At 47.0% G+C, this 71,168-nt stretch overlaps 1 protein-coding gene and 1 long non-coding RNA gene across 4 annotated transcripts; one reads left to right on the forward strand and one right to left on the reverse strand.

The window, feature by feature from the left end:
* Window positions 1–8,741: 8,741 nt before the first annotated feature.
* Bcan (brevican) lies at window positions 8,742–20,925 on the reverse strand. 3 transcript variants are annotated; one of them, XM_041656527.1, is made up of 14 exons: window positions 20,657–20,925; window positions 18,460–18,567; window positions 17,695–18,066; window positions 17,265–17,439; window positions 16,945–17,072; window positions 16,316–16,609; window positions 15,074–15,298; window positions 14,009–14,569; window positions 11,698–11,805; window positions 11,177–11,335; window positions 10,299–10,381; window positions 9,916–10,060; window positions 9,468–9,679; window positions 8,742–9,175 (listed from the first exon to the last, which is right to left on the reverse strand). In XM_041656527.1, the coding sequence occupies exons 2-14, from the start codon at window positions 18,545–18,547 to the stop codon at window positions 9,080–9,082; spliced, it is 2,646 nt and encodes an 881-aa protein (XP_041512461.1). In that variant the 5' UTR covers window positions 18,548–18,567; window positions 20,657–20,925; the 3' UTR covers window positions 8,742–9,079. The 3 variants fall into 3 exon arrangements, with proteins under 3 accessions (XP_041512461.1, XP_041512458.1, XP_041512460.1); XM_041656524.1 differs by lacking the exon at window positions 20,657–20,925 and adding an exon at window positions 19,201–19,222; XM_041656526.1 differs by lacking the exon at window positions 20,657–20,925 and adding an exon at window positions 19,201–19,221 and having other exon boundaries at window positions 9,489–9,679.
* Window positions 20,926–21,535: 610 nt separating this feature from the next.
* On the forward strand, window positions 21,536–39,897 carry LOC121451051. Its single transcript, XR_005974657.1, has 3 exons — window positions 21,536–21,593; window positions 32,968–33,450; window positions 39,721–39,897. It is a non-coding gene; the product is annotated as an uncharacterized LOC121451051 (long non-coding RNA).
* The last annotated feature ends 31,271 nt before the right edge of the window (window positions 39,898–71,168 follow it).

Consider the following 71,168-nt stretch of genomic DNA (forward strand, 5'->3'; position numbering starts at 1 on the left):
ACATCCAAAGGGGCTGTAACAGCTTGTATTCCCAAGAGCAATGCAGAAGTGTTCCCTTTTCCCTACAACCTCTCCAGCATAAGTTGTCATCAGTGCTTTTGACCTTGGCCATTTTTATAGGTGTTAGATGAAATTTCAGAGTTGTTTTAATTTGCATTTCTCTGATGACTAAGGATGTTGGACATTTCTTTAAGTGTCTTTCAGCCATTTTAGATTCTTGAGAGTTCTCTGTTTAGGTCTGTACTCCATTTTTTAAATATTTATTTATTTATTATGTATACAATATTCTGTCTACATGTATGCCTGCAGGCCAGACGAGGGCACCAGATCTCATTACAGATGGTTGTGAGCCACCATGTGGTTGCTGGGAATTGAACTCAGAACCTTTGGAAGAACAGGCAATGCTCTTAACCACTGAGCCATCTCTCCAGCCCCTGTACTCCATTTTTTAAAATTGGATTATGTGATTTTTTTGGTGTCCAATTTCTTGATTTCTCTGTCTGATGTGGGGTTAGTGAAGATCTTTTCCCACTCTGTAAGCTATCGTTTTGTCTTGTTGACCGTGTCCTTTGCTTTACAGAAGCTTTTCAGTTTCAGGAGGTCCCATTTATTAATTGTTTCTTTCAGTGTCTGTGATGCTGGGGTTATTATTTAGGAAGTGGTTCCCTGTGTCAATGTGTTTAAGTGTACTTCCCACTTTCTCTTCTATAAGGCTCAGTGTGGCTGACTTTATGTTGAGGTCTTTGATCCATTTGGACTTGAGCTTTGTGCATGGTGGTCTATGTGCAATATGGGTCTATTTTCATTTTTCTGCATGTTGATATCCAGTTATGCCAGCACCACTTATTAAATATGCTTTTTTTCCATTTGATATTTTTTTTTGCTTCTTTGTCAAATATTAGGTGTTTGAAGATGTGTGGATTGATATCTGGGTCTTCTCTTCAGTTCCATCAATCCTCCTGTCTGTTCTTATGCCAATACCTGGCTATTTTCAGTACTGTAGCTCTGTAGTAGAGTTTGAAGTCAGGGATTGTGATGCCTCCAGAAGTTCTTTTATTGACCACGATTGTTTTGGCTATCTTGGATTTTTTGCTTTTCCAAATGAAGTTGAGTGCCATTCTTTTGAAGTCTTTGAAGAATTTTGCTGGGATTTTGATGGGCATTGCGTTGAATCTGTAGATTTTTTTTTGGTAAGATTGCCATTTTTTTAAATATTTATTTATTTATTATGTATACAATATTCTTTCTACATGTATGCCTGCAGGCCAGAAGAGGGCACCAGACCTCATTACAGATGGTTGTGAGCCACCATGTGGTTGCCGGGAATTGAACTCAGGACCTTTGGAAGAGCAGGCAATGCTCTTAACCGCTGAGCCATCTCTCCTGCCCCCAAGATTGCCATTTTTGCTATGTTAATTCTGCCTATCCAAGAACATGGGAGGTCTTTCCACTTTCTGGTGTCTTCTTCAATTTCCTTCTCCAAAGATTTAAAGTTTTGTCATACAAGTTTTCCACTTGTTTGGTTAGAGTTACTTTGAGATGCTATTTGTGGCTATTGTGAAGGTTGTTGGTTCTCTGATTTCTTCCTCAGTCCTTTTATCATCTGTGTACAGGAGGGCTACTAATTTTTTGGAGTTAATCTTGTATCCTGCTACATTGCTGAAAGTGTTTATGAGTTGTAAAAGTTCCTTGGTAGAATTTTTGGGATCACTTATGTAAACTATCATATCATCAGCAAACAGTGAGAGTCTGACTTCTTCTTTTCCAATTTGTATCCCCTTGATCTCCTTTTGGTGTCTTATTGCTCTAGCTAGGACCTCAAGAACTATATTGAATAGATATGGAGAGAGTGAACAGCCTTGTCTTGTTCCTGATTTCAGTGGAATCACTAGGAGTTTCTCTCCATTTAGTTTGATGTTGCTTGTTGGTTGCTGTATATTGCCTTCATTATGTTTAGGTATGTTCCTTGTATCCCTGCTCTCTCCAAGACCTTTATCATGAAGGGATGTTGTATTTTGTCAAATGCTTTTTGGCATCTAATTGTTGAAATAGGGGCAGCGGGGCTGCGTCCCTGCCACCCGGCCACCCACATTTCTAGCTCTAGCTTATGCCCCAAAATAATTACATGGAAACTGTATTCTTTTAAACACCTCTTGGCCCATTATATCTAGCCTTTTCTCGGCTAACTCTCGCACCTGGACTAGCCCATTTCTTATAATCTGTTTAGCCCACGAGCTGGCTTACCAAGAATGATCTTAACCTGCATCTGCCTGGAGTGGGAGAATCATGGCGACTCCCTCACTAAGCTTCTTTCTCCCAGCATTCTGTTCTGTTTACTCCTCCCACCTATGTTTTAACCTACGAGGGCCAAGCGGTTTCTTTATTGCTTAACCAATGAAATCAACAGATTGATATATGACACTCCCACATCACTTCCCCCTTTTCTGTTTAAACAAAAAAAAAGGAAGGCTTTAACTTTAACATAGCAAAATTACATATAGCAAAACAGTTATCAAGCAAGAATTACAGTTACAATATTTATATCTATTTTATCATTTATCATAACTAAGGAAAATGGTAAGTATCTATTCATTCTTCAACTCCATCAAAGACTCCAGAAGGATATAATACTACCTAAGTAAACAAGAAATAATAAATCTCTAGAAATGGCAGAGACATCTCGCTGCCTGTACAGTCACCCAAAGTTCTTTTGTACCGTTGGGGCATCCATCTTCAGCCTTCAGGCCCATAGTATCCAGCAGACATTTTCATCAAGCAGGAAATTCCAAAGACAGTTCAGTCACTTTCTGCTGTGTCCTGCAGAATGTCTCGCAGACACTTTCATGAGTCATGAACCCCGAAAGACCATCTCACCTTTAGGCAAGTTCAGTAGTCCTCTCTCTGCGGGTTCTCTTTGTCCAGTTTTATGCAACAGTCCAGGCAAGAACGGTTTCTTGCCCAAATGGCTATCAAGCTCCATAAGGAGCCTCTTCAATGCCCATCTTCCTCTTGAAGTAGATTGGTGCTGCCAGGAGCAGACATGTCTCATTGTCATGAAAAGTCCTAAGTTATTAAAATATTTTAATTGCCATATTCTGCAGCCTTTGAGAGATATGAAGAATGCCTATCTGAAATATATCTCTATATATCTAGAAAATCTAAGTAACATGACTACAAACTTGACTATTATTTATGATTATCCATCAACAACCTATATTTCCTAATTATACATTACATTTTAAAAATGAACTACACAATCACAATACCTTAATCAAGATCAGAAATACATATACATATAACAAAATTGGCCTTAAAATCCATACCAATGCAAATTTTTCATACCTATATCATTTCCCCCTTTAAATGTAAAAGAACATTTATAAACAATATTTTGGGAACATGGGCGCAGTTTTTTCTCTCCAAACTGCTTCCTGCTGAATGGGGGCGCTGTTAATCAGATCATTTAGGGTGTAACCTGTGTGCCAGGATTATCTCAGTTGGCAGTTGAGTGAAGTAATTTTTTGAGGGTGTTCACAGGAACTTTTCGGGAGGTCGTGGTCTATCATACCATATCGGGATAGATGCAATCCACAGGGTCTGGTCCTCTGTGAAAACAAAAGAAGACCCTTTCCAAAGCATTATATCCTTAGACCCAAATTCTGAAGTCATACCCTCATGATATCCGTTTTGGTTCCACTTGGCAGCCCATATAATGAAATGTCTCTCTGTACTTAGCTCCTTTACAGTCAAAAATTTTAAAGAAAGCACAATAATACAAAGAATCCAGACTCTCTGTGAATTTTCCATTTTTACGTGGCTTATTTTTCTTTATTTCTTTTAATCTCTTAACTATCTGTACTCTGTCTCTTTAAAGACTTTACCTTTTTTTAAAAAAAACCATTAACTTTATTCTCTATATTCTTTTTCTTCTCTCTCTCAAGCCTACGTACATTAATCCAACAGTGTGACTCATTTAGTGGTCTGAATCTGTCCTATAGTGAATCTGCAATTTTCTACTATCCAGGAGCACTTTTGATTTGCGCCTTTAAATCAATAGGCGCTTAAGAATCTAAGCTGTGACATTCCTAGGTCAAAAACAGGTACTGCCTGCTGGCCCCGCCCAGTCCAATATGGCGGAGCTGCTCGTGCCTCTGATCCTTGTACATTGCACCACTAGCATGGCGGAGCTGCTTGTGCCTCTGAGCTGCAGCACGCAATGTCCCCCTTTTAGGCACACAACAGTCTGGTTGCCATCAAACAAATCGTAGCACTTTACTCCAAATGCTCCATTCAAAAGCTCTGTCTCCCACAGGAGCCGGACAGAGATAGCAATGGCAGCACATCCCAGAAAGCCGGCATTTTAAAACAGCCAGTTTTTTCCTGCTGCTGAGTCAGGAAAATTTCAAAATGGAGGACGTACCATTTTGTGCTAGCTCTGGGGCCGCCAGGTAGGAGCGGCACTCAGCACTTTAATTCTGAGACTGAGCGTGCAGCACAGAAATTCTTTTTATCCAAGTTACAACCAAATCTGACATACAGAGCATTGCGCAGTCTGAAAACGCGTCTCTGTATGTTGGCAGGAATCCGCCATGCTCTTTCGCCTGCCTAAGCCTGATTCGTCTGCCCAGGTGCAGTTGGGGAGCACTGAGCCATCAGCAAGTTCTCAGAGCACTCTCCTTCTGATCCCAGGCGGGAACACAAACATCCAGTCCCATAAAATCCATTGAAATGCTTTAAAGCCAGAGTTCACACTGGCAGCACAGCCCCAGGAAGCCGCACTTTAAAATGACTCAGCGTTTTTTTCGCTGCTGATGCCAAATCAGGAAATCTCTCTACAGCATGCCAGCAACAAGCAGCAAAAATCTGTGTTAAACTCTCTCTCCCTTATTTTTAAGACTTCTCAGGTTTTTAAGTGGATTTAGTCCATCATGTCGGGCGCCACTCTGTTGAAATAAGAGCGGCGGGCTGCGTCCCCGGCACGAGGCCGCCCGCACGGCTAGCTTTACCCGAAATAATTACACGGAAACTGTATTCTTTTAAACACCGCTTGGCCCATTATATCTAGCCTTTTCTCGGCTAACTCTCGCACCTGGACTAGCCCATTTCTAATAATCTATGTAGCCCAAGAGCTGGCTTACCAGGAATGATCTTAACCTGTGTCTGCCTGGAGTAGAAGAATCCTTGACTCAGCTTCTTTCTCCCAGCATTCTGTTCTGTTTACTCCTCCCACCTATGTTTTAACCTATGAGGGCCAAGCAGTTTCTTTATTGCTTAACCAATGAAATCAACAGATTGATATATGACACTCCCCCATCATCTAATGAGATGATCATGTGGTTTTTATTTTTCAGCTTGTTTATATGGTGGATTACGTTGACAGATTTTTGTATGTTGAACCATCCCTGCATCTGTGGGATGAAGCTGACTTGGTCATGGTGGATGATGGTTCTGATGTGTTCTTGGATTCCATTTGCCAGTATTTTGTGGAGTATTTTTTGCATCAATGTTCATGAGTAAGATTAGAATAATAATTAAGAAAGATATTATAATTCTCTTTCTTAGTAATAAATTTCTGTAGTTTGAGTATCAGGGTAATTGTAGCCTCATAAAAACAGTTTGGCAATGTTCCTTCTATTTCTATTGTGTGGAATAATTTGAGGAGTATTGGTATTAGTTCCTCTCTGAAAGTTTTGTAGAATTCTGAGCTGAAACCATCTGGTCCTGGGCTTTTTTTGGTTGGAAGACTTTTGATGACTGTTTCTATTTCTTCAGCAGTTATAGGTCTGTTTAATTTGCTTATCTGGTCTTGATTTAATTTTGGTAAGTGATATTTATCCAGAAAGTTGTCCATTTCCTTTAAGTTTTCCAATTTTGTGTAATAGAGGTTTTCAAAATATGACCTTGTGATTCTCTGTATTTCCTCCGTGTGTGTTGTTATGCCTTCCTTTTCATTTCTGATTGTTAATTTGGATATTCTCTCTCTGCCTTTTGGTTAGTTTGTATAAAGGTTTGTCCATTTTGTTGATTTTTCTTGAAGAACCAACTCTTTGTCTCATTGATTCTTTGTATTGTTTTCTTTGTTTCTATTTTGTTTTTTTTTTAGCTCTCAATTTGATTATTTCCTTCCATCTAGTTCTCTTAGGTGAGTTTGCTTCTTTTTGTTCTAAAGTTCTCAAATGTTCTATTAATTCACTAGTGCGAGATTTTTCCAGCTTCTTTATGTAGGCACTTAGTGCTATGAACTTGCCTCTTAACACTGCTTTCATTGTGGCTCATAAATTTGGGTGTGTTGGGGCTGGAGAGATGGCTCAGCAGTTAAGAGCATTGCCTGCTCTTCCAAAGGTCCTGAGTTCAATTCCCAGCAACCACATGGTGGCTCACTCTTCTGACCTGAAGGCATACACGCAGGAAGAATATTGTATACATAATAAATAAAAAATAAAAAAATAAATATAAAAAAAATTTGAGTGTGTTGTGTGGTCATTGATGAGTCAGGTGAGCATTGTTTAATTTCCATGTGTTTTGGCTTTCTGAAATTAGTATTGCTGTTGACTTCTAGTTTTAAACCATGATGATCTGATAAGGTACATTGGGTTATTCCAAGTTTTTGTATTTGTTGAGGTTTGTTTTGTTACCGAGTATGTGGTCAATTTTTGAGAAGGTTCCATGAGGTTTTGAGAAGAAGGTATATTCTATTCTGTTTGGATGGAATATTTTCTATTTTCTTTTTCAAGTCCTGAATAGTTTCTTTCATATATTTGATTTCTTTTTCTTGGTTTTCTTTAATTGATTTGCTGATGTCTTTTAATTTTTTGTTTGTCTTTTTCTCCATTTCTTTAAGGGAATTTCTCATTTCTTCTTTAGAGTTTCAAACATACTCCTGAAATTATTTTTTAGGTCAATTTCTTCCTTTTCATCTATATTTGGTTGTTCAGGTCTTACTGTTGTAGGGTCTTTAGATTTTACTGGTGTTGTGTTGCTCTTTATGGTGTTGTGTGTGTTCTTACCTTTTCTACTCATCTTTTCCTCTGATAGGTGTGGTTGGGGCTGTTTGAGATTCTGTTGAATAATCTAGGTGCCAGAAAATCCAAAGCTCAGATGATTGTTCCTCGAGGTACAATCATTGTCACGGTTCTAGTTACCCCGTTGGTTACTCCATGTTCCTGGAGATAGCTCAGCGATCCTGTGTTTTACTCTGCTCTCTTGGAGTTTGCTGTGTCAGGCTTACTTTAGCCTAGGTTGCTGGCTTGTCTTGTTTCTCTAAATTCTGGTCTGGGTCCCCTCCTGGAGAAGTCCCTGGGTGGGAGTGGGACCTGGAAAGGTTTCTGGCTCCGGTCTACTGCCTAGGATGTCCCAGGCTTGGGTCCAGATCTGCAGAGGATCTGCTTATTCCCTCAAAAGTCCCAGATTCAAGCTTGACCCATAGAGGTTCCAGGTTCCTGCCTATTACCTTTGATGTCCCAGACCAATGCCTGGACCCACAGAGGTCCTGACTCAGGCCTACTCCCTCTGTGGTCCCAGACTCATGCCTGGCCCTGCAGAGATCTCTGGTTCCTCAGAGGTCCCAGATTCATGCCCAGATTGACAGAGGTCCTAGCTCAGGCCTAGTTCCTGGGAGGTCCTAGACTCATTCCCAGACCCACAGGGGTCCTAGCTTAGGTCTACTCCCTTGAAGGTCCCAGAATCACATCTGGACCCTCAGTGGTCTCTGGCTTTGGCTCACTTGCTCAGTGGTTATAGCCCTGTACCTGTTCTGGTGGAGACTGCAGACTCTGGATCAGGTCGCTGCTTCAATCCTTACCTGCCAATGTCCCAGGACTGAGTTGGCTCCTGGGACTGGATTTGCTCCTGGCTTCAGCTCCTGGTGGAGCTTGTTTCCTCAGGCCCTCTCTATCCTAGGTAGCCAAGTCCCACTCCTGTGGAATTTGTTGCCCAAGGTGGAGTTCCTTGCCTCAGGGCAACTTTGGCCTAGGTTACCAGCTTCGACCTGTGTCTGTAAATCCTGTTCTGGAACCCCTCCTGCAGAAGTCCCTGGTTGGAGGTGGACCTGGAAAGGTTTCTGGCTCCTGTCTACTGCCTGGGAAGTCCCAGACTCGGGTATTCTGGACCCACAGAGGACATGCTTACTTCCTCAGAGGTCCCAGACTCAAGCTCAGACCCGCAGAGGTTCTAGGCTCCTGTCTATTTATTCCCTTTAATGTTCCAGACCAATGCCCAGACCCACAGAGGTCCTGGCTCAGGCCTACTCCCTCTGAGGTCCAGACTCACACCTAGCCCTGATCTTGGCCATTCTTACAGGTGTAAGATGGAATCTCTGAGTTGTTTTGATTTGTATTTCTCTGATGGCTAAGGATGTTGAGTCTTTCAGCAGTTTTAGATTCCTCTGTTTAGGTCTGTACTCCATTTTCTTATTGGATTATGTGATCTTTTGGTGTTCAATTTCTTGAGTTCTTTGTATATTTTGGAGATCAGCCCTCTGTCTGATGTGGGGCTGATGAAGATCTTTTCCCGTTCTGTCGGCTGCCGCCAAACCAGACTCTTCATTTAGTTGGAGTCCCATAAAGGCAGCAATGAATGCTTAACCAGCTGGGCAACTCTTTGGCACCATGCACTATATCCACCAACTTCTTGGTGACTTCTCTGGTCTTTTTGCAAGCTAATAATCGCAGCAGCCCTACTTACACCTTCGGAGGTTCTAACCCTGTCTGACTGTCCACACTCACACAGAAACATCAAATTTGTTTGGGTTCAATCAACTTTATTTCCATCTGGTTTTGCTGGCATGCCACCCTGCTAATCCTTTCAAAATCAGGAATAAGTAGCACAGTGTCCCTTAGAGAAATCGAGGGACAAGGAGGCAGCTGACATGAGAGAGAAGTTGAGGCACTTAGGGACTTACCCGTTGTCCTGAGGGTAAAACCTGAGGGCCAGGTATGAGAGAGAGGGCCCAGGCTGGGTGGAGCCATCCACGTGTTTCCCAGAAACCCCTTCTGGCACTGTCCAGTCCCACCCCTCTCAGGCCACCCCCTGTTACGGGAAGAGGGCAGTGCTGGGGACAGCAGTATTCCAGGCTTGCTCCTTAGAGACTGGATGGAGGTGTCAGCAGTGCCTTCCTGGGCCTTGGGAGCTGTCCCAGTGGTCTTTCTGGGGTGTCCCCTGAGTGCAGAGCACGAGCCTAGGAAGACACACATATTCATCCTCCACACTGGATGCCCTTAGTCTCCTCAGCACCTTGGTCCTTGCTATTTAACTCCTGATCTTATCAAAATACTTGCCCTGCCCTTAGGAGCCCAAGTGTGGTTGCCTGTTCTCAGCCATTAGCACCTAAGGTGTCTCCAAAACTCCAACCCACTTCCCTCTATGAGCCTTGGAGAGAGGCAGAGGTCACTCCAAAGCTCACACAGTCAGTGAATGACAGACAGAATGGGTCTTCAGCCCAAGGCTTCCAAGTAGCTGCAGGCCCCCACCTGCTTCCTCTTGTCACTCACAGGCCTTCGGGACACACAGGAAATCTGGGGGGCCTCCCAAAGCCCATTTTCTTGGCAGCGGATCAAAGGCAGGTTGCGCTGGGCCAGCCCCTCCCGGCACCGGTATCGTAGTACAGTGTCCACCGCATAGCGCAGCCGAGGACGACCAAATATTTGAGCCAGGGGCAGCTGTGGTGGAGGCCCACAGGACACTGCAAGGGGCATACAGTTAGAAACTGGGAGTCTGGTTTGTGGATGACGGTTCACAGAAACTTGATGGGAAGGAAATGAGTGGCCACAACTGACAAAAAATCAAAATTTCTGAGTAGGCCAATGTAACGCGTCACCCTCCCGCAGTCTGGGGTACACCCTGACAGGTTCTTCTGGGTAGCTTAGCTCTCCTTCTGTAAGTGGCAGCCCCAGCCAGCCTTCCCCTGTCAGCTCTCACCAAGCCCCATCTTGCAGGTGTAGGAGAGGTGGTAGTTGCAGGGTACGTCACTCCACTGGCCCTGGTCATGCCACACCATGACCACACAGTTCTCCCCGGACAGGAAGTAGCTGTCAGGCTGCCCAGGGTTCCAGTTTTCATAGAGCTGGGAAGGGGGAGGAGAGGAGGTGGTGAGCTCAAACCCTATAAATACCAGAAGGAACGCCCTGAGGAAACCGGAGGGAGGATATGGAGGGGCTTTGCAGGAATGAGGCAAGAGCTGGAGACAGGGACAGGGAAAGAAGGGGTCCAGTGGGAAAGACTGGAACGAAGGAAGCGACAGTCCTGGAGGCAGAAGGGCATCCAGGAAGTGACCTAGGCTGCACTGCAGTGGGGGTTCTCACCACAGGGGCACCATCTGACCACAAAAAGTCCCCCTCAATGGTCCTGTCATTGAGTCCAATCCACTGGTACTCCCGATAGCGATCTGGGGAGAAAAACAGAGGTGCAATGAGCAGGAAGCCCTGTGTTCCTGGGCCAGTGACTGACCTTTAGGGAAGTCCAACCAAAAACCTGCTTCCTAGGCAGTTTCTAGGCAGTTGGCTAGGCCTGTGGCTGCTGGCTCTACCAGGAGAGCAGCACCACCAGCGACTGTCTCCATCCCTCCTTTCTCTTTATCCCCCAGGTAAGATAATTATATTTAATATCATACTCTCCCTAAATTCTTGTCTTTTGAAAGCTTTTAATTTTTTAATTTTATGTGTATGGGTATTTCATCAGCATAAATGTCATGTCTCACTGTGTACAGTGTCCTCAGAGGCCAGAGGCCTTCAGATTCCCAGGAACTGGAGTTATAGATGGTTGTGAGCTGTCATGTGGGTGCTGGAAACGGAACCCTGGATCTTTCAGAAAAGCAGCTAGTGCTCTTAACTCGTGAGTCATCTCTCTAGCCTGTCTCCCGATTTTCTTAAGGAACCTCCACACCCCATGGAAGGTTCGGGAGGGAAGGAAGAAGAGCAAACCGTGTTACCACAGAGTTAGGGAAGCAGATGCACCTGGAAAAACAGGGAGCCCGGCAGTCGAGGCCACCCTGCAAATGCGGGACGTGAAGCCCAATCTCCCTACAGCAGGCTTTCCGGTGAGAGGCAGGAGGAGTGAAGGAAGGAAAAGGCAGAGTGAGGAGAGAGGAGAAAGGGAGAAGGAAGTGGGGACGGAGAGGATTAGGAAGCAATGAGGAGTGGGCTTGGCGTGGAGCACGCACCGTAAGCCAGGCTCCACCCACCGTTGACGAAGTCCTGCTCCTCCGGAGTGCAGATGCTGGTCAGATGCGCACCTAGTGCTCGGCACTGGCTTTCTGCGTCCTCCCAGCTCCTCCGTGTGGAAAAGTGTTTATAGCAGGCACCCTGGAAAGCTTCCCAGCCGGGGCTGCAGAACTGGAGGCCTGGAGCACAGGGGAGGGCCCGGTTTAGGCTGCCAAGTCGCAGACTGGCTTCTTCAACAGCCGGCAGCAGGAGGAGGGGGGGCTCGGGGCCACTTTAGAGCAGTCCGGGAGCCCTCAGGCCTTGGGCAGTGGCTAGGACGGCTGGCTCTCCCGCCCTGCTCTGTGCAGCCCTGCCCGCTGGAGAAGCGGCTACCCTCCTCCCTGCTCCGAAGGCTGGACAGAGAGAGCAAGGTTCAGACCAGCCATGTAACTTGCCTGAAGAGCAAGGCCCAAATCAGTGACCACCCTCCACCTTTGGAACTAGCTTATTGGGGTTAAGGTCCAGTCTTTCAACCTGCCTCCCTGCCCCTCCACACACTCACCAACATCGCACAGGTACCCCCCATAGCCCGGCAAACACAGGCAGCGGAAACCCTCCTTCTCCTCCAAGCATGTCCCACCATTGTGGCAAGGGCTGGGGATACAGTCACCTGACAGGAAAGAGAGTGAGGGGGAGGAGCTGTAAGGGGAGCGGTGCAGACTGATTTCTCCAGGGGAGGGTTCGTCATCCCCTACCCAGACACTTTGCAGATGGGGAGGTAACAGTTCTGCTTAGAGTTGGCCTTTGCTATAGCCCATCCCCGAGTTCTGGGCTTCTCTTCTCACCCTAACCTCCCAGTTCTTCACTGACTCATCCTTGCACAAGGCCACCGTGCTCCCACCACTGTGAGCCCCAATCAGCTGATGGGAAGAGGCCAAGAGAGCTCTGGGCTGTCAATCACGAGACCTGGATTCCTGTCAGCCTCAGGCTGGGCCATCGCCTTTTCCAGCCTGCTCTCTGGGCCCTGCCAGAGAAAGAGGCTTCTTCAATCAGCAGTGCAGACTAGATTTCTTACAACTGCTCCCGCCAGCATCGCACAAGGCACAAAGCTTCGTGCTGGCTTCAACAGGGGAGGGGGAAGGAGAAGCTGGGCTGTTTTGCTGGATGACCGAGCACCAGTCAGCCTTTCAAGCATCGCTTCCTTTCTTCTTCCTCCCCAGTGAGGTGAAGCCTGGTCTCAGGCCGTGAAGGTAACAGTCCCAAGATCCTCATATTTGCTTTCTCCAGTCCTTGGGAGATAGACTTTTTTTGTTGTTGTTGTTATTGCTGTTGTTTTTGTTTTTTGAGACAGGGCTTCTCTGTGTATCTTTGGCTGTCCTGTAACTAGCTCTGTAAACCAGGCTGTCCTCGAACTCACAGAGATCCACCTGCCTCTGCCTTCCAAGTGCTGGAATTAAAGGTGTGTGTCACCACACCTGACGGGAGACAGACTTTTAAACCCAGTCTTTGGTCTCCCACTCTCTAAGGCATAAGTCCCACCCTGGCTGTGAGCTACAGGGCCTGCACCTTGGCAGGGTAATATGGGATGACTTGACTCCCTTTGGGTTTTCCTGACACAGCAGGCAGGCGGCCCCTGACATCCTCTGCAGATGATGGGCTGATCCTGCAGCAGCTCCCCTTTCCCACTGCACCCACTGCAAGGCCAGTGGACAGAAAGGCAGCAGCTGCAGTGGGCTAGATGATGATGTCATAGGGGCTACCCCACCTGGGCCATGGAGGAGAGGTGAGAACCAGGAGGGCTCAGCCTTTCCTGAGAGCTTCTGATGGGAACCTTAGGCTCCTCTCAGATGGTGGAAACCAGTTCATTTTCTTCTCCCATCCCACCTCACCCTTTGCATGAGACAGATTCTTGTTAAAGAGTATAAACCCATTTCTCCGGGGGTTGGTTATTAGTGCAGAGTTAGTGCAGGAGGGGAACACTGGGCACAAGGGCTCTTCCTGGGTGCATGGAGGAAGATGATGTACATAAGCCTGGAGAAGCCAGAGAACTAGCTCCATGCAGGAACTACCTGGGTAGGTCACACACCACACCCTGGCTGTGTGAGTTTCTCCTGTAGGTAACAGGGTGATATGTACAGTCAAGTCTGGGGACTCAATAGTATGAAGGGGAAGTGTAGATGGCCCGAGGAGAAACACAGGGGACAGCAAGGGACTGCTGCCCTGTTGGAACAGCAAGGATGTTGGCAGAAGAAGAGTGGCAGAGAGATACATGGAGAGACACAGAGGGGTGGCGAGGGCACACGGAACCAGATTCCTGATTCAGACTCAGTCATGAGCAGAGACAGACAGCTGAAGTTGGACAGGGTGTCAGCACCTGGGTACAAAAGCACTTTAATAGAGATTTGTTTCCAAGGCTCGTTTTCCATAAAACAGTCAAAAAATACTTCACAGAAGTAGTGGCTTAAGGCTCTTTGGGGTGAATATTCTGGTCCCCAGAGGTGAGGGGCACGTATGGTCTCTCAGGCTTCCCTGGAATCACTGCGAGATGATTAAAGGGATGGAACCAAGGGCAGAGGGAGGGAATAGCAGACAATGGGCCTGGCTTCAAAGGGTGTGATGGGTATTCTGTGTGGCCAGTGAAGTGTGAGCTACAGCAGAGGGCCCAGTGGTCGGTAGTGGAACTTGGGTAGCAAAGAGAAACAGAGAACTGGGGTGGGAGATCAGAGCTCCCTGGGAGAGACAGGTAAGGGAATGAGGGCAATGCAGCAGAGGATCTGGGGAGAAGGTGGATTAAAAGCCTACGTGTCAGGTGGTCCAGAATTGGAGAAGGAGAAAAAGGAGAAACGGGGGCATGGAGCCTTCAGCAGAATTACCTGATGAGGGGGCCACAGCCACTCCACCACGGCTGGCACTGTCGGTGGGCAGCACTGGCTGGACCTGCACGGGTCTTCCAGACTTCTCTCCTGAGGGGTTTTCCAGCTCTCTGGTACCCTCAGGGGCCCATGTGGTTGGAAGCAGGGAAGGGCCATCCTCCAAGCTGGAGCTCCCTGCCTCCTCACTCTCTCGAGGGACCCCAGAGAGCTCGCGGCTTCCAGTTTCTCCTGCTACCTCTCTTGCCCCATCTGGAGTGGATGTGAGACTTCCCTCCCTTGGTGGGAGAAAAGTCTCTGTAGGTGGTCCATGGACCCTTGGAGGCCTGGGAGAAGGCGATGCACCCAGCTGCAGAACTGCCCCAGCTGGTGGGGACACCCGGGAGAGTGAGTGCTCTGTTTCAGTGGGGAGAGGGCTGCTGAGCTCCCTGGGCCACACCCACAGGTCCTCCTGCTCCTTCTCTTCCTCTGGAGCCTCCGTGTCTTTGTATTTTTCTTCTTCCTCCAGGGCTACCTCTTCTTCTGAGGACCGGGTAGGTGGTGCAATGGATTGGGTTTCCGATTCTGACCACAGCAAAACGGTTCAGCACCAGAGACAGCACCCCAGAGCAAGCTGGGGAGGGTAGGGGAAGGGTAGGGCCTTGGGGAGGGGACCTGGGAGGCCTGGGAGAGAGGTGTCCTAGGTGTCTGTCGGGAAGAACTCTGACCATTGGCTACACTGTGAGGCAACTCTCTGGAGAATTCTGCAAGCTGCCTCTAGCTCAGGCAGACACGGCTGTTGCACCTCCTTCTCCCAGTCTGCCAAAATTACCTTATCTGTCTGAGGGGTAGATAAGGAATATATTTCCTTCCCAGAGAACACCCTCTAAACACCTGCTTCTCTAGTACAGAGGACTGGAGGTGGAATTTACTTGAATACCAAGTTTGGGAGCGGGACAGGAGAGATGTCTTTTATGGTGGAACTGTTGATGAAGGCCAGAACTAAGCCAGCCCATGACCAGTGGGCTTGCCCTCCTGCCCCCAACTTCTCTAATGGAGTGAGAATACAAGGTATGGGTTTAAAGTTACCTAGGAGAATCCCAGGGGCCTCTGCTGGGTCTTCTGGGGAAGAGGAGCTTCCTCCTGCCCCATTCTCCATGACGGGGATGGAGTAGATGGCCCCTCGAGACTCACTCTCCATAGCTTCCCGAGGCAACTGCAGCTCCTCCAGCTTCTCTGTCACTGTGACAATGGCCTCTAGTCCATCAGAGGCTGGGCTGGAGGCTTCAGAGGAGGCAGAGGGGTGGGCCGAGTCTGTGGCAAGAGGAAAAGGCCAACGGGAGTCAGCTGGCCTGCATCTGAGGCTGGGACAGATCTCAAAAGACCCTGGAATGTGCTTCATCCTCCCACAAGTTCTCACAGGGAGCTCAAGGGCACCCTGGAACATCACCACTCATCCCTCGAGTACTAATGCAGTGCCTGTTAGTTCTAGGCCAAGCATCCTCTGCACATGGTATAGAGAATGCTAGGGAAACTCCATCCTGAGAAAACAGACACAGGCATTAACACATTAGATACACGATAGAAAGAACTCTTTGCTATAAGGCAAAGTGGGGGCTCATTTTCCTTCGGAGGGATCTGGAACGTCTGAATGAACTACCCCCTGAAGAGATGGAACACAGAGTGGGGGGACAGGCTGAGTTTGGGTTGAGAAGGGGACAGACTCCATCTCCCCAGGTACAGTATTCAATGGTCAGTGTCTGAGGTGCTTGGAGCTCAACTAAGGCAACAGAGAAAGGGCTACTTGGTGGCTCAGGGGAAGGAACACAGGACAGAGACTCGAGAACTGGGGTGAGAGGAGCCCAGAGGGCTGTCTCCAGCCAGGACAGATGGATTATACTGTCCTGTTCCAGTGAGCCTTGCTCCACCCACTCCAGACCTCTGTCCTCCATCTCTCCTCCTTGCCCATTCATGCTATTGCCCCCTACTGTTCCCTTCAGGACAAGGCCCTGGGCTCAGAATGTGCACCCTGCTGACTTCCAGGTACCACCCTCTGTCCACTCATCAGCACTCAGTGTTGAAAGACTTGACACTTGTAAGCACACTAAGGAGTTCCTGGGTGTGTGAGGACAGAGATGTGGGCATTGAGGCAACCTTGGAACCGGTGGAAACTGGTACAGACTACTGAGCAGGAGGGAGGTGAAGTGACTCGGAGGGTACAGGGAAGATGACAAACTGGGCACCAATAAGACCCCTGTGGATGAATGGCCAAGAAGATGGTGAAGCTGAGGCTAGACTCCCAGGTCTGGTACTGCTTCTGAGGTTACTCACCTCGGAAACAGTAGACATTGAAGCGGTTCTGCTTGCTGGGGAAGCCAGTCTGATTGGGGAAGAGGAAGAGGGTCTTGACTCCTGGCAGACCCCCACCACAGCGTTGGCTGGGAGTGATGATGGGGTAGCGCACACTGCCGTCAGCCAGCCAACCGGGGCTGCACCGGTCCAGGCCGCCATTCCAGGCTGCATATAGCTGGCCTGTGCTGGCAATCTGTGCACCCCGTTCCAGACAGTAGTCCCGAGCCTCCTCCCACGTCAGCTTGCTGGGAGGGGCGCCTAGAAACAGTTCTCCTGAGTGAGAAGAAGAGCTGGGTCATCCTTCCACCCTGGACTCTTACAGGTCCCTAGGCAAACTCATTCCTAACATGAGGTCATCTTGCCCACCTGATAGTATCAAGGATGGCATGAAACCCAAGGTGCATAGAGAAGCCTGGCCCCAATTCCTTACTCTATAGTACTGCGAATCACTCTCCCTCCCCCGTTGGCAGCTACCTGTTGCCTCCAGAACAGTATTTGGAGGAGTACATCAAGAGCCTGCCTATTCTGCCCTTAGACACATGAAGTCTACTGAAGCCCCAGAAGAAGCCCCAGGCCTTGTTGCAGGAGGGCTTGTCACTTGCAATCACCATTTAGGTCTTCGGCGTAGCAGTAGACATCATAGAGGTCCTCAGGACCCACCACTCCATAGTTCCGGACTCCAGGGTAGCCATCCATGTCTCCATAGCAGGCCTCCCTTGGGTTCTGGATGGGATACCTAAGAGAAGAAGAAGCGAAGGACTGGTGTCTTGCCCCAGGAGGCTGCCCTATCAACCTTTCTGCTGTGTGACAAGTGTGGCAAGGATGTCGGGGTGCAGAAAAGTACGCTCTAGGCAGGGGCTTGTCCACTTTCCTTAGGCCAGTTTTCTTCCCAGAGGCAGGGAGCCCTGGGGAACCTCGATGGACCCACCTTACAGTCTGGTCGGACAGCCAGCCGGCATCACACTGCTCATAACCGCCGAGGTAGGCAGCATAGAGCTGCTCAGGGGTGGCGATTCTGGCACCTATGCGAGCACAGGCTTCCTGGGCTCCAGCAAAAGAGAAAGCATAGCGGGCAGAGCCCTCTCGGTAGAGAAAGACAACCCCTGAGGAGCAAAGAGAACTCCTGAGTCTGACAATCACCAGCGCACTGACTTCCCCTCTCTGTCACTGTTCACAAAAGGCAAAGTCCGACTGAGCTCTCTAGGACTCGTAGGACTGTTTCCCCCCTCTGCTTTCCCAATTCAGCTTGGGCCTTTTGCACATGCAAGGTTTGCTAAGCCTCCTCACACTCAGCTCCCTGGGGGCTAGAGTCCTTTCCTCCCTCTTTCTAGGGACCTCATTCTACTCGCTCTTCTCACCTTTGACCTTGACTTCCACAGCATCACTGCTGTCGTCAATACCATGCTGGACCTCGCAGCGATAGACCCCGGAATCATTGGGCCGCAGCTCGCTCAACACCAGAGACACGTCCGTGAGCGATGCAGGGTAGGCGGGCAGGGCTACTCGGAACCTGTAGGCTTCGTTTACTTTGACCCGCAGCCCGCGAGCCACCAACACCTCAGCCTCCCGATCCCCGGCCAGAAAGGTCCACTTGACCCGGGGAAAGCCCGGCACTGCTCGGCGGCTGGTCAGCGGCCCCAGGTGGTGGACGTGGCATGGGATGGTCAGGGCGCCGCCCAGCACGCCCCGCAGCTGCGTGGCGCCAATGCGCACTCTGAAGGCTCGGTCCTCTGTGGACAGGGGTCAAAGCCCGCTGCAGCCAGACGCAGGACGCACTGCGCCTGTGCGCGTGGCTCCAAGTCCCGCCCCCCAGGACTAACCAGCCTAAGGTGCCTACACCGGGCTCCGAATGCTGATCCCAGCCCAGGTCCTGAATGCGATCCTCCACCCTTAGCCTCCCGCCTTCAGCCCCTTTGCAGCACTGACTCCAAGACGTCCCCACCTTTCAAGGTCCCCAGCTCATCCCTATTCTGCAGTTGGCTCCAGCCCTTGCCCACAGAACTTCCTCATCTGTCTCCTTTCCGGTACCCGGGCTGGAAGCAGATGACTGGGATTGAACGGAGGCAGCTTTCTGCCGTAGGGAAGATGCAGCAGAGACATGGGTCTTCTGGAGGGTTGCTCACCTGAACTGTCCTCTTTCAGATCGTCAGCTAGGACTGAAGGGGCCTGGGTCAGTACCAGGGCTGCCAGCAGGGACAGCAGTGGGATCATGCTGCAAACTGATGGACGAACTTGAGGAGGAAAGAGGAAAGGTGCGGTTATACTTGGGGATGGACTTCCTCTGCCTCTCTGCACATACCAGAATAACCACTAACTCTGTTTCTAATCCCATCTCCTCAGCACCAAGAGGAATCCCCAGCTTCTGTGTGACCTAGCCAAGGCTCTTACCATCTCTGAGTCTCTGTTTCCTTAATTATAAAGAAAAAAAGCACCGTCATTACTACCTTGTGCATTTTGGTGGGGTCATGTGCTTTGAGTGTCTGTCTGTCTGTCTATCTGCCTATCTAGCTGTTATCTATACATTGTTATCGTTGTATATCTATTATCTTCTTGCCTAACTATGATCTACAGCAGAAAGCACCCTATGCACGTGCCAGCACCAGACAGAGTAGATGTTCAATGAACATTTATAACCCATGATGGGTGGCACTGTGCTATCCCTGCACTTGGGTTCTACATCTGTGCGCCCAACCAGTCAGAAAAAAGGAGGCGGTACTGAACACATACAGATTTTTTTGTCACTGTTCCCTAAACAGCATGCATACGCTTGGAAATTGTAAGTCACCCAGAGACAGGTTCCTGAGTATGAAAGACATGCGTGGGTAAGATGCAAAGACAGAATTCCATGCGAGGGGCTTGAGCACCTTCAGGTTCCGGCAGCCACATAGATCCATGGGTGGGGGCGGGTGCACAACTGTGGGCCCACTTTCCCCTGCCCTCAGGTGTCCACAGCGGTAAAGCCCAGCCTTCTCTTCCAGGAGGGCCTCCTAGACTGAACCCAGGCACTGTAGTCGCTCCTGCTTCCTCTCCCCACAAGAACTTGTAAGGAAGCTGCCCCTGGTGCCCAGCATCCTCTGCCCCCTCCATCCCTCCTACTTTGCTCTCAGTCATTCCTCTCTGCCTGGCACGGGCTTTTCCACCGGATCTCCTGGCTCAGAAGCCAGCCGGGACAAAGACCCTGTCCCTGCCAGTCTGGCCTCTATCCAGTTGCTCCTTCCCCCACCCATCTTTTGTGAAAGCCTACAACTTGGAGTATACTGGAGAAGGGTGCGGGGGGGGGGGGGGGAGGCCAGCCCCCGTCTGGCCATCAGCTCTGGAAACACTCTCTTTTTGAGGACCTCAGTGCACTTACACTCTGGGAAAATGCAGGTGGGTGCCCAGAGAAGGCTAGAGAGAACTCTGGGCTACCAGCAGAGCTAAATCAGGAGCCAGGGCATTTGCCCTCAGGAGGAAAAGCTGAAGAGCTAATAAACACAGTCTTTAAGAGCCAGGCCAGAGTCGGAATACTATGGGGACCCAGGTCTACGGATCAGGTACCCTGATGATGCAGCAGGGTACCAAGGTTAGGACGCCAGGCAATTCTTCTCGCAGCCTCCCTCTCTCACTCCTAGTCCTCACTCTGTGTTCACAGCTGGCAATCGCTGGAGCTTAAGTGATGGGGAATTTCCTTCTCTCAGGTCCTGCCATGTCCTTCCAGGCCAGACCCCCCTGCTAACCAGAGCTGTGGCCTTCACTCTTGGCTGGGCTGTGCAAGCTGTAACTAGGATTATCGCTTTGAAGTAAGAAGGGAGTCAGGTTCTGAGGAGAAGGGTTGCTGGAGAGGCCAGGCTGAGCCACTCTCCGTGGGAGCAGTAGCTACTCACACTCGTCCTCCCTTTTACTCGTTTCGGGACAGCAGGGGACTAGAGGGGAAGCCTGAGGTCAGGGGATCCGATTGTCCTGGGACAAGAGTGGCTCCTGTTCGAGGCTCAAGCGCTCTGACCCTTCCCGGAGGCACCGGGGCACCCTTGGCTGCTCCGCATAGCTTCTTCGCTCAATCGCGCACTGGCTCCAGCAGGCTGCGCGGCGGAGGCAGGGAGCTAGCGGCCCGCCTGTACAGCACGCTGTGTGCCTGCCCTAGGATAGGCGCCGCCGACCGCGCCCTCTGGTGCGCGGGGACCTCAGGAAGCTTCGGCGGGCGACCATCCCGGTCGTCCACAGCAGCCAGGCCAGCTGCGCGCCCTTACCCAAGCCCGAATTCTCAAGCTCAGAGAGGTCAAGAAACTTGCCCAAGGTCACACAGCAAGTAAGAAACTGGCAGGGCCCGGCCTCCGCACTCACCTTGTAAAGTCCCCTCGGTACACCGTGCGTCCCGCAGCCGCGGCCAAGACTGCGGCGCAATGCGCGGGCGCGAGCAGGGCCGGGTGTGCGGGACGCAGATGGGGGCGCCAGCCCGCCGGGCGCCGCACAAAACCCCCTTTCTTCTCACGCGCCCCGCCTTCTGCGCCGTCCCCACTCTAGCTGCCCCCGAGGGGGGCTCTGCGCGGTCACGGGACCCGTAGTCTTCTCCGCAAGGGTTCCGGGCGACAGCAGCCAGAGCGAGGGAGGACAAGCGAAGTAGGACAAGGTTCCGCGGACGGGAGCCCAGGACTAACAGCGGGGAGGGCAGAAGGGGTGGGGAGGGAGCAGTGGAGGGAGCTGTGGCTACGCAAAAAGGCGAGTTAGAACACGGGAGAGACTTCTCATTGGTTAAAGGGAGGAGGGCCGACTCAAACTTCGTAGCTCAAAGGATGAAGGGATGATGGGAGCTTTGCCCAGGGAAAGAGGGCGCTGGCGGGTGAAAATGGAAAGCCGTATTCTGAGGTCAGAGAAGGTGCAAACGACCACAGCTTCCCCTTTGAGGAAGCTTTGATTGGTTTATACTCCCTCGGTGCTTCCTCTCCCTCCACAGAAGAGGAGCTGGCTTTGCAGTCGTTGGCTAGGAGGAGGTGGGTCAGCAGAAGTACGGGCTAGCCAACGCAAGTCAAGAAAGTCTAGGGTATTGATGGAGCAGACGTCACAGGTTGCAAAAGCCCACGTGCAGAGCGAGAGCCTGCTAGCCTGGTGCCCGGGGTGAGCCTGAGGACTGCCAGTTGCCTGCCCCCACTTTGCCCATTGCTTCTCCCTTCTTTCCCAGGCTCTCCATCCTCTCCCGCCTGGGACTCTAGGCAAAGCCTTGGCACCAGCTGTAGGCGACTCAGCCAGATCCCTGTCCCTCATTCCTCTGGATGCCAGCAAGGTCAGTGTGGGAGTCCCTGCCTCGTCATCTCCAGATCCCCAAATGCACCCTGCCCACCTGTGACACCTTAACTTCCAACCCAGGGGATGTTGTAACAATTCCCTAACCATGCCCCACCCCATGCTGTGGACTTAGTTCCAAAACGCCTTCAGAAGCTCTAAAAAAACAAAGTCCTCTCCAAACTCTTAAAAGTTTAAAGAAAGAGTTCCAGCTCCTGCCGCCCACTGTAGGGACAGAAGGACCTTGGAACCGGAGCAGAATCACGCAGGGAGACAAAGGACAAAAGCAAGGCAACAAAGCAGGGTTCCTGAAGACGCCAGCCAGGACCCGGCTGGGTTGGGGGTCCTAAGACTAGCGCAGTGTCAGCCGGGAAGGACTCTGGCTCTGGGTCCAGGTGTCTGGATTGCATCTGTGTGGCTCAGCAACACATGGGCTTACAGGGCTGCAGGCCCACCAGGTGGGGCCAGGAAACCAAGGGATTGAAATTCAGTCCAGTTGATGTCTCAGATGTAACCCAACATTTTTTCCCAGGCAAATTTTGTGGCCAGAGAAGACAGGAAAAGAGGTACTCCCCAACGTCCCCGCGCCCCCACCCTTGAGCCCATAGTTACCGGTGCAAACATCTTTGTGCCTGAGGGAGAGCTGCTCCTGGGGCAGGCTGGAGACTGCTGTGGGCAGATTCCTGAGACCAGGGAAGCCAGAAGAGCAGATTGTTAGGAACACCCTGGCCTGGGGAACCCTGCTTCTGCTTCTGTCTGGGCTGTAAACCCACCCACACCCAGCAGGGCCTCCAGCATACATGTGGAATCTTTTCCTACATCATACACACCCTTACTAAGGTCTGTCTGAAAGATTCTGTCTAGGGGCTCAGCAGGCCACTGTGGGCTGGGCCTTCATGAGGGAGCCCTTTCCAGAAGGTTGGCATTATGAAGTCCTCCTTTGTTACCAGCTCAGGACATTTACACTGAAGTCTATCCAGACTCAACTCTAACCGTTGCCGATAAGTACCTTCCCTCCAGTTTTGAAGTCTTGACTCATAGCCAAAGGACACTGTCCATTTCTATCCTCCATCTGAGGGGCAATTGGACCCATGCCTGCTGCTGCGTGCAGCCCTTTAGGTCTTCGACATGGTCCTGGCACTGGCAGCAACAGAGCCAGTTTTCCTGCACAAACCCGTGTCCTAGCAACAGGGAGTGATACTTCACAGAACCTCAGAGGTCTTCTGGGAGAGATGGTGAAGTGCAGTGTTGTTACAGGGGTTGGCTGGTTGAACCAGAAGCTGCTGGCCCTGGACTACTGACCAAGGACTCAGGAAAAGAGTGAGGAGGAGGCCAGGCCTCCTTCATACCCACATGGTGCTGCTGGCTGTCTCCCAGCCTGTCTGGAGACGTTTTCAGGCTCTCTTGAAGAACCTGTGATCTTCTGCCACTTTAACTCCCATATTGGCCAAAGCTGTGGCCTGAGGTGTGAACAAGCTGTCCCCAAAGTTCTTGCCTTCCAGGCACCTCTTCAGCACTGGCTGTCACTGGGTGCCCATCTGAAGTGGCCACCAGGAGGGCTGTGCAGGCTTGTGCCCTCTCCTGCTTTCAGGCAGCCCCCCTCAGGGCCCCAACACCTGGCTTCTTGGTGGGGAGGGGCTGAGGGCTGGCACGGCTGTGCTCAGAGAATGGGGGCTTTGATAGGCTTAGAAGAGGGCCAGGAAGAACAGAACCAGCTTAAAAATGCGGGGGGGGGGGGGGGCTTTGAGATGCCTCGGCTATCGGGGGAGCTGGAGCTGGAGGCTCTGCGGTCAAGCATCTGGCCACCAGGGTCAGCCTCAGATAGGACCATCAGCAGCACCTTCCCTGCAACCTCTCCCCTCTGTGATGCTGGGGCGTGCACCTTCTCCCTGAGCCTCGGTGTCTCCTTGTTTAAGATGATGCCCGCACTTTGTTGAGTGGTCTTTTTTTAAAAAAAATATTTACTTATTATGTATACAATATTCTGTCTGCGTGTATGCCTGCAGGCCAGAAGAGGGCACCAGACCTTGTTACAGATGGTCGTGAGCCACCACGTGGTTGCTGGGAATTGAACTCAGGACCTTCGGAAGAGCAGGCAGTGCTTCTAACCACTGAGCCATTTCTCTAGCCCCCATGTTGGGTGGTCTTGATGTTTGAATATAGCAGACTTTCTTGGACCACCGGCCCCCAAATCATGGCACAGAGACTTATTGTTAGTTATGAATATTCAATCTTATGCTTGTCCCACCAGCTCTTATAACTTATTTTAACTTGTTTCTCTTCATCTACATTTTGCCTTGGGGCTTTTTACCTTTCTTTCATGTTGGGGACTGCAGATCACCAGACCCTGAATTTCTTGTTTTCCTCCGCTCTGAGCAGCAGGGGAGTGGATTCTGATGAGTCTGCAGCTGAAAGGTCCGGAGAGCTGGGGCGTGGCCAGAGCCCTATAGAAACTGTCCCTGAGACATTCTTGTCTCAAGGATGTCCCCATGGCCCTGTCTGTGTGTCTCTGTCTGTGTGTATGATTTTAAATTTTCAGCCTAGTTCCTGTAGCGTGTAACAAGTAGGTGCAGAACGGAACAGGTGTCATTTTACACTTCCATACTGCATGTCCTACCTTCCTGCTTCCTCTGTGTCTGGCTGCCTGTCTGGCTGACCCTGGGCAACTCCCTCTTGAGCCTAGATTCCTCCTCCTATCTTTTCTTTCTTCCTTCCAGCCCCACCTATCCCTCTACTTGCTAGCTATGGCCATTCAGCTTTTTATTAGGCCAATCAGGTGCCTTAGGCAGGCAAGGTGAAACAAATGCAGCACCTCTTTATATAGTTAAATAAATGCAGCATAAAGAAATGTAATTTAATCTTTACATAAACAAATATTCTCTGTTCCTCAACATTGGAGCATGTATGTGTTTTTATTTTGATTTTATCCTGTGTGTGTTCACGCTTCTGTGAAGGTCCCCATGAGCCCAGAAAAGGGTAGTGGATCCCTCTGAAGCTGGAATCATAGGTGTTTGTGATTTACATGGTGTGGGTGCTGGAAACCGAACTTAGTCCCCTGGAAGGACAGCATGTGCTTTTGTTTGACTTCTGACTTTTTTTTTTTTTTTTTGAGACAAGGTCTCTATGTAGCCCTTGCTGTCCTAGAACTCATTCTGTAGACCAGGCTGGCCTCAAACTCACTGAAATCTGCCTGCCCCTGCCTCCCGAATGCAGAGATTAAAGGTGTGTGCCACCATCCCCTGCAGCAAGCACTCTAACAGTAGAACCATGTCTCCAGGCCTTCATAGAATGGTTTTAACCCAGCACATTGACTGTGGCCAGGATGTCACATTCTTTTGTGATACTCACTGAGTAGGGAAGGAAGCAACAGTCTTAAGGCATACTGCATGCCTTTGTGCCCGTGTCAGGGCATGCACTATGGGCCCATGAACAGTCACCAATGGTGGTGGTGGTTGTGGAGACCCTGACAGGGCTGCTTCTCCACAGAATGGTGGCCCTTGGCACTCACCAGCTATTTGGGGGCACGTTGATTTACAGGGATCTCTTGATCTGGAAGGGAGTGCGGTCTGCACTCACTAGAGCACTTCTTGAGCTAGAAACTGTCCTGACTGAGCACCTTGCCCAGTGTGACTAGGGCACAGAGGAAGTGGTGTGCCCCTGCCAGCTCTTTTAGATCATGGCCTCTGAGTAAGCGCCTGGAGCTGCCAGCGCAGCACACTCTACAGCCTTTCTTTCTCTCTTCTCCCTTCTTCCCTCCCCCCTTTCTGCCCCCCTCTCTCTTTCATGTGTGTACATGTTCATGTGTGTGTTACTAAAATTCTTTCCCAGGGGAGACATATACAACACTTACCCCTTCTCATAAGGTCCCAATGACAAACTGAGGTTCAATTCCACCAAATTTCATTTTGGGGAGCCAATGAGTTTATTGGGTTTACTTACAGAGCACAAGCGAGGGCAACTTCTGGGAGTGTGGGTACAGCCTCATCCCATCTGCCCCCTTCTCAGACCACTGGCAATGGTAGTGAGGTGAGGGTCTCCTGCCCCTCAGCCCCCCAACAGTCAACAAGCCCAGTTGGGATGATGCAAGTGGGCACAGCTGAACCTGAAGGTGTTATTTAGCTCAGAGGACAGTCTTGTGCAGCAGTGTGTATGTGTGTATATGCGTACATATGTGTGCGTGCGTGTGGTAGTGTATATGTGTGCATATGTGTGCATATGTGTGGTAGTGTATGTGTATATGTGTGCATGTGTGTGTATATGTGTGCATATGTGTGCACATGTGTGTATATGCATGCATATGTGTGCGTGTGTGTATGTGTGTGCATATGTGTGGTAGTGTGCGTGTATGTGTGCACATGTGTGTGTATATGCGTGCATATGTGTGTATGTGTGTGCATGTGTGTGCATATGTGTGGTAGTGTGTGTATGTGTGCACATGTGTGTGTATGCGTGCACATGTGTGCGTGTGTGGTAGTGTGTGTATATGTGTGCATATGTGTGGTAGTGTGTGTGTATGTGTGCACATGTGTGTATATGCATGCATATGTGTGCATGTGTGGTAATACAAGGTCAGTGTTGAGTGTCTTCCTCTATTTCCCTCTACCTTGTTTTTAAGATAGGCTTTGTGGGGCCAGTCAGGGTGGCACACACCTTTATTCCAGCACTTGGGGGAGGGAACAGAGGCAAATGTGTGTCTGTGAATTGGAGGCCAGCCTGGGAGTTCCAGGACAGCCAGCTACATAATAGAGACAGCGTGTCTCAAAAACAAAACAAACAAAAGAGAGCTAGGCTTGTCACTAAACCCAGAAGTAGGCTGGTTGCCAGTGAGCCCCAAGGGCTTTCCTGTCATCACCTCACTGACAGGATCACAGAAGCTCAGGGCTTTTCTGTAGGTGCTGAAGATCCAAATTCAAGTCCCCGTGCTTGGATGATGAGCACTTTACAGCTGAGTCACCTGCACACCCAACCCTCCCCTCCCCCTTCCATCTTTCTGCCTCTTCCTCTGTTTTCCCCTTTTGAGGCAGGAGTTCTTCCCTATATAACCCATTCAGATGGGTCCCTATGAGTTTGGGGTGAGCCTGGTTTGCATAGACCAGTTGGGGTTGCATAGAGAGAATCTGTCTCATAAATGAATAGATAAATAAGAAATTCATTAAGCCACTGCCTTCACTGCCTTGAAGCATCAGGGACAAGACAGATGGAGTCAGCATGAAGCACAAAGGGCCCAGCACTCGCATGAGAAAAGAAGTGTCTCGATGCCATCTGGGCTCCTGGGCGGCTTAGCTCTGGTGTAGGTACTTGTCTGGGTCAAGGGCAAGGCAGCACTGCTAGATCAACACCCCTGGAAGGTGACTGCAGTCTGCAGGGGAGCTGTCCGGCCATAGCTGATGTCCTTTGCTGCAGAGAAAAGATCTCTAGAGGAATTATCCAGTCTCCCCGAGTTTTCCAGTGAACCCGTGCCTCTCTACTCTGTGCCACTTTGACTGACTATCTGCCCCATGGCCTTTCTTTGTTTCTCTTTCCCAGTGAGACAGGGTTTCTCTGTCCTGGAACTCACTTTGTAGACCAGGCTGGCCTCGACGACTCAAACCCACAAAGATCCAGCTGCCTCTGCCTCCCTAGTGCACCACCATGCCTGGCACTTGCTGTCATTTCTTCAACAAATACATATCTTTTTAATGTGTGTAGTGTTTTGCAGGCATGCACCATGTGTAGTACCTTCCAAGGCCAGAAGAGGGTGGCAGAGGCCGTGCAAATGGAGGAGCAAAGGGTTTTGAGCATCCTGTGGGTACTTAGACTAGAACCTATGTCCTCTGAAATGCTAAGCCAGTAGTTCTCACCTACTCTTCAATACAGTCCTCAGTTGTAGAGACCTCCAGCTGTAAACTTATTTATCCTCTTCCTCCTCCTCCTCCTCCTTCTTCATTTGTTTATTATGTATACAGTGTTCTGCCTGTATGACAGAGAGGACACCAGGCCTTATTATAGATGGTTGTGAACGACCATGTGGTTGCTGGGAATTGAACTCAGGACCTATGGAAGAACAGTCAGTGTTCTTAACCTCTGAGCCATCTCTCCAGCTCCCTTCACTGCTACTTCTTAACTGTAATTCTGCTACTGTTGTGAGCTGTAATGTAAATAGCTGATATTCAGAATATCTGACAGGTGATCCCCATAAAAGGGTCATGACCTACAGGCTGAGAAACGCTGTGCTGAGCAATCTCTCTGGTCCCACAAAACATGTTAAATTTCAGCTAAGGATCTTGGGATAGCAAAGTGGGCAAATCTCAGGGTGTATCCTGAGGGACAGAAAAGAGGCAGCTGCCACACACAGAGGAGGAGGCAACGCTGCCCCAGAGATATACCTCTGCGCACTTTGATTGTGACTTCTGTGGTTCTTAGAAAAGTCTGTGGTCATTTGAGAAGTCACAACAGACTTCCAATGGGGCACTTCATCACCCCGGCTTACTGGGCGGTCTGAGCACCACGAAGGAGAGTTCCCACAGTGTGCCTTCTGTGCAACAGAAGAGTTCACAGTGTCATTTGTAGATTAGTCCTGGGGGACAAGGGGACTTAATCAAACTTCTAACTATAGTTACAGAGGACAGAGCAGGCTATCAAATGGCATTGTAAGGACACTCGGCTAAATCTAGAATGTGAAAACTGGAGGGGGAATGGCCCAGTTTTGTTCTGTTTTTTTTTTTCCTTCCTTCTCATCTGTGATGTGGTGTGTACATGTGTGCACACACGTGTGTGCACTCATGAATTCATGTAGGGGCAGAGATCCATGTGGGGCATCTCTTCTATTGCTCTCTATCTTGGTTTTTTTGGAACAGGGTCTCTCATTAAACCGGAGCCACCACATTGCCTAGACTGACTGGCAGGGAACCTCGGGGAGCTGCAGGGAGCCTCAGGGAGCTGCAGGGAACCTCGGGGAGCTGCAGGGAACCTCGGGGAGCTGCAGGGAGCCTCAGGGAGCTCACGTCTCCACTCCCACAGTGTGCCATCACACTCAGCTTTTATGCGGGCATTGGGGATGAAGACTCAGGTTCTCTGAGCCATCCTCACCATTTCCTGCTGCCTCTTTAGATAGGGTTATATGCAGTCCATACTGACTTTGAACTTGCTCTGTGACCTTGGATTCTGATCCCACCTTTCCTCTGAAGTGCTGGGATTACAAGCGTGCACTACATTCAACTCTTCTTTTTTTTAATTTTTTTAAAATATTTATTTATTTTATTTATTATGTATACAATATTCTGTCTGTGTGTATGCCTGCAGGCCGGAAGAGGGCACCAGACCTCTTTATAGATGGTTGTGAGCCACCATGTGGTTGCTGGGAATTGAACTCAGGACCTTTGGAAGAGCAGGCAATGCTCTTAATCACTGAGCCATCTTTCCAGCCCCTCAACTCTTCTTCTTCCCCCCTTTTTTTTCCTTTTTTCCTCCTCCCTTTTAGAAAATTAAAACCTTAATATAGGGCTGGACAGTAGTGATACATGCCTTTAATCCCAGCACTCGGGGGGCAGGGGCAGGTGGATCTACAGAGAGAGTTCCAGGACAGGCTCCAAATCTACACAGAGAAACCCTGTCTCAAAAAACCAAAAATAAATAAATAAATAGTAAAATATTTTTAAAAATTAATATAGGGCCAGACAGTGGTGGCACATGCCTTTAATTCTAGTACTTGGGAGGTAGAGGCAGGTGGATCTCTGTGAATTTGAGGCCAGTCTGGTCTACAGAGAGAGTTCCAGGACAGCCAAGGCTACCAAAGAAATCAAAAACTAAAACAAAACGAAAATATAGACTCTCACAAATAGCCTTAGCTGGCCTTGGACAGAGATCTGCCGGTATCTGTCTCCCATGTACTGAATTAAAGGCATTTGCCACCATGCCCAGCACTTGGTAAGATCTCTTGACCAGTGCTGATGCTGTTGCCCTGAAGGAGGGTGGTCTCTCGCTGTCTGACCTGCTGGGGTCCAGGATCTTGGTTTTCTGGGGTATAGCTTCACCATAGACCAGCACTTTGAAAGCTTAGGATATGTAGAGGGGTGGCTTTCAGTGTGCCCCAGAATCCAGACTGTTCTCCCTGGTGCTGACAACTGGTGTGGGAGCTGGTGCTGTTTATCAAAGAGTTTGGGAAAAAGCTCCAGCCAAAATAAGGTTGTGCTCTCCCGCCCCCTAGTGGCCAGGAGAACCTCAGGGGGCGTGGTTAGGAATCCACCCAGTGCTCTTTCCTTCCTTTCTTCTTGCCCAGATGACTGATGGCATTTGACTTTGGTTATCTTTTAAATTTTTTTCCCGACACAGCACCTGGCATTGTAGCCCAGGCTAGCCCAGAACTACTTATGCAGCCTAAGCAGGACTCTACTCCAGAAAATCCTCCTCTTCAGATTCCAAAATGCTGGGATTCCAGGCTGAGCCCACACACCACTAATTATGTTGACAACTCGGTAGCAGCCTGAGGCCCTGTAACATGAGGAGCATCCCTCACTGAGGAAGCAGAAGGCCTGGGTGAGGTGGTGACCTTTGGGATTTGGTCTAGCTGGCCCTGAGGGGTATGGCTCTGGAAAATGATTGTCGGAGGGAGTGAGCTGCTTGTTGGTTCCCAGCTGCTTAGCCCCGAATAACCACACAGAAACCATATTCATTAAATCACTGCTTGGCCCATTAGGTCTAGCTTGTTTTTTTTTTAACTCTTACATATTAATTTAACCCATTTCTATTCATCTGTGTATCGCCATGTGACAATGGCTTACCGGCAGATTTTTGGGCAAAGTTTTGGCATGTCTGACTCTGGCGGCGGCTCCATGGCATCTCTCTGACTCCGCCCTTCTTTCTCCCAGCATTCAGCCTTGCTTTCCTTGCCTACCTAAGTTCTGCCCTGCTATAGGTCCAAAGCAGTTTCTTTATTCATCAATGGCAATCACAGCACACAGAGGACTCCCACATCAGATGAGGATGAGGATAACTGATACTGTAATCGTCAGTAGTCACCAGGCATTTACTACCCAGCCCGTGCAGTGTCTTAACACCCACAGCGTGTACAGCAGACCAAGCTGAGGAGACCAAAGCCTGGCTACTTGCTGTATGATGTCTATCGGCTCACTACCTGCCCCTTACATGATGTCCCATGGGATGAATTTATTTTTTTTTTCTAGACAGAGTTTCTCTGAATAGCCCTGGCTGTCCTGGAACTCCCTTTGTAGACCAGGCTGGCCTCAAACTCGCAGAGATCCTCCTGCCTCTGACTCCCAAGAGCTTCATGTGCTGCCACTGCCCAGTGGGATGAATTCTTTTTAGTAATTATAGCAAAATAATTTAGTTGTGATCACCCTGGGAAGCAGTTTTAAAGAATTTATTTATTTATCATTTGTATTTTATGTGTATGAATTTTTTCCTGCATGTATGTATGTGCACTTTGGGTATGCCTGGTGTCCTCAGAGGCCAGAAGAGGGCACCAGATCCCCTGAAACTGGAGTCAAGGACAATGGGAAGTTGCCACGTGGGTGTGGGAATGAAACTCCGGTTCTCTGCAAAGACAGCAAGTGCTCTTAACCTCTGAGCCATCTCTCCATCCATAAAGCAATTTTACAAGATATCTCAAGCTCAACATAGAGACCTCCATCAATCGCCCAGCCAGGTTCCTGTGGTGTGTGTTGCTGCTGGAACAGCAAGTGCATTCTTGAACCACATGCAACATTTTCATCAGTGAGAGGCCATGAGTACCATAAATGTAATGATCCTGTAAGATTCTGCTGGGGATGAAGAGAAGCAGAACCTGCAGAAGAATTGCAGACCTCAGCAAGCTCCTTCACTCGGCTCTCGGAGCTCAGAAATTGTAGGATGTGGTGCAATTAAAAAAAAATTCTTGGTACAGCTGGGCGGTGGTGGCGCACGCCTTTAATCCCAGCACTCGGGAGGCAGAGGCAGGCGGATCTCTGTGAGTTCGAGACCAGCCTGGTCTACAAGAGCTAGTTCCAGGACAGGCTCCAAAACCACAGAGAAACCCTATCTTGAAAAACCAAAAAAAAAAGAAAAAAAGAAAAAAAGAAAAAAAAGAAAAAAAAATCTTGGTACAATATAAGTGCAATGGAGAAGAAACTGGCCAAGCACAAATATAACAGCAACACAGCAACTGAACTGAAATTAGGTTCTCCTATGCGAATTCCAGAAATTCATACAATTGTATACTAGCTTCATACTGGCCAAGTATGATCCTTCCATCTCCATCTCCATCATTTGGAACTGCAGTTGTATACCACATTACCTGGTTTACATGGTGCTGGTATCAAACCCAGGGATTCATGCATGCCAGGAAAACACCCTACCACCTGAGATATACCTCCATACCTACCTCCCTTTCAGTTTTAAAGGGACTGCCTTGCTGTTTCCATAGCTACCACATCATGCTACATGCCTAAAATGCACAGAAGTTGAAAACATTGGTTTGTTGGGGGTATTATGTTAAGGTATGTTACTTGTATGTTGCATTTGTTTAACTGTGTGGAGCTGTTGTTACTTTGCCTGTCTCAAATACCTAGTGGCCTAATAAAGATCTGAATGACCAATAGCAAGGCAGGAGGAAGGTAGGTGGGGCTGGCAGGCAGAACAAATAGAGAAAACTGGGAGATGTTCAAAACAGTAGCCTGAGAAGGCGGGGGACATGCGGGGCCAGCCATCCAGTCACAGAGCAATCCATGGAGTAAGAGTAAGATTTACAGAAATGCAAGAATGGGAAAAACAGAGGCTGAAGGGGAGACAAGATTATAATTAAGAAAAGTGGGCAAGAAACAAGCTAAGGGCAAACAACTCTAAGTAAGAATAAGCCTCCGTGTGTGATTCATTTGGAAGCTGGGTAGTGGGCCCCCCAGAAGAGTCCAAAGAGCATAACATCATATTACTACATTGGTTAGACACAGGCACAGTGACACACACCTGTAACCCAGCAATGAGGCCAGTTCAGATACATAGTCAGTCTGAGGACAGCTGAGCCTACAAACAAAACAAAACAGAAAACAAACAAACCCCCAGAACAAAATAAAACAACAAACCAAACAACTTGTCTCAAAAAATATAAAATATTTTCCAACACAGATGGGTCTCCATAGTAGACAGAAAGGGTTTTGTTTTGTCTGACACAGGCTGGCTGACTTACCTGGGCTGAAATCAAAGGCATGCACCACCACTCCTGGGCCCTGGTAGAGAAATGTTAACGGTACCTTGTCTGTTCATGAGCAAAGTCAGGTTTTATTTGTTTAGTTTTGGTTTGAGAAGAAGTTGGGAGGCAGAAGCAGGTGACAGCTTCCTCTGAATTGAAATATTCCAGGCTTTTGAGACTCAGGAAGTAAACACGCCTCATAAATCCTTCACAGGCCTCTCTCCAGGTTCCACAACAGTGAACAAGCCTGGGAAGCCGAGAGTCACGGGCGGTGTTGTTCTCTTGCAAGACCACAACTCCCAGCATTCCTCTGGACTCCAGCACACGCAAGCGCGGAACACATTTCCCAGAAGCCTTTGCATTCCCCGTTAAAAGCAAAGGCTACCACGAGTTCGCTCTCTTCTCTTACCCCGCCTTTCCTACCGTGTCTGCACGCCCCTTACCTGCCTGTTACCCCTCCCCCATTAAAGTGCACCCACGTGGGACCGCTGCGTGTCTGTGTCTTCTTCATCGCGTAACGCCTCTACCGTCTAACCCGCAGAATTAAGAACAACAGTGGTGCCTTCCTTCGACTCGGAGACCTCTCTGTCCCAGTGCCTGAGGCTTTTGCCTCTGGGCTTCACCGGTACAAGGTCTGAACCGACCGCCTGCACCCACCTTCACCTGTTTAACACGGCCATCCACCATCGTCTCATCCGTGAGTTAACCTAAGTTGGCTTCCTTCCCCCCGGGGCACTCAGAGACTGTCCGGCCGGCTTTCTTTGGCGCGTCCTGGGCAAGGTCGCCAACCTCACTCCCCTTCCCCCCCCCCTCGGCTTTTTGCCCCCGGCTGAAACCTGCCTCAGTCCGCGCCTGGGAGTTCGGTGCTTCCGGCCTTTTTCTCTTTTTTTCTAACCTTTCCTGTCCTCTTCCCGGCCCGCTCCGCCGCAGTGCCTTTTTGGGCTGTACGGTCAGCCCCGATAAGCTTAATTGTCTCCTCCCAGCCGGGGCTTTTTCCCCCCGTCCGGTAGCTGGGCTCGGACCAATTAAGCCATAACACGCCCCACGAATACTCGGACGCCTGTATTCGTGGCTGCCGTTGTTCGCGGTACTCCGGTACCTTTTTGCGGGCAGGCTCCGCTTCAGCTATGGGCTCTAAGCATTCCAAGCCAGTTCCCCTATCCTCCCCACTCGGGCAGCTTCTGGATGCTCTTGAGCCTCACTCCCTCATCCCCTCCATAAAACTATCTAAGTTAACACGGCTTTGTTCCAAAACTTGGCCTACATACAATTTACAAGGTTCTATCCGCTGGCCTTCCCAAGGGTTGTTTGACCCCGAAACTCTGCGGGAGTTGGCCAATTTTTGTCACCGGTCAGCTAAATGGAAAGAATTAATGTATGTGATGGCCTTTTTCTACATGGCCCTAAAGACTGATCCATCTACTTCATCTCACTGTTCACTTGCTCACATGTTTTTGGCCTTGCCCTCCATCCAGGAACCCTCTGCTCCCGCCATGGGTTCGCAACCCTCTGCTCTGTCCATGGACCCCGCTGACGCCCCCCTACCCCCCCAACCTCGTGGGCTCACCCATCCCCACCCTGCTCAATCGGGGGCCACCTCCCCAATCCCTCCTTCTTCAAAGGTTTCTTTTAGGTACAAAAAGGAGTCGCCTACGCCTTCTCCCCATGCCTCTAAACACTTCATTCATAGGTCTCCAGGAATTCCGCATAAATATCCTTCTGGGTCGTCTTCCCGCTCCTCTAAATCCCCCGAAAAATCTCATTCCCCCCGTCTCATATATCCCAGCCTTTCCGATCCAGCTTCACCCAACTTCTCCCGCAGCCGGACACGACCTCGCAGGCAGCTAACAATTCCTTCCCGTCACAGGAGGCGCAGACTGTCCAGATCAACTTCGGAATCTTCCGACTCACCTCCCTGCCCCACCCCTCTGCCTCGGTCTTCCAAAACCCCCTCAGGCCTTAATCCCACCCGCCGCCTTGCTCGCGAGCTGCTGCCGCTGCTGCAACAGCAGACCCTGATCAACTCAAACCAGCTACGGTCCTGCCCTTACGAGAGGTAGCTGGAGCTGAGGGATTGATGAGGGTCCACGTTCCATTCGCCTTATCGGAACTTTCACATATTTCTAAGCTACTAGGGTCATACACAGCTGACCCCACTAATTTTACAAAAGAGTTTCAATATTTAACCCAATCTTACAACCAAACTTACCATGATATTTATATGATTCTCTGTAACAACTTGCTTCCTGAGGAATGCCGACGGGTCTGGGAGCAGGCGAGACTGCATGCTGATGAAGTACATCAGACTCAGCCTTCTCATCCACCCAGGGCAGAGGCCGTGCCGGACCAGGAACCCCACTGGGATTACAACTCCCCCGGGGGCATTCTGGCCAGAGACCGATTCCTAACCTGCCTCCTGGTGGGATTAAGGAAGGCCGCTCTCAAACCAGTAAATTATTCTAAACTTGCAGAAATTTTCCAGGACACTAAGGAAAATCCTTCTGCATTTCTTGACCGTCTTACTAAAGCTATGTTACAATTCACAAACATGGACCCAGAATTCACAGAGGGCAGACAGCTCCTGATGACCCACTTTGTCAACCAGTGCTACTCAGACATCAAGGCAAAGCTCAGACGTTTGGAGAAGGGTCCCCTAACCCCACAGGCACAGATCCTGGAGACGGCCTTCAAGATCTACCAAGCGAGGAATGACAAGGCCCGGAATCATTGCCACGTGATCACCGCACCCACCAGGCCAGCCGAGGTGATGGACTCCACTGCCCGCCCTCCACACGTGGCTCCCCCGCCCCCCGGCCCATGCTTCAAGTGTGGTAAGACAGGTCACTGGGCAAAGGCATGCCCCAATCCCCATCGCAACCCAAGGGGCCCCTGCCCAAGGTGTCACAGGGAGGGTCATTGGTCCACAGTCTGCCCTCGTGTGTTCAATGACGCGGGGGCAGCCGCCCCAGAGGACCCCCAGGTTGACCTATTGGGTTTGGCTCTGGAAGACTGAAGGTTCCCGGGCTCCTCCACCGACAACCCGACTGCTACACCCATCTGCAACCAGGAGCCGCGGGTACTTCTTACAGTGTCGGGACGCCTCATCTCTTTTCTCTTGGACACCGGAGCAACATATTCGGTTCTAAGGGAATTTTGGGGGCCAACCTCCCCCTCAAGTTCCCCTATTGTCGGGGTAGGGGGACAGCCTTATCTACCTCTCCAAACTCCGCCTCTCAATTGCATATTTAGAGGTATCTTTCTCACTCATTCATTCCTAGTTCTACCAACCTGTCCAGTCCCACTCTTGGGAAGGGATCTTCTGACCAAGCTGGGAGCTTCCATTTCTTTTGCGCCCCCCCACCTGTTTCGTTTCAGATTCATCGGTGACACAGCTGCTGCTTCTCCTGGCTCCGCGACCCTCTGATACTAACATGCCTTTTCCCCTCCCAGCTTCCCAGGTGGACCCTCTCGTGTGGGACATCCAAAACCCAGCGTTGCTAAACACCACCCCCCCCCGTTGTTATTCAGTTAAAAAACCCTACTGGGTATATCACTCAAGCCCAGTACCCACTTCCTTCCCAAAGCCTCAAAGGACTAAAACCTATAATCTCTGATCTCTTGAGGAAGGGGCTGCTTCGCCCCACCTCATCTCCCTTTAACACTCCTATACTGGCTGTCAAAAAAATCTAATGGAACTTATCATTTGGTTCAGGACCTCCAGCTCATCAATTCTGCTGTCGTTCCTTTACACCCAGTGGTACCTAATCCTCTCACACTTCTGTCTAACATTCCTTCAGGGACCTCCCACTTCTCAGTCTTAGACCTAAAGGATGCCTTTTTCTCTATTCCTCTCAGCCCTCAGTCTCAGAACATCTTTGCCTTCACCTGGACAGATCCTGATACCAATTTCTCCACACAACTAACCTGGAGCGTTCTCCCTCAGGGATTCCGGGACAGCCCACACCTCTTTAGCCAGGCTCTGGCCTCTGATCTGCTCTCACTGTCCCTCCTTAAATCAAAACTGGTACTCTATGTTGATGACATCCTGCTATGTAGCTCCTCTTTGGAGACTAGCAGGACTGACACCGCCACCTTATTAAATTTTTTATCCAAAAAGGGCTACAGAGTCTCGCCTTCTAAGGCTCAATTGTCCACCACTCAGGTAACGTATTTGGGGTTAACCATAACCCCAACACAAAAGGCTATCACCTTAGACAGAAAAAGACTAATTCAATCTCTTGCAGTTCCTTCCACCAAAGAAGAGGTTCTGTCATTCCTGGGAGTGGCCGGTTTCCTGCAATCCTGGATTCCCTCATTCTCTCTCCTCGCCCGCCCCCTATATGAAGCAGCTCTCGGCTCTATGCATGAGCCCCTCCTTCACCCCATGACCAAACCTTTCCGGAGACTCCAACAGGCCCTTACCCAGGCCCCAGCCCTCCATCTTCCAGATTTAACTCGCCCTTTTTCCCTTTATGTAGCAGAAAGAGAGGGCTATGCCCTGGGAGTTCTAGGCCATCAACTGGGACCTTCCTTCGCACCTGTAGCTTACCTGTCAAAGAAGATGGACCTCACCACTCGGGGCTGGGCACCCTGCATACGGGCTTTGTCAGCCGCGGAACTTCTTATTCGTGAGTCAAAAAAGCTAACCTTCGGAGCACCTACTATGGTTTTCTCTCATCATAACCTGTCTAACCTCTTAACTTACAAAGGCCTACAGACCCTACCTCCTTCTCGAGTTCTTTCGCTTCAGGTGGCGCTGGTGGAAGATACGAGTCTCACATTCCAGTGCTGCCCACCTCTCAACATTTCAAATCTTCTACCTCAACCTGGTGTTGATTCCCCATCCCATTCCTGCATTGAGGTCCTAGAGGACCTACTGCCCCACCCCTCACATATACAGGAGGGCAGTCTGTCCCAGGCCACTCACACCTGGTACACAGACGGCAGCTCCTTTCTATGTGACGGGACCTGCAGAGCAGGTTATGCCATAGTGTCAGACACAGAGATAGTCGAGGCAAAGGCACTCCCTGCTCATACTACCAACCAGCAGGCTGAGCTGATAGCCCTCACCCGTGCCTTTCAGTTAGCCACGAAACAATCTTTAAATATTTACACAGATTCTAAATATGCTTTTCATATCCTGTTATCTCACGCGGCCATCTGGAAGGAACGCGGGCTTCTCACAGCGAAGGGAGGGTCTATTACCAACTCAGAGCATATTATGGACTTGCTAAGAGCCTCCTATCTCCCTAAAGCTATAGGAATGATTCATTGTCGGTCCCATCAGTCTGACAGTTCTATTGTTTCCAAGGGAAATAACCGGGCTGACAGAGCAGCTAAGACAGCAGCACTTAGCTCAGACCTGCCTCAGTTACCTCAGGGAGTCCTTACAGCACAGCCTACAACCTCACAGACACCTCCTAACACTCAACAGATCCTGTCCTACCTGCACCAGCTTGTTCATCCTAATGAAAAAGCTCTGCTTCATTTTGTAAAAACACATATCAAACCCATGCCTGAGGACATCAGGTTTCTAAAAGCCACCACTGCCTCCTGTCAGATCTGCCAAAAGTCAGATCCCAGGACCAAATATCGTAGCTTCCCTTTCCCTACACACCAGGCCAGGGGCTCCCTTCCGGGAACTGACTGGCAGCTGGATTTTACTCATATGCCCACAGTCAGGAGAATTAAATATCTCCTGGTTCTGGAGGACACAATGTCTGGGTGGGTTGAAGCCTTCCCCACCTCTAACAAGAGAGCCCAGACAGTCTCTGATATTCTTCTCCGAGAGATTATTCCTCGGTTTGGACTCCCAACTTCTCTTCAGTCAGATAACGGTCCAGAGTTTACTTCTCAGATTTCTCAAAATCTGTCTAAAGCGGTTGGAATCCCCTGGAATTTTCACATACCGTACCATCCTCAGTCATCAGGTAAGGTAGAATGAACTAACCGCTCTTTAAAGGAAGCCCTCGTTAAGATGTCACAAGAGCTCCACCTTGACTGGGTAAGACTCCTACCCTTACCTCTTCTCCGGCTCTGAACCCTTCCAAGGGGCCCCCTCCTCATCTTACCCTTTGAACTCATGTATGGGCGGCCGGTCTTAACCCCCAGCTTCTTATCGGAGACCTCTCCCCTTCCTGACCACCTGCTCACTCCCCTCCTGTTCCACTTATGCTCACTACTGTGGGACTTCACAGATCACTCACTACCTCGACCATGTGCTAATACATGTCCACCGCCGGTTAAAATAGGAGATAAGGTATTACTCTCACCCCCAGGCCAGCGCCCTTCACCCCTTTCCCCTAAATGGCAGGGCCCTTTCAGAGTAATTCTTCTAACTCCCACAGCTGCCAAGCTTGAAGGAATTCCTCATTGGATTCACCTGTCACATCTTAAACCGTTTATCTCCACAGCTCAAGATAATCCTTCATACACGGTAACTCGGACCGGACCTTGTTCTCTTAAGTTCCAAAGGACACCAGATTCAGTCCCCTCTACTACAGTCTAAGGAAAAGAGTGGTCCCCATCTGTCGCTGTGTTAACACACCCTCCCTTCTTTAAATTCATAAATAACCATCTAGATGTCATTACAGGTACCATCATCAAATACGAAGTCAAGGACTCGGGTGGTAAGCAGATTCTCAATAAGGTTCTTTGACATAGCAGGTCAGCTGCTGACTGCAGCAGTGGCCCCTGAAATGTTAAGGAATATACGGCTAAAATCTATTTCCTTTAAGACACTCTCTTTAAGCTCCAGGATGCCAGCCCAACCCATCTAAACAAATCAAACACAAACGGAATAACGGAATAAGTATCATTTAATTTTTTTATCATTCTTAACCCCGGACATCCTAAGACTCCCTCACCTGGATCTCCTCTCCCCCCTCACCCCAGTTCCCCCCCCAAATTCCCTTAGATCCCCCCCTTTTTAATTTTTCCTTTTACTAATGCAACTTTTGCCTTCCAGCATCTTAATGATGACCCAGCTACTCAGGAAAAGCCAGACAGATTTCTTCAATCAGCCACCTCAGACGACAGCCAGGACTTCAAATGCCAGTGGTACAACCAGCCATCGCCAGACACCAGCGACCTAAGACTCCAATGGGACATCGCCAGAATAATCAGACATTTCCTGGAGCCCTCAACGCCCAAAGCCAGCAGGAAGCAGCCATGAGAGACCGGACTACGCCCCCATTCCCTACCCTTTAAGGTCCCCCAATTTTTTTAATCAAACCAAAAGGGTGAAATGTTGTTCTCTTGCAAGACCACAACTCCCAGCATTCCTCTGGACTCCAGCGCACGCAAGCGCGGAACACATTTCCCAGAAGCCTTTGCATTCCCCGTTAAAAGCAAAGGCTGCCACGAGTTCGCTCTCTTCTCTTCCCCCGCCTTTCCTACCGTGTCTGCACGCCCCTTACCTGCCTGTTACCCCTCCCCCATTAAAGTGCACCCACGTGGGACTGCCGCGTGTCTGTGTCATCTTCCTCGCGTAACGTCTCTACCATCTAACCCGCAGAATTAAGAACAACAGGCAGGGCTGCTGCAGGCTCCACAGAGAGCTCCCGGGATGCAGCTTTGTCACACATCCTGGCTTTTTGACGAATGCAGCTGCCACTGAGTGGCGCCTATTCTTGTAAGTGACCACAATCAATTCATTGGTTTGCCAAGGAGGCCTTAGTGGGAATTTGGTTCTGGTCTGTTCTTGGTGAACCCTCTGAGATGAAGAAGCGCTTGTTCAATTCTCCCCAGGAGGTCACACAACAAGGTCTCACTGGTAGGCTGGCCTCTAATTCTTGCTTCAGCCCGGGCACTGTACCTGGTCACAGCCAAATTTGGAAAAAAAATAACCATGAGAACGTTTCGAAAACAGTTGCTTTCCTTAAGAGCCTGAGTTCGAGGCCAGCCTAGTCTGCTAAGCGAATTCCAGGACAACCAGGGCTACACAGAAAAACAAAACAACAACAACAACAAGAGCCTCAGTCACTTGGGAGGCAGAAGCAGGTGGATCTCTGTGAATTTGGGGCTAGCCTAGTCTACATAGAGAGCTCCAGGCCAGCCAAGGCTACATAATGAGACTCTGTCTCAAAACAAAAAAAAACAAGCAAAGCAAAAAAGCTAATTAAAATAAGTAACTAAACCTCAGTTAATCCTCAGGGAGTCCACAAGAGGGTGCTGTGACCACAGGACATGTCCACTGCTCCATTGCCCCTGAAGACCTTCTGTGGGAATTTAAAAACCCCTCGGAGAAGTCATAGGAGGTTTATTGGAAGAGGAAAGAGAAGGAGCAGAGACCTGTCTCTAGGGACAAGAGTGGCAGGAGAGAAAGAGAAGACCTATCCTGCCAGGGCCCCAAGGGCAGGCCTGTACAGATGCCTGAATACTAGCACCTTCCAAGGGACAAATGAAAGGCAAGGAAGACAAGGTTGAAGATGAACTTGACCCTAGGTGGGCCATGGCTAATACATAATTATGTCTTAGTTTTAAACAAAAAGTCTAAAGAATAAAAACATCGAAGAGGAAATAAATATTTATATAATAATATAATAGATATAAAAAGAATAGGATATAAATTATTTTTTGTACAGTTATAAGATGTACTTGTGTTGTAACCCAAGTGTTATGAAGGGGTGAAAAGGCTAGTCTAGAGACTGGGAATCCAGGGCTGCTCAGTGAGATTCTGTCAAAAAAAAAGGGGGGGTAGTAAGCTAAGGTTAATTTATTATTGAAACAAAAAAAGCCAGGTGGGGGTGGCACAAGGGAGGGAGAAGCAGGCGAATCTTTGACTTCAAGGCCAGCTTGGTCTATAGAGTGAGTTCCAGAACACCAGGGATACACAGAGAAACCCTGTCTTGAAAAACAAAAACAAAATAAAATTTTCTTATTATATTTATTCATGTGTGGGTTGGTGTGCTATGTTCAGGGCTCATGTGAAGATCAGAGAAAAACTTTGGGTACAAGCACTCTCCTTCCATGTAGGTCCCAGAGATCAAACTCAGGTCCTTAGCAAGTAACTTTTTTTGGGGTTTATTTGTTTGTTTCATTGATTTTTATTGAGTTCTACATTTTTCTCTGCTCCCCTCCCTGCCTCTCCCCTCCCCTTCAACCCTCCCCCAAAGTCCCCATGCTCCCAATGGGGATCTTGTCTTTTTCTACTTCTCATGTAGATTAGATCCATGTATGTCTCTCTTAGGGTCCTCATCGTTGTCTAAGTTCTCTGGGATTGTGGTTTGTGGGCTGGCTTTCTTTTGCTTTATGTTTAAAACCACTTATGAGTGAGTACGTGTGATAATTGTCTTTCTTAGCAAGGACCTTTATGTGAAGAGCCATCTCAGCTGCCAAGGAAACTATCTTTATCAACTTAGCGTAGACTGGGTAGAGCCACAGAGTGTGCCCTGGACCTTCCCAGCCCTTCCTTGCTTGTCCACTGGTTGACCAAGGACAACTCCTGTACCTGGATGTTCCGCTCACAGTGAGAGTCCTGAAGAGATTCGCCATGCTTTTACTGTAGCATTTGGAAATGAATGGCACTGTGTCCCAGAGCTTGCAGTATTGAGTACAGCTCTGTCCAGCTCACAGCTTAGGAACACCAGGCTACTCCATGTAGCTCTGTGTGGGAGGCTGTATCATCTGGGCTGTGGAAATAAATTCTGCCACGTTCATGAAAAAAAAATCACCTGAGACATTTCTCACAGCTTATTGGCCCTGGTCAGCAATCAACTGTGTGTATAAAATCTGCACATAGGGTGGAGGCGGCCAGAACCCGGACGGAGGAGGCGGCCGGAACCCGGACGGCAGAGGCGGTCTCTGCAGGCGGCCGGCGGGTCGGCTGGGACTGGCTGGGACTGGCTGGGACCGGCTGGGACTGGCTGGGACTGGCTGGGACCAGAGCAGCAGCAGAGGACACAGCCGCAGGCGGCGGGAACCGTCGTGGCAGCAGAAGCAGGCTGCAGGGACCTTGCACAACACCCAGAGCAGATCGCCCCACTACAATTAAATCAAAAAGGTAGGCCTTTGGTTGGGGAGGTCCCTGGCAAAGGAGGAGCTGGGTCCTATTCCTGAAGACCCTTCTGAGGGGTGAGAGGGATCTTGGCCCCCGGCAGGAACCAGGAAATAGAGCGAGGGCATTTTGGAAGAGGAGCCCCTGGCCAGCAGGGAAACCTGAACCAGTTTTAACAGACCCCTTAGATAGCATTGATAGGAGGAGATGGGCAGGTGCCAAGGCAAGAATTCACCCAATAATCTGAAAAACAGCATGAAAACACCAGAACCCAATGATCTTACAACAGAAGGTCTTCAACACCCTAACACAGAAGAAGTGGAAAAAATTGACTTTATGAAAGCAATAGAGTCCCTTAAAATCTGCACATATCCATGAATTAATGATCCCACTGGGACAGATTCAATGCAATGCCCATGAAAATCCCAGCAAAATTCTTCACAGACCTCAAAAGAATGGTACTCAACTTCATATGAAAAAGCAAAAACCCCAGGATAGCCAAAACAATCCTGTACAATAAAAGAACTTCTGGAGGCATCACAATCCCGGACTTCAAACTCTACTACACAGCTACAGTACTGAAAACAGCCTGGTATTGGCATAAGAACAGACAGGAGGACCAATGGAACTGAACAGAAGACCCGGATATTAATCCACACCCCTTTAAACATCTGATTTTTGACAAAAAAAATATCAAATGGAAAAAATTTTTTAGCAAATGGTGCTGGCATAACTAGATATCAACATGTAGAAAAATGAAAATAGACCCATATCTATCACCATGCACAAAACTCAAGTCCAAATGAATCAAAGACCTCAACATAAAGCCAGCCATACTGAACCTTATAGAAGAGAAAGTGGGAAGTACATTTGAATGTACTATCACAGGGAACCACTTCCTAAATAGAACCCCAGCAGCACAGACACTGAGAGAAACAATTAATAAATGGGACCTCCTGAAACTGAAAAGCTTCTGTAAAGCAAAGGACATGGTCAACAAGACAAAACAACAGTCTACAGAATGGGAAAAGATCTTCACTAACACCACATCAGACAGAGGTCTGATCTCCAAAATATACAAAGAACTCAAGAAATTGGACTCCAAAAGATCACATAATCCAACAAAAAAAAATGGAATACAGACCTAAACAGAGAACTCTCAACAGAGGAATCTAAAATGGCTGAAAGACACTTAAGGAAATGTTCAACATCCTTAGTCATCAGAGAAATGCAAATCAAAACAACTCTGAGATTCCATCTTACACCTGTCAGAATGGCCAAGATAAAAAACACTGATGACAACTTATGCTGGAGAGGTTGTGGGGAAAAGGGAACACTTCTGCATTGCTGGTGGGAATGCAATCTGGTACAACCCCTTTGGACGTCAGTGTGGTGATTCCTCAGAAAATTAGGAAACAACCTTCCTCAAGACCCACTAATATCACTTTTGGGTATATATCCAAAGGATGCTCAATCATGCCACAAGGACATGTGTTCAATTATGTTCATAGCAGCTTTGTTTGTCATAGCCAGAACCTGGAAACAACCTAAATGCCCCTCCACCAAAGAATGGATAAGGAAAGTGTGTTACATTTACACAATGGAGTACTACACAGCAGAAAAAATAACGGCAGCCTGAATTTTGCAGGAAAATGGATGGAGCTAGAAAACATTATTTTGAGTGAGGTAACCCAGATACAGAAAGACAATTACCACATGTACTCACTCATGGGTGATTTTTAAACATAAAGCAAAGAAAGCCAGCCTACAAACCAGAATCTCAGAGAATTTAGACAACAATGAGGACACTAAGAGAGACTTACATAGATCTAATCCACATGGGAAGTAGAAAGTAGAAAAAGACAAGATCTCCTGAGTAAATTGGGAGCATGGGGACCTTGGGGGAGGATTGAAGGGGAGGGGTGAGCCAGGGAGGGGAGCAGAGAAAAATGTAGAGGTCAATAAATATAAAAAAAAATCAGGTGTTTGAAGATGTGTGGATCGATAACTGGATCTTTGATTTGGTTCCATTGGTCCTCCTGTCTGGTCTTATGCCAATACCAGGCTGTTTTCAGTACTGTAGCTCTGTAGTAAAGTTTGAAGTCAGGGATTGTGATGCCTCCAGAAGTTCTTTTTTTGTACAGTATTATTTTGGCTATCCTGGGGTTTTTGCTTTTTCATATGAAGTAGAGTACCATTCTTTTGAGGTCTGTGAAGAATTTTGCTGGGATTTTGATGGGCATTGCATTGAATCTGTCGCCCTGCTATCTTACACCCGAAATAATCATACAGAAACTGTATTTATTTAAACACTGCTTGGTCCATTAGCTCTAACTTCTTATTGGCTAACTCTTACATATTAGTTTAACCCATCTCCATTAATCTGTGTATTGCCACGTGACTGTGGTTTACTGGCAAGATTCTAACTAGCGTCTGTCTCAGGCAGGAGATCCATGGCATCTGCCACTCTGCCCTTCTTCCCAGCATTCAGTTATGTCTATTCTGCCTACCTAAGTTCTGTCCTATCAACTAGGCCAAGGCAGTTTCTTTATTTATTATCCAATGAAAGCAACTCAGAAACATAAGGAACTCCTACACCAATTTATCAGTAGGTAGATTCATTAGCTAAAGTATGATACCTACAGTATGATAGGGCACTCAACCTGCTCTATGCAGATCAAGGAAAAGTATATATGTCTCTATGAGAAACTTGTTTCTATGTTAACCAGTTAGTTATAATTTTAGAAATCCTAGCCATGGTAAGGAGTGATCTTAAAACCGAATGCTTAGATCAACTGAAGGGAAGCAATTGGTACCAGTCACTATTCAGCTGGTCCCCTTGGGCAGCAATTCCTGCTCAGTACTGCAGGTTCCCTTATTCTGTTCCTCATGATTGGTCCTGCCAATAGAAAGTAGAATACTTACGTTCTATTGACATTATCAGCTCTTACTATAGCTAGAAATGGAAGTGTCCCATTCAGCAGGGACACACAAGACAAGGTGGGTGAGATTACCTGGGCATGAGTGAGAAGGAAACACAAAACATGCAACAAACCCGCTTAGGAGTTTATTGGAGGGGGTGCATACAGGCCTGGGGAATCAGTGTGCAGAGAGAGAGGGAGACGGAAAAGGGAAGAGACTCAGGCTACAAGCAGGAAGGAAGATCTGCCTGTCTCAGTGGATGGGGGAGGAAGTGAGAATGGCTTGTCTCTTAAAGAGACAGAACAGATCATTACATTCTCATCTCTTTTTTATAATACATGCGGGAGGTTAGGCACCACAGGTTAAGGGAATTAGAGTGGCACATTCTCAAGACTGCTTCCTGCTTATTTATGGGCATCATCTTTGGGGGGAACCTGAGAAATCTGGGTGCTGGTCACATCCTGATGTAGCTGGTCTATTTGTTCCTGTTCAGTGTTTGTGGTATGGAAATGTCTGATGTCCCTTACACATGTTTAATGTAATGACAGAACAGAGGACAAAATTAAGGGAAAAAAATTAAGAACAGGGAATTGAGAGGGATGTATCTGACCTGTTTAAGGTGGATCCTTCAATTTGGCTCCCTGGAACTTACAAGAATTATTTGGGTTTGTGGAAACAGCATTGTATAAACAGTAGCATATTTATGTCAGAATGACTGTGACAGATATTTTTGTACAATGAAAAGTATTTTTTTTGAGACAGGGTTTCACTGTAGTTTTAGAGCCTGTCATGGAACTAGCTCTTGTAGACCAGGCTGGCCTCAAACTCACAGAGCTCCGCCTCCCTCTGCTTAAGTGCTGGGATTAAAGGAATGTGCCACCACTGCCCGGCTCAATGAAAAGTATTTTTAAGACTATGGAAGGCAGCGTGAGAGAGAAATTTGATAACTTGTATTTGTCCACACACCTTTATAACTTGCAGGTCTTGTATTTGTAATTTACTGATATTTGTTTGGTGAGGTTGTCCTTTTAAACTGACAAAACCTCTCAGCTGTCAAACTGCATCAGAGATCTTTGAGAAGGATAAAATTTTATTTGAGTTACTGATAAAAAAAAAAGACAGAGAACTTACTTGTTGGCTCCTAGAGCTACTCCTCAGGGTCCTTCATGGTCTCTGAAGGTCATATTTGCCTTTTGCTGTTTAGCACAGGGCCTACCAGCTCCAGAAAATCCTGTGGGCTAAGAAATCTGCAGGAAGACAAGCCTACCTTGACCTGACCAGTTAGGCTGTTGATTCTGTCTACATCTGGAGATCTTCAGTTTAGATGAAAGACAGTTTTTCCCAGTGGTTAGTACTTGGCAGTTGAAGCGAATTGTGAATGGACCTGGTTCTGTGCCCATTTGTCTTCTGTCTTCTTTGGAGGGAAAAGAGTGCTGCTGCTAGGAGCCAACCTGTCTCTTTTTGTTATAAAAAGTTTTTTTAATAATTAAATATTTAAATGCCATTGAAAGACCCTCAGAGAGGACCTTTTCCTCCAATGAAGTCCCCAGAACCAGGACACTCCCAGTCCAGACCACAGGATGCAATTAGCAAGAGGTTTATTGAGTAAACACAGATACCTGCGGGCAGCAAGTCTTTCGGAGGACTTGCGCGCCTGCCAACTGGAGAGCGGGCTTTTTATAGGGAAGAGCAAAAAGCAAGTTTACAGAAGCAAAAGTGTGGTTATCGGTCCATCAGAATGAGGCAGGGTGTCAGCAAAAAGCAAGTTTACAGAAGCAAAAGCGTGGTTATCGGAATGAGGCGGGGGGGGGGGGGGGATGACTGTTCCTATCTAAACCTGCTTTGTTGATGTCCTGTCTTATTGACATCCTGCCCTGCAGTCTTCCTATCTCATAGACATCCTGCTCTCTCAAGCACGTGGGATGTTCTTACAAGAGCAGGCTGGCTGCTGATCCGGAGAATTTTTTTTAAAGCAAACAGGACGTTCCCCCGGGAGCATGCTAGCTGCGGGTTTTGAGGAGGGGGTCTGTAGGGTCTTTCACCATATTCCCCAGATCTCTGAGCAGTTGAGGGCTGTTTATTAGGTATAACTACAGTATAGAATCTGCCTGCAGAGCTGGGTCTGAGCTTGACTGTACTGGCTCTCAACTTAATAGGTAAGATTTATACTCATAAAAAGACAGAAAGAAGAAAAAAACTGCTTGCAATAGAAGGTTAATGGCAGAGAACGTCTTAATATATTTTAACTGAGGATTGGATTAAATATATTTTTGTAAGAGACTTAAAAGTACATACCAGTTTAAAACATGAGACTTATTGTTTTTGTAGTTTGAAATGAGAGACAATGAACAATTATAACATTTAACAGTAAACATGGATGCATTGAAGTTACATGTATAAACACACACAGAGAGTGAACAGGAAGGAATTGGGTGAAGTGGATGCTCTTGGTGGGCCCTACCAAAGGCATGCCACTGCACAAAACACACATGCAACAGAGTCAGCAAGAGGAATTTAGAGACAAAAAACATAAGTAAACTGAGGGACCAGGTCAGGACTTGATCACTTGACCTGGCTCTTAGTCAAGATGGTGGTAAAGTCACCTGACCTCAGTTAAGATGGTGGTAAGTGTAACTCCTGCGTTCACGCCACTGTACCATACATAAGCTGGACAAGGGCCCGGAGATTGAAAGAACACACAAGAGACCTGGGTCATTCGAAAGGAAACCAGTGGAATGCTCTTTATTCAAGCTTCATAAAAACCTTATATACCTAGCTGCTGCACAATGGAAATCCCCCCAGGCAGGTGGGAAATTACCATGCCCAAAGTGGAGTCAACAATGGTCCTATAGCTAACCACCAGGGGGGCAGAGGGAGCACAGGAACAAACAGAAAGTTTAGCTGGTTGGCCAGAAACTGTCCTCAAGATGAACCCCAGGGGCAGGGGTAGACCCATGGGCCCTACAGGTCCCCCTTTTATATAAATTACATTACTAGGCCTATCTTAGGTGGCATTGGAGTCAGGCAACACCCCTTACCCATCATGGGAAAGTGTCCAGGTCAAAGCGTATTTCCTATCTTAGGTTGGGGCAGCCTTTCCCATCATTGGCTCACTAGTCACCATCACCGAGTTCAGCCAGATTTGTGCTGAAGGATCCTCCGGGGCAATAGCTAAGAGGACTAGCCAAGTGGTGACACTGACCTGAGCTTGCCTTTGGCTCTGGCACCATGGAAACATGAAGATGATGCTCTAGCACATATAAGCATTCCTTAAGGAGGCTGGATCTGCTTAATCCTTAATACATCTGCCCAAATTGGAGCTCTTTAAGTAAGGTCTCAGCGCTGGTGGAAGGAACCCTGGTATAGTTAGCTAGAATAACCTCAAGAGCCAATTTGTAAATTGTGCACTCCAGGGTCCGTGAATAACAGCAATAAGCCTTTTACTATTAACCACAACCAATCACAAAGTTAACTGTAATACTCATTTGTAAATTTAGCTCAATTTGAGTGGCCAAGGCATTTGCAACCTGCCCTGAGAGGGTATCCATTGTGCTAGCAGAAGCAACTGACTGACTAATGGTAAATCCAGCAGCTGTAGCCACCCTGGCAGTCACAGCAATGACTGCCATTATCATGGGATGGGTAGATAGGTAGAGGAACAATCCTTGGGCACTCGGACCATCACAGCCAGCTCCTCAGGATCCCAGCAACTCTTCAGTGTATTTGAAATCTTGGCTCTGTCCTGTCCTCAGGCTCCTGGACAGGAAAATCCACAGCACACACCAGGTACTCAGGTACCCATACTGGACTGTCAGCATACTGCAGGAAAACACAAATAGCCCCTCTTCCCCACACCACCTGCTAGATTCTTCCATTTGACATGAGGCATCCCGGAAGAATCTGGCCACCAAAGCCGGTCAGCAGTGGTACGAGATTGAACATCAATAGTCAAAAAATTTAAAATGTATAAAATAAAAGATAAGTGGTTTCTGGTGGTGGAACCATATTCCCCTTTTTTGTTTTATGCAAATAGGCTTTGAGCGTACAATGTGCTCGCTCCACTATAGCCTGTCCTTGAGGATTATAAGGTATTCCTGTTTTATGAGAAATAGAGAACTCAGAGCAAAATGTAGCAAAGCCAATGCTGGTGTAGGCTGGCCCATTGTTAATTTTTACAGTTTATGAACTCCCATGTAGGCGAAAGTCTGAAGACAGTGACTTCTAACATCCCTTAATTTTTCTCCTGTATGGGCTGAGGCAAAAATAAGATGAGAATATGTATCCACGGTTACGTGAACATATCGTATATGCCCAAAAGAAGGAACATGGGTAACATCCACTTGCCATAAATGATTAGGAGCAAGCCCACAAGGATTAACTCCCAAATGGGGACCAGCTAAAAGTTCTGTACACAGAGAGCATTTTTAAACAATATCAGTGGCTTGCTCTCAAGATATCTTAAAATGAAATCTTAGAATCCCAGCACTGAGATGAAAATGATTATGAGTGCCGGGCGATGGTGGCGCACGCCTTTAATCCCAGCACTCAGGAGGCAGAGGCAGGCGGATCTCTGTGAGTTCGAGACCAGCCTGGTCTACAGAGCTAGTTCCAGGACAGGCTCCAAAGCCACAGAGAAACCCTGTCTCGAAAAACCAAAAAAAGAAAGAAAGAAAGAAAAAAGAAAATGATTATGAGCTTTTTCTGCAGCTTCATAAGATTCTTGACTAATTACACAAATTTGGTGAGTAAGTTGATCAGCCAATGCATTCCCTTCGCTCAAGGGACCAAGGAGGTCAATATGAGCCTGCAAATGCCCTGCGTAACTGGGAACAGATCAGGCCAAAGCAATGTTTGAATAGCCAATAATTGCATGCAGACTTGAGATACAGAGGCAATATAAATTGCAATTACCAAAGGTGCAAGAATTTTGCTTATATATTGACTGTCAGTAAAAGGTTAAATGGGATATCAGCATATTTCTCTAGGGCCATTTGTACAGCAACCAATTCAGCCACCTGAGCAGATTTAGCATCAACAGGCTGAGTATCAAAATCAGGCAGCTCTCCTGGTGGAAGACCCATCAGTAAACACATTCCATACCCCTGCCAGAGGTTGCAAAGAAATAACTTTAGGGAAGCATAACGGATGATTTTTGAAAAAGGTGACCAACTTATCAGAAGGATAATGACTATCAAACCTGCAGGTATTAGTGCATAAAAATAAGGTACAATTTTTAACAAAATTTTGCAGCCAAGTTATTTCTGCCTGGGTATATGGTATAATAACCTTATCAGGTAACATTTTAAAGGTTTGAAAACTAAGTTTATACCTTTTCTGAATAATACATAGCACAGCTGATGGATATGAAAACAATTTTTACAAGTGGCACATGTTCATGTACCCATAGGATGGGTCCTTGCTGTCAAAACACTCCAGTAGTTCTATGCTGAGAGGAAAGAATTATCAACAGCAGAGGCTGACTATAGTCAATATAATGAATGTGAGCAGAGGCAAGCTTTTCTTCAATTAAAGTAATACATTGCCTTGCCTGAGGTGTCAACTCACGAAAGGAAGTTGGGTCTGGATTCCCCTGCAGAATGTCAAAGAGTGGTTTTAAGTCTCCAGTAGGAATTCCCAGACTGGGCCGAACACAATTGAGGTCTCCAAGCAATTTTTGAAAATTATTCAAAGTGTGTAGTTTATCTAAGCAAAGAGTAACTTTCTGTGGTTTCACTTCTGTCTGCAACAGCTGATGCCCCAAGTATTGATACAGAAACTGTTGTAACTTTTCAGAGGCAATCATCAACCCAGCATGTGCCAGGCATTCCTGAAAGTCAACAAAAGCCTCAACAACTCTATCTGGGTCCTGTCCAGCTAATAGATTGTCATCCATATAATGAATGATATACAGTTGAAAATATTTATACCTTATGGGGCAATAACACAGGTCACAAACATTTGGCAGATGACAGGATTATTAGCCAATCCCTGGGGTAATGTTACCCATTGGTAGCATCTATATTGTTCTTTGAAATTTATAAATGGTACACTGAAAGCAAATTTATCAGAATCTTTTGGATGTAAAGGAATGGTGAAAAACAATCTTTCAGGTCAATAACTAAAAGATGGTATCCTGCAGGAATGCCCAGAGGCTGAGGCAACCCAGGTTGAGTTGCCACCATTATTTCCATCCAATGATTTACTGCTCTAAGATCTTACAGCAACCTCCATTTACCAGACTTTTTCTTAATAACAAAGATAGGAGTATTCCAGGAAGAAGTGGATGGCACTATGCATCCTGCCTCTAGCTGTTTTTGGAACTTACTCTGTAGACCAGGTTGGCCTCGAACTCACAGATAACAACCTGTCTCTGCCTCCTGAGTGTTGGGATTAAAGGTGTGTGCTACCACACCTGGCTTTCCCTTGGGCCGATTAACCATCCCTTTACCCACAGGGCAATTCCTTGTGACACATCTCAATCCTCTGAATTGAAAACAATTCCTTGACCTAGCTCCACCGTGACTCTTCCTAAGGGCAGAAACAATTACCTGTCCCAACGTGTGAGTGCCATCAATGTCCCTGCATAACCAGATAAAGTCATTTAAACTCCTAGTTCTATGGGGGCATATAGCCTCTTGACAGTATTTGTTAGCATCTTCATAGGCCAATTGCTTTATGACCAGCATAGCTGAGTCCACATCCCCAAAAATGTGGGGATTCAGCTGTAACAGGTGGTCAAAACTCAGAATAAGGTTCTTATGAAAGACCCCTACTTAGCAGCATTAAGTTAGCAGCAGCAATAACGCTATTTTACAAGGTTTGAATTTTTGAGCAATATAACTGAAAGCTAGGACAGGGGAGTTCAATTTAGAGATAAGCGCGTTGGTCAACTTAGGGGCAGGGGCGTTGAGCCAGACAAGATATCTATGGTCGACCATCTGGACTGCCAGCAGGGAACTTGGGGTCCAGAAGAAGAGTTGTACCCTAGATAGGCCGAGTCAGCATACATATCTGATTTCTTGGAAACCACAGAACTGTACTCAGTTTGAACCCGAGCCTTATTTGAATTGCCCAATCAGAACCCCATAACTATGCGTCTCGCTTCTGTACCCACGCTTCTGCTTCCCTACCCTATAAAAAATCCACTGCCCCAACCTGAAGGCGCGCTAAGTCCTCCGAGCGACTAAGACGTCCCAGGTACCTGTGTATCTGAAATAAACCTCTTGCTGATTGCATCCGCACACATGGCCTCGCTGTTCCTTGGGAGGGTCTCCCCAGACTGAAAGGCAGCCCACCCTGGGGGTCTTTCACTTAGACAGCTGTTCTCCTGATCCTTTGTTAGGTAAAGCTTTCCACGCTTTAACAGCAGCAGCAGTTATCTGAGCATAAACAGCAGGGTCATAAGCAATCTGTGCTGCTAAACCACCATTCTGTCCTGCACCAGTTAACACACCAAGATTATGCTGGGGGAACCCGAGGTGGTGTTACACAGTGCAGTATTTTTGCAATTTTCCTGCATTTTGCCTCTCCATAACAAATAATCTCCTCCCGAAAGACAAGCCCTGCAAAGCTGCATCCAGTCACTGGTGTAAGGTTGAGTTCCGTAAAGGATTCCATTAAAGTCACAGTGAAGGGGGCATGAGTTCCAGAGGCTGTAACTGCTTCTTTTAGTTACTTAATGTCCTTAAAGGGCAGGGGGTTATGCTGCCTGATCCTCTGTCCTTACAGATCAATAACTTCCACAACAGGATAAATTTGCCTCTCTCTACTTAGATTATTTAATCTGTTCTGGATCTCTCGGATTTCCACCTCTAATCCATAGGGACAGAAGCAGTAGTACAAGGATTTGAAGTGGCAAGCAATTGATTTTGAGGCAGAGGTTGCATGGAGACATCTCTGTTTGCTTTCTTCCTTTCTTCTTTTTCTAACTTCTTTTTTATCACTGCAATCTCCTTTTCTAAAATTTCTTCTTCCTCTTCTATATCCCTACTAATACTCTTAACTTCCCCCTCCTCAAAGCTCTTAATAGAACTCACAGATTCTACTTCCTGAATCTCCTCAAAGGTTTTGGTCAAATTCTCTAATTGCTCTTTTATTTTTACATCATCACTGAGAAGAGCATCTCTGACTAAGTGCCATAGTGAAAATATCGCTATGGGAAATTCTTCTGGGCCTCACTATTTTGATGCTTTTTGAAGGTCAGACTTTACCTGCTCCTAATCAGTAATATTAAAGACCCCTGTGTGTAACCAGGGGCTAAACTCTAAAACTGTCTTAATGATCTCTTGTGCTGTCTCAATTTTAATACCAGTGCCTTTCTTGCCTTGCTTCTCTAAAAGAACTATCAATTGGCCCTTCCTTCATTCAATTGACCTGTTGATACTGAATTACTAGCACCCATTTTCAATTCATCCTCACCATCAATTTCTTACCTGCTGGTCAGCCTCCAAGGGCAATCTCTCAGGGGTCATCTACTTCCCTATATTGCTGATGGGCCTCCAACTGTAACTCCTGCATTGCTCTCGGTACAGTTCATGCACCACTGTACTGTTCGCAAACTGGGCAAGGGCCTGGAGATTGAAAGAACACACAAGAGACCTGGGTCATTCAAAAGATTAGCAGAATGCTGTTTATTCAAGCTTAGGAAAAATCTTATATACCTAGCTGCTGTACAAGGAATACCCCCCAGGCAGGTGGGAAATTACTATGCCCAAGGTAGAGTAAACAATGCCCTATAGCTAATCATCAGGGGGTGGGGCAGAAGGAGCACAGGAACAATCAGGAAGTTTAACTGGTTGGCCAGAAACTGTCCTCAAGGTGAACCTTGGGAACAGGGGTAGACCCATGGGCCCTATAGGTAAGGTCACCTGACCTCAGTCAAAATGGCAGTAGTCACATGTTCTATGGAAAAGTCACAATTTTGAGCTGCAGGGATTGTGAGGATTTTAAGAGAGACCTAGAGACATGATCCACCCTGTGGTTGAGCTGCCATGCCACAAGCTGCAGAGGGGAGCAAAAGGCTGGAATTGAAAAAAGCCACCTCATGGATCTGACCAATCTTGTTGGCAGCAGTAGTGGTGGCAGGGAGAGTTTAAGGAAACTCCATTTTCCTGTGCACTAACAGTAGTTAGAAAGCTCCCATAAAAGTGGAGCTGGCGGGACACCGGCGGAGTGAGGGGAGGAACTGAAGAAGTAGGGCATTAAGGCCTGTGATTTTAGGGCCTCTAAAAGGCATCCATCCCAGAGGGATGGACATGGATGGCTTGCTACCCACAGCTGGAACTGTGAAAACCTGCTAAATGGTGATACCACAAGGCCTCCGAGTGACCTTTACCAAAACAAGAGCAAAAACAAGCAACACAGTGGGGAAAAAAGAAAAGGAAAAAAGAGAAAGAAAAACTGAGGAACCTTAGGCTCCCAATCAAATGCTAGCATGGGAGGACTGACCCTGGGTCAGTCCGGTCACAATTTTAGCTAAGGGAAGCAATCCAGAGATGAATGTCAGTGAAGGGCTCAACTATCCAAAGTTGGGCCTGTTACCATGTTTCTAGGAACACCAGAAGATTGCCAGGAGCTCACTGGTCAATTCCTCAGGTTTGGAGAAATGGTTAAGCTGACCAGAATGGGGGAAACTCACCAATTGAAGCCAGTGGTGTAAGCAGAAATCACACTGTAGAAATCGTGCTCGGGCATATGGAACATGTGGTTGTTGTGGAGAAAACACCTGGTCTGGATCCCACCCCGGAAGAGGGGCTCGGGGTAGGAGACCCTCCCAGGTTTTGGCACCAATGAAGTTACCTGGGCGTGAGTGAGAAGGAAACACGGAACACGTAACAAACCTGCTTAGGAGTTTATTAGAGGGGGTGCATATAGGCCTGGGGAATCGGTGTGCAGAGAGAGAGAGAGAGAGAGAGAGAGAGAGAGAGGGAGGGAGGGAGAAGGTGGTGTTGTCCTGCTGTTTAAAAGCTGCCTAGGGCATGCACACAAGGTGTTGGCATGACTATGTCATACACTGATGATGAAGATGACGGGCTCATGCATGTGTGCAAGGGTTTAGCTGAGTCATACGTGGATGGAACCACACATGCATGCAGATGAGTCATGCGAGGCCCTTTAACATTCAGACAATTGCCTAAGGGATTCTCTGCACATGCATGGCTCTAGAACCTATAAGTGCAGCCTTATTTGTGGCTGAATAATTACATTTCACCCTTTTGTTTATTATAAAAATTTGGGGGTTTTGGGGTCTTAATGGATGGGAATGGGGCCTCGTAAGGACTCTCGTGACTGCTTCATGCTGACTTTATGGGCATCGGGGAGTTGAGATGCTTGACCACATCCTGGGGTGCCTAATTACTGTTATGTTTTTTTCTGGGCTCTGTGGAACTAGCTGACTGGCAGCTTGGACCGCACAAGGTGCTGGAAAGGCAGAAAATTATGTCTGGAAAAAATTTTAGATGGAAGATAGAGGGGTGTTCTTTTGGGGGGTGGAGGAGGAAATTTCCCAGGGATTCCTAAGACCAGGAATGACAAGGGAAGAATTAAATGATACTTATTCTGGGCGAGTCTGGTCCATTTAGGTAGGTCCAATTGACTCCCTGGAGCTTATGAAAAAGTGTTTGAAAATAAATAACTTTTAGACATATTAAAAGTTTATGATTACAATGATATATTGTTGGAATGGAAGATGGTGGGGGGAAAGAAAGGAGAAAGTGTTGAAAAGGATAATTATTAGACCCTTTAATGTTTTACCTGAAGCAAATCTTAAGGCACTTGTTTTCCTTTAGCATCATGGTATTACCTTAACATCCAGGAGACACTGCTGCAGTCAGTGATAAACCTGTTATGTTAAAGTCTGTTCTGTGAGTTTTTTGGAGTTTGGGGCTGTGAACTCAGTACTGTTTCTTACCACTTGAGCTTTTGGCAGTCCTTGTACCTCTGGCTCTATGTTTAATGATGGTCCCTATAATAAAGTCTGAGTGGTTAACTGGAAATTTAAGCATGACATTGGAGAAGTTAGTAAAGCAAAGAGGAGAAAGAGGAAGAGAGAGCGTATATGGAGTTTTTGGCACAGGAGACTTGAATAAGGATGTGCCTTTTATTTTTCTGGGACTGGAGAAAGAGCGGCTGATCTTGGTGCCCTCTGGAACTTAAGGAAACAGGGTCCTGTCTGAGTTACCGTATATGAGGGAGTATCTAGAGCTGGAAGAGTAAAAGCTTTAAAATGTGACAGGTGAATCCAATGAGGAAGTCCCTCGAACTTGGCAGCTGTGGGAGTTACACGAATTACTTTAAAGGGGCCCTGCCATTTATGGGAAAGGGGTGACGGGTATTTGTCTGGGGGAGAGAATAGTACCTGATCTCCTGTTTTAAACTGTGGTGGGCATGGATTGACACATGGCTGAGGTAATGAGTAGTCGGTAAAATCTCATAATATGGAGTGAAGATGGGACAACAGTGGAGTAAGCAGGTGATCAGGAAGGGGAGAGGTTTTAGGTGAGAGCCCGGGAGTTAAAACTGGCCGCCCGTACATGAGTTCAAAGGGTGAGAAGGAAAAGGAGCTTTAGGGGAGAGCCCTAAGCCTAAGAAGGGCTAGAGGCAAAAGTTTTACCCAGTCGAGGTGAAGCTCCTGTGACATTTTAACAAGAACATTTTAAGGAACGATTAGTTTGTTCTACCTTCCCTGAAGACTGAGGGTGGTGTGGGATGTGAAAATGCCAGGGAATATTAAGAGCCTTAGACAAATTTTGAGAAATCTGGGAAGTAAACTCTGGGTCATTATCCGACTGAAGAGAGGTTGGGATTCCAAACTGGGGAATGATTTCTCAGAGAAGAGCATCGGAAACTGTCTGGGCCCTCTTATTAGTGGTGGGAAATGCTTCAATCCACCCAGATATTGTGTCAACCAAAACCAGGAGATATTTAACTCTTCTGACTATGGGCATATGAGTAAAATCCAGCTGCCAGTCAGTTCCTGGAAGGGAGCCCCCGGCCTAGTGAGTGAGAAAAGGAAAACTATGATATTTGGTCTTAGGATCCAACTTTTGACAGATTTTACAAGAGGCAGTGATAGCTTTTAAGAATTCTAAGTCCTGCCGGGCAATGGTGGCACATGCCTTTAATCCCAGCACTCAGGAGGCAGAGGCAGGCGGATCTCTGTGAGTTCGAGACCAGCCTGGTCTACAGAGCTAGTTCCAGGACAGGCTCCAAAAACCACAGAGAAACCCTGTCTCGAAAAACCAAAAAAAAAAGAAAAAAAAGAATTCTAAGTCCTCAGGGGTGGGTTGGAGGTGAGCCTTGACAAAATGAAACAGAGCTTTGCTATTAGGATGAAAGAGCTGATGTAGGTAGGGCATAAGTTTCTGGGTATCAGGGGGTGTATCAGGAGATTATAAGACTGGGTAAGTTTTTGTTCTGTATGGGAGAGTTCTGTGAGTGAGAAAGGAATGTGTACCCCAATCAATCCATCTACACCAGCCACCTCTCACAACGGGAGAACTGCAGGGGCTTGACTTGGTCAGGGTTGGGTTCCATAGCAGCACGCGAGCCTGTGAGAGGAGGGGTAAAGGTGGGTGCCAGGGCCGAGCGACTGCTGTGGCCAGGCACCAGAGTGGAAGAATGACTCAGTGGGGCTGCTGGAGTGGGGGGAGCAGAGCTGAGCTGAAGAGCGAGCAGAGGGAGGTGGCGAGGGAGTGGGAAGAGCGGACGGACGGACGTATCTGTTGAGGTTAGCAGCGGGGTCTGGAGCAGTAGCTGAAGGAACTGGGGTAGGAATAGGAGTAGGAGCTAAAGGGACAGGAGTAGGAACTGGGAGAATGGGGTAGCTGCTCGCTGAGGTCAGAAAGGCAGGGGTTTGTTACCTGGACCCAGAACAGGAGTGGAGGATTCTTCCAGCACAGACGGCATAAGCCAGGAACATGTGAGCAGGAGAACAAATTGCAAAGACAGAGGGCTTAGGCTTAGAGCTTAAATAGTAAAAGGCTTAGATGTAAGGAACCTCCTTCCATTTGCCTGTGCCCTGAGAGTAGTTAGAAGGTTCCCATAAAATATCAGGATCAAAGGTGCCATTAGGCAGCCACTTTAGATTCCCATTCTTTGAACAAAGGTGGACAAGTGTGAGAATCACTAAGGCCTGGGGTTTCAGAGCCTCTACAAGGCATCCCAGGGGGGAAGCGGGATTGATGGACTTTGATGGCTTACTACCCATAGCTGATACCACAAAAGACCTGCGAAAAACAGCAACACCACAAAGTGCACAGGGAGACATCTCTCTGCTGTGGGTGGGGTGTGAATCAGCACCTGACCATGGCAAGACCCATGGGAGGGCATTCCCTGGCCACAAGTAGGAGGCCAGAGGCCTCTATGAGCAGCCTTTCATTGTAACACCCGATTCTGTGTTACACCCTCCGTAAAGTTCACGTGCCATTGCACTGAACGGGAGTTGGACAAGGGCCTGGAGATTGAAAGAACACACAAAGAGACCTGGGTCATTCGAAAGGAGATCAGTTGAATGCCATTTATTTAACCTTGGGGAAATCCTTATATACCTAGCTGCCGCAAAAGGATTTCCACCCAGGGAGGTGGGAAATTACCATGCCAAAGATGGAGTCAACAATGCCCTACAGCTAATCACCAGGCAGGGTAGAGGAAGCACAGGAACAAACAATGTTTTAGCTGGCTGACCAGAAACTGTCCTCAAGATGAATCCCAAGAACAAGGGTAGACCCGGGCCCTACGTTTCATGGCAAGGGGAAAAAAAGAAAAGGAAAGGAAAGGGAACAAAAGGGAAAGCATTGAGGGACCCTGGGCCCCCAGTCATGGGTGAATCAACCCTGGGCTGTTCCAAACACAATTTTAGCTAAGGGAAGCAATCCAGAGATGAATGTCAGTAAAGGGCTCAACCGTAGCCTTGAAGACCATGGTTGGGGGCTGTCCCCCCATTTCTAGAAACAACAGCAAGATTGCCGGAGCTCAACGGTCAATTCCTCAGGTTTGGGGAAACAGTTAAGCAGACCAGAATGGGGAAACTCACCAAATGAAGCCGCTGCAGAGAGATCACACTCAGGCATATGGAACATGTGGTTGTTGTGAAGAAAATATCCGGTTCCGGATCCTGACCCCAGGAGAGGGGCTCAGTGCAGGAGAGCCTCCCAAGTCTCATGGCATCAATGAAATTACCTGGCCACAGTGAGAAGGAAACACGGAACATGCAACAAACCCACTTAGGAGTTTATTTGAGGGGTGCATGCAGGCCTAGGGAATAGGTGTGCAGAGAGAGAGAGAGAGAGAGAGAGAGAGAGAGAGAGAGAGAGAGAGAGAGAGAGAGAAAGGGAGACAGAAAAGGGAAGAGACTCAGGCTGCAAGCAGGAAGGAAGATCTGCCTGCCTCAGTGGATGGGGGAGGGAGTGGGCGTGGTTTGTCTCTTAGAACAATCATTACGGTGCGGGGGAAGCATAAGAAACAAGCTGGACTCCATTTTGTAATCAGGAGCCATTCTGAGTCTGCAGCTAAATTGTTTCTGTCTTCTGTAAAACTTAAGTCTCTGTTTCTCAGAACTGTGTTGTGCTCAACTCCATAACCATGAAACATTCTGTAACAAAAGCTCCAGGAAGATTTCCCTAACTGCTTTGTAAAATCCTAACTGCCTGGTTTGCTTGCAGAACCTCCACCCTGTGGTTTTGCCCTATAAAAGGAATTTGAGAGGGCTTGAGAGATGGTTCAGCAGTTGGCAGCACTGGTTGCTCTTCCAGAGGACCGGGGTTCAATTCCCAGCACCTACGTGGAAACTCACAACTTTGGTTCCAGAGGATCCAACACTCTCACTTGCATGTAGGACACCAGTAAACCTAAAATAACAAACTGGCTCACCACCGATCTCGTGAGCCCTGCCTTATGAGAGACAGCTGCTGGCTGTTGTGCACATAATATACCTTGATTTGATTTGGCCACAATTTGTGGTTGTGGTCGTCTTTCTTTCATCTTTGTGATTAACATTGCTTTCATTTCTATTTTTCAGTTATAAAGACATAGATGAGTTAAGTGAAGAGCTACCCAAAACCAACATTTTATGAGTTCTCTTAGATGTCTGGTTTTTATAATATTCTGCAACTTGATGTTTTTGTAAGTTGCAAAATACTTACTAAGCTTTTCATGTCTGCCCCATTTGCTGACACAAACAAACTGGTTATGCAAAAACAAATCAAAACAAATGCTTGTCTAAAACCTCTCAATAACTCCAGCTGAGTTGGCTTAAAAGAATTGCAGTTAGATGTAGGCTCATATTTCTACATGGTATGGCGACCAGAGTATCAGGTCACAGTTTGCACCTGCAGCACAGGAGGTGGTCACCCAACATTTACAGACAGACTGTCCCCAGGGTCAGGATAGCTAATGTTGTTCTTCTCCTTCTTTGTAATTTGGAGGATGCCTGGGATAGAGAGACTAATTCAGCCTATGTGATAGATCTGGCATACAGAGCAGGAAGATGGGAAGACATGACAGAGTGAGCATAGAAAGATGTGAACATGCCTAAAGTCATTCCTGTTACCTAGGAAACAGAATGCTAATGAATTTACCCTCAGTTTATGTTTTGGTATAAAGGTTGTTTGGAGAATAAACAAAAATCCTGTTGAATTTTCAGGATGTGAACTCAGGATTTCGTGAGGGATCACTGAGAATTTCCCTCCTGATTAAGCCATGTGAGTTGTCTCAATTATTCCCACGCCTCCCCTCTGGTCTGGAAAAATAATTTATGGTCCGGGCTGGCACCGGACTATGACAGCTGGACTTGTTAAAAGTTCATATTTTTGGAAGAAAGGGAAAGGAAGGCTGTTCCATTCTTTTATGTTGCATTTGTTTAACTCTGTGAAGCTGTGATACTTTGCATGTCTAAAACACCTAATGGTCTAATAAAGAACTGACCAACCAATAGCAAAGCAGGTGAAAGGTAGGTGTGGCCAGCAGGATGAGAGAATAGGTAATAGGAGAAATCTGGGAGAAGAGAATCAAGGAGAGGAGGAAGCTAGGAGCCAGGCACACAGCCACACCACAGCCACACAGCCAACCATAAGAGAAAGGTAAAAATCAAGAGGCAAAAGGCAGATGGGATAATTTAAGGAAAACTGGCTAGAGACAAGCCAAGTTAAGCCTGGGCATTCATAAGAAAATAATAAACCTCCATATATTTATTTGGGAGCTGGGTGGTGGGTCCCTCAAAAGAGTAAGAAGCAACCAACTACAACAGGCAATGCCATTAGACCTTCACCTGAGTGTCCAGTCCTTCTCCCAGCTGGTTGTACAACTTGGCCTTAATTAATGAGGCCTCAAGGGTCTTTTGCTTTTGTTTGTTTGTTCTTGGATAAGCTAGGGGATATGGAGTAAAAAGTAAGAATGGACAGGAAGGGCCCTTATGCAGCAATGGAGAAACTATGACTAATACTGGATAAAAGTCCGAGGAAAAGTGGAGGCTGCCTGGTGAAAATATTCACAACAAATGATAAATTTAGTTGGTACCTTTATGTCTCATGATATTTTTATAAATAAAATTTGTATGTAAGGTTAAAATGGCTAAATCACAGTAGCTCTCTCAGTACTTCCTCTCATTTACAAAGATGTTCCCCATCCAAGGTCCTCAATATCTTTGAAGCTCTTGGTGAAATGTAAGCTTTCTTCCTCTCAAGATCTCAAGGGGCCAAGGGTTTAGAAGCTGAAAACACTGAGCAGAGAAAAAGCTATTTTAAAACTCACAACAAAAATTAAATATAATTAATTAAGAGTCTATGTGTAGGTAATTTTAATTTGCTACAGCATGCTATATATGAAACTTCAATTCAATTCTTGCTTAGGGAAATAGAGTAGAAATAAACAGTAAATAAATGTTAAAAACATGCTTTAAAATGTAAAGAATGAGGTCCTTGTGGTGGCTTGAATGAGCCTGCCCCTCAGCTTGTACATCTGAAAGTTTGGTTCCTGGCTGGTGGACAGTGTAGGAAGGATAGGAGGTGTGGTCTTGTTGAAGGTGTGTCACTGGGGGTCACTGTAAGGAATCAAAAACCCCTGCCAGGCCCAGTTGTTCGCTCTCTCTCTCTCTGTTTTCAAATTGTAGATTGGATGTGAGCTCTCAACCATGCCTGCTACTATACTTCCTACATGATGATCATGGACTTACCTTCTGAAACTGTAAGCAAGCTCTGAATCAAATTCTTTCTTTTGTAAGCTTTTAAGCTGTCTTGGTTGTGGTGTCTCTTCACAGCAATAAAACAGTAACTGAGGTTTTGTGTGTGTGTTTGTGCATGCATGTGCGTCTGTGTATGTCTCCTAAGTGCTGAGATTAAATGCATGTGCCACCATGCTGGAATTGATAGTTATATATATATATATATATATATATATATATATATATTTAAAATATTTTGAATAAAAATAAATTTTGTATCATGAAATGGAATTTTGTCCTAAGAATGAGAAGTAGATGACTACAAAATCTTGAATGCTTAAAGCCAAGTAACAGAGGGTTTGAGTAAGTTATACAAGGCTTATAGAGAGTAAGACTTAAGAATTATGGATGTTTGATGATTAAGATTCATAAGCTCAGTTGGGTAGTGGTGGCACACATCTTTAGTCCCAGTACTAAGGAGGCAAAAGCAGACAGATATCTATAGGTGGAATTTTCTGTCTCACCTGTTAGCTCCCAAATAATAACACAGAGACTTATTATACTATAAATGATTGGCAAATAGCTTAGAATATTACTAACTAGCTCGTACAACTTAAATTTACCCATATTTCTTATTGATATTCTACCATGTGGCTCAATACAGATGAAAGACCCTAATTTCTAGGGTTCAGGGAAGGATCCCCCAGACTCAATAAGCCACGCCAATGGATGCAAACAGCAAGAGGATTTTTTATTGTCGAAGGCGCCTATGGGTGACTCAGTACTCTCATGAGACTGAGACCCCGCCGTGTATTTTTTTCAGCAAGTATTTATAGGGTCTCAGGGTTACATAACGGGGAAGCATAGCAACAGCAACATTATTGGTCAATTCAAATTAACATATGGGGTGGGTCAACATCAGGACCAAAACAAGTCTAGATCGAGCCAGTTTCAGCCAGTTTCTGCCCCCTTGGGTTTTGATAGATTACACAAAGGACTGGGTGTTTTTCCTTATTGGCAGGTGCAACTGGTCTCAAGAATGCTTCTGCCGCCCACAGATATTCTGTTTTGCCCTGGCCTAGTTGATCATAAAAACATCTTAAGTTGGAGACTAGGGTTGGGGTCTTTCATTCACAGCCCAGCAGGTTCATCTTGCTTCTCCCTACGCCTCCTGGAGACTCTGCCTTTCTTCCTCCCAGTGCTCTCTGCTTGTCTAAAAGTCCTCCCTAACCTCTTCCTGCCTAGCTATTGGCCATTTAACCCTTTATTAAACCAATAAGAGCAACACATCTTCACAGTGTACAAAAAGATTATTCCACAACCTATTTTTGTGAGTTGGAGACCAGCATGGTCTGTAGAATGAATTCTAGGACAGCCAGGGCTGTTACATAGGGAAACCCTGTCTTAAAAAACACAACAAAAATAAAATAAAAAGAGATTTATTAACTTTTATGGCTATAATTAACTATTCATGCTAAAAATAAATGAATTAAAGATATGTGTCTTTCTAACTTAACTAAGCTTTAGATTTTTTGGAGAAATTGAGTCATATAAAAGTGTTGTAGTACGGACGGTGGGGCTGCGTCCCCAGCACCGGCCGCCCGCATGGCTTATGCCCCGAAATAATTATATGGAAACTGTATTCATTTAAACACTGCCTGGCCCATTAGTTCCAGCCTCTTATTGGCTAGCTCTTACATATTGATCTAACCCATTTCTAATAATCTGTGTAGCCCACGAGGTGGCTTACCAGGAAAGATCTTAACCTGCATCTGTCTGGAGTGGGAGAATCATGGCGACTCCCTGATTCAGCTTCTTTCTCCCAGCATTCTGTTCTGTCTACTCTGCCTACCTAATTTTCTGTCCTATGAGGCCAAACAGTTTCTTTATTACTTAACCAATGAAACAACAGATAGAAAGATGACCCTCCTCCATCATTTCCCCTTTTTCTGTTTAAACAAAAAAGAAAGGCTTTAACTTTAACATAGTAAAATTACATATAGCAAAACAGTTATCAAGCAAGAATTACAGTTACAATATTTTTATCTATTTTATCTTTTATCATAACTAAGGAAAACAATAACTATAACTAACCATTCTTCAACTCTATCAAAGACTCCAGAAGGATATAATATTACCTAAGCAAACAAGAAATCCAAAATTCTAGAAATGACAGAGACATCTCGCTGCCTGTACAGTCACCCAAAGTTCCTCTGTACCATTGGGGCATCCATCTTCGGCTTTCAGGCCCATAGTATCCAGCAGACTTTTCCATGAAGCAGGAAATTCCAAAGACAGTTCAGTCACTTTCTGCTGTGTCCTGCAGAATGTCTCGCAGACTCTTTCATGAGTCAGGAACCCCGAAAGACCATCTCACCTTTAGGCAAGTTCAGCAGTCCTCTCTCTGCAGGTTCTCTGTGTCCAGTTTATGCATCAGTCCAGGCAAGAGCAGTTCCTTGCCCAAATGGCTAACCAACTCCATAAGGAGCCTCTTCAATGCCCATCTTCCTCTTGAAGTAGATTGGTGCTGCCAGGAGCAGACATGTCTCATTGTCATGAAAAGCCCTAAATTATTAGAACATTAAATGCCATGTTCTGTAGTCTTTGAAAGATATGAAGAATGCCTATCTAATTGAAATATATCTTTATATATCTAGAAAATCTAACTAACATGACTACAAGCTTGACTATTATTGATGATTATCCATTAACAACCTATATTTCCTAATTATACATTACATTTTAAAAAGAACTACACAATCGCAATACCTTAATTAATATCAGAAATACATATACATATAACAAAATTGGCCTTAAAATCCATACCAATGCCGGGCGGTGGTGGCGCACACCTTTAATCCCAGCACTCGGGAGGCAGAGGCAGGCGGATCTCTGTGAGTTCGAGGCCAGCCTGGTCTACAAGAGCTAGTTCCAGGACAGGAACCAAAAGCTACGGAGAAACCCTGTCTCGAAAAATCAAAAAAAAAAAATCCATACCAATGCAAATTATTCATACCTATATCATTTCCCCCTTTAAATGTAAAAGAACATTTATAAACAATATTTGGGAACATGGGCGCAGTTTTTTCTCTCCAAACTGCTTCCTGCTGAATGGGGGCGCTGTTAATCAGATCTTTAATGGTGTAACCTGTGTGCCAGGGTCATCTCAGTCGGCAGTTGAATGAAGTAAATTTTTTGAGGGTGTTCACAGCAACTTTTCAGGAAGTCGTGGTCTATCATACCATATTGGGATAGAATCAATCCACAGGGTCTGGTCCTCTGTGAAAACAAATGAAGACCCTCTCCAAAGCATCATATCCTTAGACCCAAATTTTGAAATCGTAATACCCTTATATCCATTCTGGTTTAGCTTGGCAGCCCATGTAATGAAATGTCTCTCTGTACTTAGCTCCTTCACAGTCAAAAATTTTAAAGAAAACACAATGTACATAATCCAGACTCTCTGTGAATTTTTCATTTTTACGTGGTTTATTTTTCTTTATTTTTTTAAGCTCTTACTTATCTGTACTCTGTCTCTTTAAAGACTTTACCCTTTTATTAAGACATTAACTTTATACTCTATATTCTTTTTCTTCTCTCTCCCAAGCCTACGTACATTTATCCAACAGTGTCTGAATCTGTTTTATTGTGAATCTGTAATTTTTTTACTATCCAGGAGCACTTTGTTTTGCGCCTTTAAATCAGTAAGCGCTTAAGAATCTAAGCTGTGACATTCCTAGGTCAAAAATAGGTACTGCCTGCTTGCCCCACCCAGTCCAACATGGTGGAGCCGCTCGTGCCTCTGATCCTTGCACATTGCACCAGTAGCATGGTGGAGCTGCTTGTGCCTCTGAGCCACAGCACACAATGACTTCCTTTTAGGCACACAGGAATCTAGTTGCCATCAAACAAATCGTAGCACTTTAATCCAAATGCTCCATTCAAAGACTCTGTCTCTGGCAGGAGCCAGACAGAGATCGCAATGGCGGCACAGCCCAGAAAGCCGGCATTTTAAAACAGCCAGTGTTTTCCTGCTGCTGAGTCAGGACAATTTCTTTGCGGCACACAACCCAGAAACAGCAAAAAAGCTGTCTTAAATTCTCTCTTTTTCCTTTTTAAGGCCTCTCAGGTTTTACATGTCATTAGTTAATCACGTTGAGCGCCACTCTGTTGTAGTACGGACGGCGGGGCTGCGTCCCCAGCACCAGCCGCCCACATGGCTTATGCCCCAAAATAATTACATGGAAACTGTATTCATTTAAACACTGCCTGGCCCATTAGTTCCAGCCTCTTATTGGCTAGCTCTTACATATTGATCTAACCCATTTCTAATAATCTGTGTAGCCCACGAGGTGGCTTACCAGGAAAGATCTTAACCTGCATCTGTCTGGAGTGGGAGAATCATGGCGACTCCCTGATTCAGCTTCTTTCTCCCAACATTCTGTTCTGTCTACTCTGCCTACCTAATTTTCTGTCCTATGAGGCCAAACAGTTTCTTTATTACTTAACCAATGAAACAACAGATAGAAAGATGACCCTCCTCCATCATAAAAGAACTGTGAGGGGCTGGAGAGATGGCTCAGTGGTTAAGAGCACTGGCTGCTCTTCCAAAGGTCCTGAGTTAAATTCCCAGCAACCACATGGTGGCTCAGAACCACCTGTAATGTGATCTGGTGTCCTCTTCTGGCCTGCAGGCACACACACTGACAGAATATTGTATACATAATAAATAAATAAATAAATATTCAAAAAAAGAACTGTGATATTTTATAAAAGTAGACTATAGAAGGATCAGAAAAATGATGTTCCCAGTTTCTCCATAGAGTTTATCTATGCTTTAAATTTATTTTGATGTCAAGTGCTCAATTCAAAATTATAGTTTTTAAGGCTCAAAATCTTAGGGATAAGATTATAAATTCCAATCTTATGAGAGTTACTAAATTTATTGTAAACTGTTAAAGGTAATTAAACCTTAAAAGATAATTAATCCAGGCATGGTGGTACACACCTTTAATCCAGCATTTGGGAAGCAGAGGCAGATGGCTCTGAGTTGAAGGTCAGCCAGGTCTACAGAGCAAGTTCCAGGACTGCCAAGGCTACACAGAGAAACCCTCCAAAAGATAATTATAAATGATAAAATATCTTTTTTTTCTTTTTGGTTTGTTGAGATAGGGTTTCTCTGTGTAACAGTCCATGCTGACCTCGAACTCGCTGACATCTGGCGCCTCCGTTGCCCGCCTATGATCAAATATCTTTAATGTGCTCCAAATTGTGTTTGTAGTCCAGCTAAGTATAAATGTGACTCATCTACAGAGAGAAGCATGGAAGGAGAGACCAGTTTCTGTTTCCCATTGCATAGTCTTCTGCATATGATGTCAGTCAGGCACTAGCACATGTAATCAAAAGAAATAGTCAAACTCAAGGATATTTTAAAAACAGGTTATGAAAACTGAATGCTTAAATAAAATAGGTTAAATTATAATACACTTGCATGGCAAAACATCCCTAGACTCAAGCAATATCCTTTTCCCTGGATGGGACACAGACCCCATCAGAGTGAACTGCAAGCTAGCTTCATTACAGAAGGATGCAGGAATTTATACCCACGTGAGTGTGCCGCTCCTGCCTCTGGCTGTGTAGGCCAGACCTGGAAACCTTCCTCCTTCTCTTTAGGGAAGATGAATTACTCTTCATGTCTCACATGATGGGAGTGGACTCACTCCCCCTGGAGAGGACATTGGAGCCTACATTCACATCTTAAAAGTCTCCAGTAACAGAGAGACAAACAGCAATAACTCTGCTCACAATGTCAAACTGACATCTGAGGTACTGTGGATGAAGGAAGCTTGTACTAAGCCTGTCACCTGACTGGCATGGGACCTGCATGCTAGTTTGATTGGCCATGCTTCCTACCCTGGCTTTCAATTTTCTTCTTAGGATTCAATTACTGGATCCTGCTTAAAGTCTCCAGTCTTCATATGACGTAATAACAAGACAGGGGTTCTGCCACAGAGCCAGTCAGCGTAGCAGGTCAGCTGTGGACACTCATTTAAGCATTAAGTTACAGGTGTCATCTGGAAGCAATCAGGGATGGGTAAAGAAAACCACACTGGCTGAGAAGAGCTGTGAAAGTCCCCCAGACCAGCCTCCCGGAGCCACTTCCCAGAACACCAGCGACCAGCGAGCTCTCCAGCCTGCTCCTGTTCACAACCGGGAGCCAGGGGGCTTCCCACAGCAAAGTCTAAAAAATCCAACAGTGGACATTTGGAGACAGATATTGTTAGATTTCTGAGGCAGCATAAAGAGACAGAGGCAGAAAGAAACCAGGCTGACTTTGGCAGAAGAGACTGCTTTTTCAAACAGCAATGGGTGGACATTCTCCTGAGGGCAAGGAGGTGTATTTAAAGAGAAAAGGGAACATTTGGAGTATATAGAGGTGGGGTCATAGAATGGAGACATTAAATGCTACCTGCCATTGAACTGTTTGTCCAGACAAGGATGTATGAGCTTCAAAAACTGCCTTGCTCGGCTGCCAGGAAGTTGGTGATAGTGGATGAATGTGTTAGACAACAGCAATGAAAGGAGGAGGGCTGGAGTTTCAACAAAGCCACGGATTTCAGCAAATACTAGGCTCCTTGCTCAGAGCCTAACCCTAACCCTAACCCAAACACCAACCCTATACCTAAGCCCCAAGTTGACCCCTAACCCCAGTTCCAACACTACCCCAACCCAACCCCAACAGTAAACCTAACCCGAGATGTAACACCAACTCAAACCCCAGCCATAACCCCAGTCCAAACCCAAAACCCAGCCATAACCCCAACCACAGTCATAACCCCAATTCTAACTCCAACCCTACCCTTAACTCTAACCCCAACACCAATTCAAACCCCAATCCTGAAAGACCCCAGTGCTGGGCAGTCTTTCAGGCTGAGGAGACCCTCCCAAGGAGCAGCGAGTCACTCTTCGGATGCAAATAGCAAGAGGCTTTATTTAATACACAGGTACCTGGGGCGGCTTAGTCTCTCGGAAGACAAGCGCGCCTGCAGACTGGGGGAAGGTCTTTTTATAGGAAAGAGGGCAGCAGAAGCAGATTACAGAAGCAAATGCATCGTTAGTGGTCAGTTGGAATGGGGCCAGGGGCACAGGGGGTTTTTCCTTTCCCAGCACAGATGTATGGGAACAGACATCCTGTTAATTGATGTCCTGTCCTAATCTATGGATATAAAGATCCTGTTTTGCAGCCAGGGACCCTGACCTTACTCTGCACTTATAGTCGTACGTCAAAAGCTTTGTGAAATGACGTTACAGCAGATAAGCTGGGATCTTTCATAGGGGGAGTTGTCTCTTCTGTGAATTACTGATATTCTAAATTGGGCACGTATACTGACTATAGGCATCCTGTTTCCCTAAGCAACCGGGATGTTCTCATTAGAGCAGGCCAGCTGCGGGTTCCTTATCGCTTGGGGCCAGATGGCTGACCGGCTGACCGTGGATATCTTGCCTGGCTTCTCCACCCTTGCTTTCAAGTCGAACTTCCCTGCTCTAATTACTTGCGTTGCTCCAAAGTTTAAGCCTTGCAAAATGGCATTACTGCTGCTTAGTGAGTGGGGGTCTTTCATTCCCCCCTTTTTTTTTTTTTTTTTGGATTTAATCATAAATTTATGTGTTCAAAGACCTCTACGTCATTCTGCTTTAATATCTGATATTGCTGGGAGAGTACCATGGTTTGGATAACTGAAAGTCTGTCTTTTATAAATTGCACCAGGCGATTTAAAATGTAAGGGCCGATTGTAAAGATAAGAAGTAAAATAAGTAGGGGCCCAGCTATAATGGAAATTAAGGCTTTTAACCATGGTGATTTATTAAACCATCCTTTAAAATATCCTTGTTGAGAAGATAGTAGAACATCTCTAGGGTTTGCAGAATAGCTCTTAGCAAAACTATCTGAATGAGGCTTGAAAGTAACTACATGGTAGACATTGTGAACCACTGTAGACCCGAGAATAGCACCCAACATTGTGCTGGCAATAATAGTCTATTGACTACAAAGAGCTTAACTCAGCCCTAAGAAACACATGGATGCCTTCTCCTAAGAGGCAAGTTTAGTATTATGAAGACAAATCTCTTTTGCTGTAGACACCGGGAGTGTTGTTCCTCAGCTCCAGAGAATGTGCTGGAGAAGTCAGTTTCGGTCCAGCTGGCACCACATGGCATTTACGAGTTTCCATTGCATCCCGTAGCATCAGCTTTATCCAAATGTACAGGGTTGTGTCCATTGTGAGAACTTTAACAAACAATGAGAGAAAATGCAATACAGGATGACAAATGTTTAAAACAA

This window comes from Microtus oregoni, unplaced genomic scaffold (assembly GCF_018167655.1).
Source record: "Microtus oregoni isolate MIOR12 unplaced genomic scaffold, Mior012 000007F_ref0000211, whole genome shotgun sequence".
Classification (NCBI taxonomy): Eukaryota; Metazoa; Chordata; class Mammalia; order Rodentia; family Cricetidae; genus Microtus; species Microtus oregoni.

What these genes read in the sequence shown, in the direction of transcription:
- Bcan (XM_041656524.1), bottom strand. Translation starts at nt 19,222, where the DNA reads ATGTGGCTGCCGGAACCTGAAG. An exon ending in TGTGGAAGTCAAGGTCAAAG is followed by an intron (nt 17,440 to 17,694) that starts GTGAGAAGAGCG and finishes TTTGCTCCTCAG; the next exon opens with GGGTTGTCTTTCTCTACCGA. An exon ending in GGCTGTGGCCCCCTCATCAG is followed by an intron (nt 11,806 to 14,008) that starts GTAATTCTGCTG and finishes CTTTCCTGTCAG; the next exon opens with GTGACTGTATCCCCAGCCCT.